At 38.9% G+C, this 72,089-nt stretch overlaps 2 protein-coding genes across 2 annotated transcripts in view; both read left to right on the forward strand.

Moving 5' to 3' along the window:
• Positions 1 to 8,865: 8,865 nt before the first annotated feature.
• On the forward strand, positions 8,866 to 25,114 carry IL26 (interleukin 26). The gene is made up of 5 exons (XM_039245620.1): positions 8,866 to 9,036; positions 9,122 to 9,178; positions 9,353 to 9,487; positions 24,858 to 24,923; positions 25,015 to 25,114. Exons 1-5 carry the CDS (start codon positions 8,866 to 8,868, stop codon positions 25,099 to 25,101), a joined length of 516 nt encoding a protein of 171 aa, XP_039101551.1. The 3' UTR covers positions 25,102 to 25,114.
• A 44,388-nt stretch (positions 25,115 to 69,502) lies between these two features.
• Positions 69,503 to 72,089, forward strand: part of IFNG (interferon gamma) — a 4,599-nt gene continuing 2,012 nt past the window's right edge. The window contains exons 1-3 of the mRNA XM_039245647.1: positions 69,503 to 69,714; positions 70,897 to 70,965; positions 71,061 to 71,243. Coding sequence (XP_039101578.1) covers positions 69,601 to 69,714; positions 70,897 to 70,965; positions 71,061 to 71,243 — 366 coding nt within the window. The 5' untranslated portion in view covers positions 69,503 to 69,600. The remainder of the gene's footprint in view (positions 69,715 to 70,896; positions 70,966 to 71,060; positions 71,244 to 72,089) is intronic.

The following is a 72,089-nucleotide window of genomic DNA, read 5'->3' on the forward strand; positions in this document are numbered from 1 at the left end:
GTAGCTAGCATCACTCATCACAGAGCTGCATGAGAGGTTGCCATCCAGCCCAGACAGGCAGCTGGTCTGATATCTTCTGTAGACTTCTGGTTTGGTTTGAAAAGCAGAGGAGAGACAGGAAACAACACAGAGGCAGGGGAGAGGATACCCACTGTGGGCTCTGTAGATCTTCTAGACAGCATTAGAAGATAAAGAGCTGCTTGTGGCTGCCCAACATAGCTCAGAAGTGGGTCAAAAAAAAACATTTAGAGAGGCCCTCCCAAAGCAGAGCTATTGTGCTAGCCCCCAAATTTCTTCCTCCCTCTTCCTTCGAACCCTGACTGCCCTTTGGTCTTTTCTCACCTCACAGGGCATTCGGTGGTGATCACATTGGGGCCTAGTATCTATTGTACCCATACTGTGTGACAGTCAGTGTTTAGAACAGGCGTAACAGCAGTGAACAAGCAGACAAAAATCCCTGCCCTGGTAAGAGTATAGATGTTAGTGAAGGAAGATAGTAAACAAAATGCATGAATAAAATATGTCATATGTTAGATAATGTTAAGGACTTTGAAAAAAATAAAACAGAAAAATGAGATAGAGGAGCTGGAGTGGGGTTAACTACTCTTAGGGCGTTGTGTTAGTTTTCTGGGGCAGCCGTAACAAAGCATCACAGGCTGACTGCCTTAACAGAAATTTAGGAGCGCCGGGTGGCTCAGTCGGTTGAGCGTCCAACTCTTGATTTTGGCTCAGGTCATGATCTCACAGTTCCTGAGATTGAGGCCCACATCGGGTTCTGTGCTTGACAGTGTGGAGCCTTCTTTGGATTCTCTGCCTCCCTTTCTCTCTGCCCCTACCCCTCTTGTGCTCTCTAAACAACTAAATAAACATTAAAAAAAAAAAAAAAAAAGCAAAGCAAAACAAGGAAACCCCAGAAATTTATTTTCTCACAGTTCTGGAGACTGGAAGCCTAACGTCAAAGTGTCAGAAGGGCTGGTTTTTCTTGGGGCCTCCCTCCTTGACCTGCAGATGGCCACCTTTCCTCTGTGTATGTCTGTGTCTTAATCTCCCTCTTCTTATGAAGACCCCAGTCATATCAGATTAGGGCCTACCCAGAGGACTTCATTTTAACTAATTATCTCTTTGAAGACCCTATCTCCAAATATGGTCACCTTCTAGGGTAGTGGGGGTTAGGATTTCAACATATGAATTTTGGGGGGACAACTTTCAGTCCAAAACAGATATCCTGGGAAAGCCTTGCTGAGGAGGTGATATTGGAACAAAGTTTTACAAGATTTGAAAGAGCTGGCCATACACATATGTGGGGGAAAGCACTGGCCCTGAGACATATGTGTGTCCGGTGAGTTCGAAGAGCAGCAAGGAGGTGCTGTGGCTGGAGCAGGAGAGCAAAGGAACAGCAGGAGGAGCAGAGGCCACAAACGGAAGGGAAACAGGCAAAATCAGGTAGGCCCTTAGGCCATGGACAGGACTTTGCCTTTTCCTCTGAATGTGAGAAGTCCTTAAGGGAGAAATCATGTTGCTGGCGGCCTACAAGTTCAGGTTCAAATGCATTGCTTGGCCCGGTGTTTGTGTTGGTTGCCGTAGGTCCCCAAGGCTGAAGAGACGGACAGATGATCAATCCATTTTGATGGAAAAGGCACATCTATTTCTATGACTGTCACAATCATGATTTCTAAACTCTGTCTCAAGTCTTGCTGTTATGACCGCAAACCTTATTTTTAATGCACCTAGCAAGTGAGGTAGGAAGGCTATTTTTAAGTCATGTGTGCTCTGACAGAACTTTGGGGGATGCTTGGATTTGTGCGTTGTGCATCCTTTCTTTCCATTTTGTTCTGCTGGGCTGAGTGAAGGGGACAGCTGTGGAGATCACTTTTCTGTCATCCTTTGTAATGGGTTATTATAATCTGCTTCTGATTTTTAAATTTTTGAAATCGTGGTTAGGGTGTCATATTTTTGACAGGATTTATGGGTGATATGCTTTTCGTTGCCAGAGAATGAATGGCTAGTATGTATGATATCAATGTGTCAAAGCCTACAGAGCTATGAAGAAGATGGATATTGAAAAAGAGCTATTGGAATGTACAATAATTTTTTAATGGTAAGTTTATTTTTATACTTCCCATCAGAAGATCTTGAAGTCAGACATAAATCATGTTTACTTATAAACCCAGAGGCAAAATGGTCCCAGTGGAAATGCCATTGGGTTTGTTTTCCAAAGACATGGGTCAAACCTAGGTTTGCTACTTCCTGGCTCTGTGCCTTCGAAAGAGTCATTTAACCTCTTTCCATCTCAACTACCTCACCTACAAACTGCAAAAAACAAGACCTCCTTCACCTCTTGTAAAATGTTGGGAAGACCAAGTAAAGGAATACTTTGAGAAGTATAATTTATTATAAAGTTACATATTTTTTATAATGTGTATGTGAGGGCTGTAAAATACCATACATGATTGTTTTACTATTCTTTAAGGTTTTTTTCCTTCTTTTTCTTTTTCCTTAGGTCCCTGTGCCCTGTCTTATTTTCTGTAGTATCTCTTACAACCTCAGGAAGTCCCTGTGTCCTGCTCTCCTGTGTGGTGGGAGGCTGCACAGGCAGTGGGAAGCACTTCAGCTTTGGGGTCTCATGAACATGGATGGAATCCTCTGCCTCTTTGATCTAAGGGTCACATGGGCATATGATTAAATGTCCTTGGATTCTGTAAAATGGAGCAATACCGGATGCTCTAGAACTACCTACATTCTACAATATAATGAGAAGCCATCCCCTCTATTTTCGGGTATGAAAATGTTCTCCCAACCAGCCTGTGGAGTATTAAATGCTCACATATGACAATCGAGGCCTGTCTTAATTCCACCAATTCTCGGGTCAGCAGAAAAACAAGTAGCCAGGTCATCATCTCACCTCTTAAAAAAGCATTCAAACAGATCTAAATATGTTTTAAAAGTTGGATGCGGTAGGATTCTATTCCTAAAAATGTTTTTCAAGAGATACTAAAATCTTCACATATGCAGCATATTTTATTTGATTTTATTTTTATTTAAAAAATTGTTTAATGTTTATTTATTTATTTATTTATTGAGAGAGAGAGAGAGAGAAATAGAGTGTGAGTGGGGGAGGTATAGAGAGAGAGAGGAGACACAGAATCTGAAGCAGGCTCCAGGCTCCAAACTGTCAGCACAGAGCCTGATGTGGGGCTCAAACCCACAAGCTGTGAGATCATGAGTAACATATTAAAAAAAAATCTTCTTCTGGATTAAACAAGAAGGGAAGGGCCAGGGCCTCCGAGAAGGCTCAGCAGAGTTATGGTACAGAGGTAGTTTCTCTCCTGCTGCACCAGCGGCCGGGCTCTCCTTGTTCCTCTCTCTCTCTCTCTCTCTCTCTCTTTCTCCATCTTTCCTTCCTCTCCTTCCTTCCTCCTCCTTTCCTTTCTTTTCATTTCCTTTTTTTTCCTTTTCCTAATGTGAGATTCACATAATGTAAAAGTAACCACTTAAAAATGAACAACTCATCAGCATTTAGTACATTCATAATGTTGTGCAACCTCCATTTCCATCTAGTTCTGAAACATTTTCATCACTTGCAAAGGGAAGCTCGTATTATTACTGGGTATTTGGGTCCTGTTTCCTTTTTAAAGAACCTAAAGTCAGATAATATAGCTCCTTTGCACAAATCTCCCCTATGACCAGGGGTGGAAGCTGAGGTCCCACTAATAGCTTTAAAGGCTATGACTTAGAGGCGCCTGGGTGTCTCAGTGGGTTAAGTGTGGAGCCTGCTTGGGGTTCTCTTTCTCCTTCTCTCTCTGCTCCTCCCCTGCTTTCTCTCTCTCGTTCAAAGTAAATAAATAATCTTAAAAAAGAAATAAAGGCTGTGACCTGTGTCTGCATTTCTTCTTGGATCTCACATTTTTCTACCTTCCCCCCTTTCTCTGGTTTGATCACACACACAGACTTCCTAGCTGTACTGAACATTCACCTTCCCTAAGGTCTTTGCACTGACTGTGCCTTTTCACTGAATAGGTATCCCTGTGACTTGCTCTTCATTTCATTTTACTGTTGCTTAAATATTACATCGAGCCTTCTGTGATCACCCTGTTTACAACCCATCCTCATCCGAGCACCAGCATTCCCCTTGTTCTGTTCCATTTTCTCCAAAGCATCATTTTCCAACTGTATATAACTAGCTTGTAACTTTCATAAGTTATATCTATTATATTTACTTACTGTCTGTCCTCTCCATACTCTAGTACCACTAGGATGTTTTATGAAATCAATAATTTTCTGCTTTGTTTATTGATGCATCCTGAGCCCCAGTAAGCCTGGGCGATAACGAACGTTCCAAAAATATTTGGTGAATGAATGAATGAATGAATGATGCATGGCGAAGACATATAGAGTACAAGTCACCCAGCACAGAGCTGGGAACACTGAGATGCTCAGAGGTTTTTCATGTACTTTTCCTCTTTGTGCTTTTCCATGAATCCGGCTTCCGGATCCCCTTTCTTCCCCATTCAGACTATTTACAGCCCTCTTCATTCCTTCTCTAGCCTGTTCTCATTCATCCTTCTGATGATGTAAACATAAGATAAACATGTTTCCTGGGTGGAATTGTCCAGTAGAGAGGGACCTACCTTTTCTGAAAGGACAAAACCAAGATACCATTGTATTAAGTATATTTATCAATCTATGACTGTATCTTATCATATATTCTGGCTCTATTCTGGGGAAGACATATTGAGTTTCAGGGTTTTGTACAAGTAGAATGACTAGTTTAAAGCAGAGCCACCAACTTCTTATTTATAGCCATGTAGATTTTAGGATTCGTGATCCTCAGGAATTATATCAATCACTGAGGACATTAAACATCATATTTCAACAAATTTAAGATACCATGTGATCAAAGTTGCACCATTGTTTTATCACTAAGAAAGGAAATAAGTGCTGGTGATTAAACTATGATGTAGTGCTTGCTTAACACTTAGCACTTGGTTGTTGCCTTGCAAGAAAATATGTAAATTTGGTCATTCTTCCAAAGGCAAATATCTGCTTCTCTAATAGCAGATTTGCATCCCACTGCTGTTCTGTGCCTTTCTGAGAACACATTAACTTCCATTTCGTTGCCGACTCATAGTGCAATCTTTCTAAAGATATCTGAACAGCAATTCAGCTCAACACATGTAGTAACAACCATGCCCACAGTTTGAAATGGACATGATTGGTGGCTGCACAGAAAAGGACAACTGCCTATGGGCTGACTTGGTGATATAATTATAAGACTATGGATTATAAAACAGGTTGTGATTTCAGAGATATTAAAATGTAGGGGGAAAAAGGCAAACCACAAATGTGTCTTAGAGTCAACTAAATGGTTTAGCAATTTAGGGACCCCAGTGGGTGCTTTTTTTTGGTTTATTTTGTTTTGTTTTTGTTCTACAAAGGAGAGGTCTCAAAGTTAGCTGTGATTCTCTGCATAAAACCCATGTTGCTCATTGGATATGCTTGGCCATCAGAGAGAGTCGTTAGTGTTCTTTTGGGTGTGTGGGGATGGAACTGAATTTTAAGGGAAATGGCTGCCATACTGGCATTTGGGAATTGGGGTAGCCAGCTGTGCTTTGGGGCAGATCAGTTGTTTAAATGTTCTCCTGTACATTAGGTAGAAGTGGCAGCCCTAAAATATCCACTTAATGATCCCAGTCTGCTTTCTGGATGTTTGTGGGGGTAAATTGAATTCCTCATGCCCGCATGCTCTTTGAAATATTGTCAGATCATTGTTCATCCTTTATTTTTCTCACTTTCTTCAACCATTTCTCAAAGCTTTTGAAAGTTTGTGATAAACTTAAACATTATTCAGGGTATTGCACATGCATTTTGTTATGGTCTGAATGTTTGTCCCTTGGATTCATATGTTGAACCCTAGACCCCGAGGTATTAGGTGGGGCCTTTGAGAAGTGGTTAGGTCATGAGAACAGAGTCCTCATGAATGGGGTTAGTGCCTTTATAAAGGAGGCTCAAGAGGATCCCTTGCGCATTCCACCATGTAAGGACACAGTGAGAGGCTGGAGGTCTGCAGCCCAGAAGAGAGCCTTCACCAGAGTGTGACCCTGCTGACTTGTTGATCTGGGACTTCCCAGCCTTCACAACTGTAAGAAATTAATTTCTGTTGCTTATAAGCTGTCTAGTCTGTAGTATTTTGGTTTAGTACTTGGACAGATTAAGATGCATTTATTAGTTGAAAAATAATAATGCAATAGTTATCACTTCCAGGGTGCATCTGTAGCTGCCATTGTGCTAAGCATTCTATTGATAGTATCATATTTTTTGTTCACGACAGCTCTCTGAAGTAGGTACAATTATTGTCCCATTTTAATGATGACAAAAACTAACACTCAGAGAGGATTAGTAACTTCCCCATGGGTATATAATAGTAAGGTAGTTGGATCTGAGTTTCAAAACCAAATCTCCTTGTACTAATAGCCATCTTTATATAGTTCTGTATAAGGAACATATAAAAACAATATAATAAAAATACATCCCAAATGAGAGACACTTGTGTTTCAACTGGTGCCCCAAGGACATTATGTACTTATTCTAATGATTCTTCTGTTATTTGGGACACTTTATGAACCCCCTTTTGGAATTCTTTAGGACCTGTATTTTAGGTATCCTTTGTATTAATCACTAGTCATCCTTTGGGGATCAGATTGGACTGTTTGAAGGACCCTAACAAGGCCGATCTGCCAATTAAGAAGTAGGATGACTATGTCCAACAGGGAGATATAGTTTTCAGTCATAAGGAAATGACCAGTTTTCTTGAGTCAGTTGTAATCAAAGCAGAGGCATACTTGGGATGTGTGTGATCTTCCTTGGGTCATGGTAGTTTGAGGGACATGAGACATTTATGTAAATGCAACTAGCAGGAGTTAAAAATTAGAACACATACTCATTTATCAGTATTAGAGATTTGCATTGCACTTATGTTTTTTTGGCTCACACCAGGGACCCTAAATTAGCTGCTCAGGGAGTATACAGATCCTGGAAGTATTCTTTGTGGTCCTTTTAGTGTACCCACACAGTGTGTTTACAGGCTTTATAAATAGGCAGATTTTAGGCTTGGTGGCCAAGTAAGCAATTTAGTCCCAACTGTCCCCTATACGCTTACTCAGGGTGTTTATGTTAATCCTAAACCTTCTGAAGGCATTTGGGCTTTTGATCTCTGGTGCTCATACTCTTCTCTAAAAGGAATTTTGAATAGTAGGCATCACTCTGCTCAAAAACAAAACAAAACAAAACAAAAAACAACACCTTAGGGTATTTCATGTCCCAGTTCAAACACCTTTAAGCTACTCTTAGTTAAAAATAATTCTTCCTTTTCCTCAATTTTTGTAAAATTTCAGTGAACCCCCTTTGTGCTCCCAACCAGCTGTCTTCCGCTGTAGCTCTTTGTGAACATTCCCACCTCACCTCAGAGGGTGTGCCCTTCACAGCAGAGCTGGTCCTGTGGAAATAAATCTCCGGCACTTCAAAATCTACCTACTTTTTGAAGCAGCAGGAAATATTCCCCAGTGTTTGGACCTTTCACTCACACTTTCTCTTTGTTCCTTTGCCGGCCTGGTTGTCTTGATTTAGACATTTGTCTTGGAGTCTTGTTACTGACTGTCTAGTTGTGAGGAATCTCTTGCTCACAACCAGATTCCAGTTTTGTTTTGCTCAGGTACTACGTTAACTCTGTGCATGCTAGGTTTTGGTGACTTGTCTCTGCTTCTCATTAAATGATTCTGGGCTCCATCCACTTCTTAGCCTGGGGATAATTCCCCAAAATGAACCATCCCTATCACCACCATAAGAAGAACTGGACAGAGCTAAAAATGGGATTCCGTAGAGCATCTGTCTTTATAGCCCCCTAGTACCTAGCACTGGTTTCTGTATAGGCAGATCCTTGACAGAAATTTCCTGATAACAAATGGAAAAACAACACAATTACAGTAGTATTTCGTGATGTGGAAAGGAAAGTATTTATTCAGCTAATATTGGCTGTGCTTCTTTAGATGAGGCATCATCTTGGTAGGGGCTAAGGACTCAAAGATGGAAAGATTAGGTCTCTTTCCTTAAGCAATGTTCATGCTACTCAAAGTCTAGAGCTAGAAGCAGTCAACTTGGACAAAGATGACAGAGAATTTACTAAACTGTGGGCCTTAATCCCAGGTCCCATGCCAAACAAATCTTGAATATGTTAGGGGAGTTATAGTTTCTGAGCTGAAAAAAGTCTTGAGAAAAATTGGAAAGCTTCTCTCTTGGGTCTTAATGGTGGCTAAAGAATGGTGGCTTCTGAGGGCAGAAGGGGAGCCTGGTGAAGGATTTGGCAAGGGATATGTGTAAAACCCATATGAGATCATGAGCAGTTGTCTCAGGGCTGTCCACTCTACCTTTGATTAATTTGGGGGGGGGGGATATTGGCTAAAAAGGAGACTTTATTTTTCATATGGGATAAAAAAAAATCGCATGGCCTTCTGGGGATCAGTATTCTTTACTGGCATGGCATGACTTTTAAAACAGTGAATCTGTTGTGATAGGCAACTGAAGTTCCAACTTTTTTTTTTTTTTGAAAAGGAGGCCATAACCTTACCAGTAAACTTGTGCTTTTTCTTAGTGTCACAGATAGTGTGGTCAAAGTTTTTTTTGGGTATGAAGGAAGCTCTAAAAAACAGAACAGCCAAAGTGATCTTCCTCTCTATGAACTGTAAGTTATCTACCACAGCATCTCATTGAAGAGGTGGCCTTGAGGGCTTAAGTAAGTAGGTTATCCGATCATCAAACCAGCACAAGAAACTCTCTGGTGAGTGAGAGGAGCCCCGAGTGGGGTGGAGGGAGATGCAGGTGAATTGCATTTTGAGGTCTGGGTTGCTGTTTGCCACTCTGTCTCTTGTCATCGCCAAGCACAGGCCATCTTCCTCTGCGAAAGGTTGTTACCCAAAGGGCACACTGTCCCAGGCTGTTGACATGCTTTACATCAAGGCAGCGTGGCTCAAAGCAACAATTCCAGTAAGTATTAGGCTCTTCCTAAAATGATGACCTAATGGACATTTGTAATTCTGGATAACACTTATTTCTCTTTGTTTTATTGTAGGAAGACCACATAAAAAATATACGATTGTTAAAAAGGAAAACAAAAAAGCTATTTATGGTAAGCCAGAGGGTTTTTTAAAAATCTTTTTCATCTTTCTACTTGTTTGATGCTTTCCCTCTTGCATTTTAAATTTCCGGGTGGTCATCACATAATAATCCGGGTTTCAGTGACATTTTATAAAAACTGTATTCAATGGTGTACTTTATGCAATTTCTTATATCTTATTTATAGAAAAACTGCAGATTCCGAGAACAGCTTCTGTCCTTCTTCATGGAAGATGTTTTTGGTCAACTCCAATTACAAGTCTGCAAGGAAATACACTTTGTGGAAGAATTTCATAGCCTTAGGCAGCAATTGAGCCGCTGTGTAAGTATGCACTGCAAACACGGTAAGTTTGACCCTGGAAACCTACCTAGAAAACAGCATGTAGGAAGCTGACTCCACAGCAAAGGGTGAGTAAAAGGGGCTTTCTAACTGCTGGCTTGTGGTCCAAATGGAGAGTTTATCATCAGTGAACCAGCATTGAATAGTCGTGAGTAACTCATAATATTTGTTATTTCTTTTAAAAATATTTATGATTTCTTAAGGAGTGGCACATATGACATACTGGAGATCTAAGATAACATGGAATGATCCTCAATATTTATTTATTTGTTTGTTTGTTTATTGTTCCTTCTGTATATGATTCCCAAGTGATTCCCATTCACTTATTTAATAAATATTTCTTAAGCACCAGCTATGTGTCAAACACTATTCTAGGCTGTTATTTCCTTCTTTTCTTTCTTTCTCTCTCTCTCTCTCTTCTTTCTTCCTTCCTTTCTTCTTTTCCTTGCCATATTGATGAGAGCTTTTAGATTGCTTTTTTCTTATTTATTTACCTAATTTTTTTTTATAGCTCTGCCCTTTTTAAGGCACAGTCTCAGTCATAACTTTATAAAAGGGTGGGATATGTCTTCTTTGGCACTTAAGTTATTTGATGCTGCAGTATGGTCACTGCCACCATAAGCAATGGGGAGTTAATTAAGAAGGTTAAAGTGACCACATTTCTATATAAACATTCACAGTAATAATGGCCAGTGCAGAAAAATGAAACAAAATAAAGCAAAAGCAATTAAGCTGGGATCACTGTAATATTAGTTGACTTGCCTCTGTGGGGGATGGTGAATCTTTTCTACGATCCTGTCTGGGCTCCAAGTATGCTTTCTCAGCCTCTTGTTTTTGTTTTTAAATGTTTATTAATTTTTGAGACAGAGAGAGAGCAGGGCAGGGGCAGAGAGAGAGACACAGAATCCAAAGCAGGCTCCAGGCTCTGAGCTGTCAACACAGAGTATGATATAAGGCTCAAACACAGGAACCGTGAGATCATGACCTGAGCCGAAGTCAGACTCTTAGCTGACTGAGCCACCCAGGTGTCCCTCAGCCTCTTGTGATTGTACCTTGCAGGTGGTGCAAAGGTGGGGCAGGGATGATTATTGCAGTCCTGGGGTTGCTAGATGGAAACGAGTTCTCTACTCCTGGACATTAGGGTCATTGCGACTTCAGTGCTGGACAGTTGGAAGTGGTTTTCATTTAACAGTTAGGATGTATTTTCCTCGGGGTCTGTCAAAGTGTTCAGGATCTCAGATTGCAGACCATAGCACAGAAGCATGTTATGTGAGGGAGGTGGTCAGGTAGGTAAAAAATTTCACTGAATTTACCTTCTCTTTTTCTTTGGTTAGTTTGTGTTTAAGTTATGTCCTTGTTTGGGGCTTGGGTTGCATGCTTTCTTAGAAACTCTCCTATTCCTTTCAAATGACTGCAATGATTAAAATTACAAACTCGTACCTCTTTGTAGAAGAGAGAGAATGCCCTGGGACAGCTCCCTGCCTAAACTAATGGACAGATCCTCACATCTCTTTAGCTTTTTCTATACTTTACCTCTGAGGTCATCTTATTAAGATAGTGAATTGTAGGGGCGCCTGGGTGGCTCAGTCGGTTGGGCGGCCGACTTCGGCTCGGGTCATGATCTCGTGGTTCGTGGGTTCGGGCCCCGCGTCGGGCTCTGTGCTGATGGCTAGCTCGGAGCCTGGAGCCTGCTTCGGATTCTGTGTCTCCCTCTCTCTCTGGCCTTTCCCTGCTCATGCTGTCTCTCTCTCTCTCTCAGAAATAAATAAAACATTCAAAATTTAAAAAAAAGATAGTGAGTTGTATAAATAGTCTCTTAAATTTAAGTTGAATTATTATATAGTTTTATATTTCATTCACACACACCCCCACCCCCAGCCGATTAGGTTATTATTACCCCGGTAAGAGCATTTTCACCACTAAAAGATTTGAAGAGGAGGAGAATATCCCTTGAAGGACTTGATATAGGGGAAATAATGAGACCTAAGGCAGTCACTGCAGGCTAGAGTGAAGCTCAAAGGAACAAACCAACTGCTCCCATTTCAGTGTCTGGAAACCAGGGTCCTCTTCAGCCTTTTGGTTTTCTTTTTTTCTTTTAAATGCATCCTGTTTCTCTTCACTTTTTGTTTGAACTCTGGTTCCACTGTGTAGGTGCTATTCATTGCATTAGTCACCCGACTTAATTTGACGTTATTTCAAATGAGGTTGTTAATGGTGGTGAGGCACTAGAATAAATCCTTGCCTGATACTGCAGTGTATCCAGACACCTGGAGCCCCTAAAGGCATGTCTGTTTTCCCATCAATTCAGTTGCCTTGGCTCAAATAGCTAGAGAACTCATAATGATAGCTATAACCAAGACCAATGCAATGTTCTAGATGAAAAACTTAAGAGAACACACAATCTAGGAAACCTGGTTTGCTTTGATTTATTTTTGGAGAAGTTTTTTTTTTCCCCCCCGAAAGAGACCTATCAATAAAGATGGTTCTGTCAATAGAGATGTTTCTTTCAGGGACTTGGGTCACACAGCCTGTGGGAGCGGTGGGGGGGTGGGGGGGGCGGGGTACTTCTCGCGGGCGTTGCGACTGCTTTCCAAAGTGGCTGGCTCCCCCTTGTGGCCAAATACGAGCACACGTCCACCCAACCTCTCCAAGCGCCACCTAATTGAGGGTCTTCCTTACTTTTCTTCCACCTGAAGCCAGTGTTTGCTAGCACCGGTTAATTTGTCTCGCAGACTGTGGAGTTTATGTTGAGAGGTGTACCAACCACCTCTGTGAAACTGAAAAAGAAAATCAGAGGATCAGCATGAGTTTGGAAAGCCTTCGCAGACATTGAGTCAGGGAAATAGGTGCTTGCATTGCGGTTAATCTTTTGGTCAATCGTAATTTTGTATTTTTGGTAACAGAAGCTGGTGTCTGTTTAATATAAATTTACTGAGCATCTGCTCTAGTCAGCGAATTATTTCTTCCTACGAATATAGAACTTTCCTGAAAATAGTGTTGTGAAGACAAATGAAAACCCAATCAACTGGAACTAAATGGTTAAAAGAAACAAGTCAGTTTACTTTTTGCAGACTGGCTTACAGCAGGTGGCCTACTTCTGTATTTCCCAGGTTCCGTGCTGGGTGAGAGAGGCCAGTGTGATCAGGTCTCTGCTCTCTGGCAGAGAGAGGTAAACAAAGAAGGTCAGTGAATCATGAAATGATGTGACATGTCTGATGCTGAGTTTTCTGTGTGACCCAGTCACTGTGGAAGCACAAAGCAGGGAGTAGTTAATTTTGTCCACTGTGGGGTTTGGAGAGCATGTGTTATCGAAGGAGGTGATAACTGCATTCAGTTTCCCAGAGAGTAAGGAACAGGAATGGCAGGGGGAGAAGCTTGAATAAAGCTTGATGGTATGAAATGACAGATCATATTCAGGAAACTGCAAGTAATTGAGTGTGAATGTAGAATGGCTTGAGGAATGTCGAGAGGAGGTTGGTTGTTTGGATTTTAGCCAGGAAATGCTAATAAAGGCCTGCTTAAGAAAGACATGATAACACTGGCTAAGGCTAAGGATTGTCCTGAAGAAAAATGTAAAGCACCGAGGGCATGGCCTGATCATATACTCTTATGTTCTAGAAAAACCTCTTTAGTGAAGGTAGATGGCTACAGGTGGGTGGTGAGGCTCTAGGGAGAAAAAACAATGAGAAAAGCATTGCAATAATGTGTCTGGAGTAAGGTGGTGGCACACCTGTGTCGTAGGGAAGGGCAAGGAGAGTCTGAGGAAGAGAATAGAGTCTGGGATGAGCCCAAGGTTCTTTCTTGGGGGGCTGAGTGGGAGGGGGTGTCACTCATTAATAAGTATAGTAGGAGGAAGCTTGGAGAAAGGTAAACAAGTTGCTTAGACCTGCTAGAAGTTTCAGGAGTCTCATGCATCAGAGTAATCATAAGAGTAGTATGTAAGCTTTCCATATATATTTTGTGTATTTTTAATATTTATGATGTATTTATTAACAGATTTATTGAGATATAATCAACACACAATTAATTGAACATATTTAAGGTGTATAATTTGGTAGTTTTGACATATGTATACCCTTGTGAAGCCATCACCACAATTAAGATAATGGACATATCCATCAACCCCGAAAGTTTCTTTATGCCCTTTGTGATCCCCTCCTTTTGTCCCCAGGGAATCACCGATTTGTCTTCTATCACTATAGATTTGTTTGCATTTCCTAGAATTTAATATAAATGATGTCTGTGTTACATTCTTTTATGTCTGACTTTTTCCACCCAGCATAATTATTTTGAGATTCACTCATGTGATTGAGTGTATTAGTAATTTATTCCTTTTTTATTGCCAAGTCGTATTCTGTGATAATGCTATAGTACAATTTATTTATCTGTTTGCCTGCTGATGGTTTTTTTTCTACTTTTTGGCTATTGCAAATAAAGCTGTTATGAATATTGATATACAAGTCTTTGGACAGGTATTTTCATTTCTCTTGGGTGAATACCTAGGAGTGGAATAGTTGGATCATAGGTTAGGTGTATGTTTTGTAAGAGCTAACCAGGCTGTTTTCTAAAGCAACTGTACCATTTTACATTTTCACCAGTAGTGTGTGAGAGTTCATTACTCGGTATCCTTGCTATCACTTGATATGGTCAATGTTTACACATTCCAGCCAGTGTAGTCATGGTATCGTACTGTGTTTTCAATTTGCATTTCCCAAGTCATTAAAGACGTTGAGCATCTCTTGATTTGCCAATTTATCATCAATATATCTTTGGTGAAATATCTGTTTGAATATTTTGCCCTTAAAAAATAGGTTGGTTGTTTTCTTACTGGGTTTTGTTTGCATATGTGTGTTTTCAAATATATTCTGCATACAAATCTTTTATCAGATATATAATTTGCAAATATTTTTCTCCTGGTCTATGACATCTTTTCATTATCTTAACAGTGTCTTTTGAAGAGAAGATATTTTACATTTTGATGATGTCTAATTTATCGTTTTCTTCAATGAATCATGCCTTTTGTGCCATACTTAGGAAATCTTTGTTTAACACAAAGTCACAAAGAACTTTTACTATGTTTTCATTTACAATTTTTTCTACTTTTAGGTTTCACATTTAGCTTGATGCCTTTTCATCTATTGAGATGATCGTGTGACTTTTATTTTTTAGACAACTCATACAAATTACATTGATTGATATTCAAAGTTATGCCAACTTTGTATTTCTGGGATGTACTCTATTTGGTAATAATGTGTTATTCCTATTATGTATTGTAAAGTTCAATTTGCTAAAATTTTATTAATATTTTTTGCATCTATATTTATGAGCAACATTTGTAGCCTTTCCTTTAATATCTTTGTCTCATTTTTGGAATTAGTACAATGCTGGTCTCATTGAGTAAGTTGGAAAGTATTCTCTCCTCTTTAATTTTCTGAAAGGGTTTACATAAAATTGATCCTTTGAAGCCATTTTTGAAGCCAGTCATCCAGTGAAGCCATTTCTGACTAGGGTTTTGTGTATGGGAAGATTTTAAACTAAATATTTTCTTTTTTTAATAGCTGCAAAGCTATTCAGGTTCTTGATTTCTCCTTGAGTGAGCTTCGATAATTTGTGTTTTTCAATTATATTATTCATTTCATCAAGTCTACCAAATTTTAGCCACAAAATTGTTTATGTTATTTATTTAATATCCTTTTAATGTCTGCAATAGTATAGGATGATGTCACTTCTCTCCTTGTGAATCTTGGTATTTTTTTGTCTTCACCCTTTTTTTCTTAAATCTTATTGAAATTCATCGATCTTATTGACTCTCAAAGAACCAGTTTTTAGTTTAATTGACTTCCTCTGTTGATTTTCTGTTTTGATTTCACTGATTTTCATTCTGAGTTTATTATTCCTTTCTTCTGTTACATTTGAGTTTATTTATTTATTTTTTTCTGGTTTCTTAAGTTGAAAGATTGGGTCACTAATTTGATATCTTTCAGTGTTTTCTTAAGGTGAAAGCTGAGGTTATTAGTTTGAGTTTTTTATCTTTTCAGTATAGGAATTCAGTGTTATAAATTTCCCTCTTGGCACTACTTTAGCTACATCCCACAATCCTGATATGTTGTGCTTCTTTTCATTTACTTTGAAATACTTTCTAGTTTCCTTTTTGATTTCTTCTTACTTAGATCCATCAATTATTTGGAAGGGTATCGTTTAGCTTCTATATATTTGGGGATTTTTCCAGATGCCTTTTTGATTTTGATTTCTAATTTGATTTTATTTTGGTCAAAGAGCATCCTTTATATGACTCAAATCCTTTTATATTTGTTGAGCCATGTTTTATGGCCCAGAATTTGGTTAATTTTGATAAATGTTCTATGTGTATTTGAAAAGAATTGATATCTTGCTGTTGGGTGGGGCATTCTATAAATATCAATTAGATCTAGTTGTTATTATTTTTCAATTTTTCTATATCTTTACTGATCTTTTTACTTATTTTATCTTTTATTGACATCTCTGACATTAATTGTGGATTTTTCTATTTCTCCTTGAAGTTCGAATCAGTATTCATGGTAGAAATTCATGTATTTTGAAGTTCTGCTATCAGGCGTGTAAACATTTATGATTGCAATGTCATCTTGATGAATTGACCCTTTTATTTTATAAAAGTACCCTATTGTCCTTAATAATATTCTTTTTCTGAAACCTACTTTTTCTGATACAAATAAAACCACTTCAGCTTTCTTTTGATTGGCATTAGATGGTATATCTTTCTCTGTCCTTTCACTCTTAACTTATTTGTGACTTTTATATAAAATAGATTTCTTTTAGACAGCATATATTAAAGTTCTGTGTGTTTTTTATCCACATGGACAATCTTTTTATTGGTAGGTTTAGACCATTTACTGTAAATGCGATGGGGGTTTAATATGGTTGGGGTTAAATCTACCTCCCAGCTGTTTGTCTTCTATTTATCCAGTCTATTCTTTGTTCTATTTTCCTCTTTTTGTGACTTCTTTTCAATTGATTTTTTAAATAGTTCCATATTATCCCTTTTATTGACTTATTAGTTATAATTATTTGTGTTTTGCCATTTTTGAGACTCTTCATTCTTTTGTGTAGAACCAGGTTCTTATCTGGTAATATCTTCTTTCTCTTTGAGGGATTTCCTTTAACGTATATTGTAGTACAGTTCTGTTAGGGATGAATTCTTTCAGATTTTTTCTTTTCTTTTCTTCCTTCTTCTTGCAATTTATTTGTTAAAGATATAGGGTTGTTTGCCTTACAAAGTTTCTTATAGTCTGTAGTTTGAGGATTAAATCTTCATTGTCATTTACGTTCTTTTCTTTATTTTCCATACATTGGTAATTATACATAGATACTTGATCAGATTCCGCTTGATGTTTTCGCTGATACACTTCATATGTAGTGCTGTGTGCTTTTCATCAGAGGCACATAGTGTATGGCATTTATGTTTATGATGTAAGCAGTCACTAATTATTGTCTAGATCTACTTATTCAGAATGCATTACAAAATGATACTTTAAAAATCCTAGTATACCTTTTTCATTTATAAGTGGGGGTAATTCCATAAACAGAACCTACCCCTTACTACTTGGCTGTCCTGAGAAACTTATCATATAAGAAAGGCAGAACAAATACTTAATTCTTTTTCTTTATTTACCAGTTTTCAATATAAGGAACTGATTTTCTAACATTCTTCCAAAGTGATCAGTGAATTGTTATTTTCTCCTAGAGTTATTATTAACTCATGGACTTAAATTATTTTTCATTTCTGAGGGATCTTTTTGGCTTGTACAAGCTTCCTCCCTTCCATTTCTTTGTAAGTCCACTAAGACTGGCATCTTACTAAGCCACCCCTAAAAGACACCATGATGATAATGATCATGATAAACCGTTTGGTCTGGAATTCTGGTACTACTGTATTTGAATATCATCTCCTTATTTTTTGTAACATTCTAGGTATTTTGCAGCACCTAATAAATTTTAAACTTAGTCTGATTTGGGCAATTCAGATGATATAATTCATCAAAGGAAATAAGTTATGGGCAATGTAAACATTTTTATTTTTATAATCTTTGCTAGCCATAGTATTTGGCTAAATGGTATTTGGAAAGTTGACCCATGCATATGTGAAAAAAATGCATTAAAGATTGTTTTTTAAGAAAATTTTTAAGTGTTTATTTGTGTGTGTGAGAGAGAGAGCAAGCATGAGAGGGAGAGGGGCAGAGAGAGACAGAGACACAAAATCCAAAGTGGGCTCCAGGCTCTGAGCTGTCAGCACAGAGTCTGATGCAGGGCTCGAACTCATGTACCATGAGATCATGACCTGAGCCAAAGTCAGACGCTTAACTGACTGAGCCACCCAGGTGCCCTTAAAGATTCTCATGGAGCTCAAATACTCTCAGACTCAAAAAGGAATTTAAGAGTTGCTTAGTTGAATTCATAAAAAATTTGCCTAATTGCTAGTGATCAAAGTTGAAACTGAAACTGAAAAAATTCTATTAGTTTTAAAGATTTCATCATCGACTTTAATTAACATTTAATTAAATACATTTCTTTATACTTATTGTATGTACATCATTTTAAAGTCTGGTAAGTCTTGGCTAAGAGACTATTTGTGTCTTCACTCCTTGTAGTGTGTTCAACAATTTGTATCATTAATTGCAACTAGCTTATCAACTTACAAAGCATCGCCAATTATGTATCCTGAAAATTTCAATTTGTTTTAATTGCAATTGATTGAACTGATAAAACCAGAAGTAGAAAGTGAGACCAACCTGTGATATTTTCTTATTAAGTGCAAAGTCCAAAACCTGTCTTCAACAATACCAATGATCTCATCTTGTGGTTGTTGGAAGAATTAAATGAGATAATATACCAAAGTGTCTACTAGCATGTAGTAGTGCTGTAAAGTTGTTAGTGTCTTTTTTTTTTAATTTTTTACTGTTTTTATTTATTTCTAGGAGAGAGAGAGAGACAGTGTGAGCAGGGGAGGGTCAGAGAGAGAGGGAGTCACAGACTGAAACAGGCTCCAGGCTCTGAGCTGGCAGTCATCACAGAGCCCGACGCGGGGCTCGAACCCACGAACCGCGAGATCATGACCTAAGCGAAAGTCGGACGCTTAACCGACTAAGCCACCCAGGCGCCCCAGTTAGTGTCTTTCTTTATTGCTTTCCTTATACAGAACACAAATTTTCTTCCAATTACATTTTGTCAGCAATTTCCAAAGGAATGGCTCACCTAAACAAATTCCTTTTCAGTGCCTATGTTAGTGTTAACTTGCATAATGTGTATAATTTACAGTAGTTCTTTAAAGATAAAGAGATCATTTTTGAGTAACTGGTTTCAATCTTGATACATATATTTTCTAATGATATTATAGAATCTCTTTGTTGCCAAATTTGCTCCTTGGTTAGTGGTATATAACTTCTCTGTCTAAATTATGGGGCACAGCTGTATCTTTCTATGTGCTACATTACATGGAATTATTCATTTTTTATTGATACATAATTGACATATAACATTAGGTTAGTTTTCAGATGTGCATCCTAGTGATCAATATTTGTATCAAATATTTGTATCAAATTCATGCATGGACTCATTCTGATAAACAGTTCCACTGAGAGTGTTTAAAAGTTTGTATTGAAGGTATTTGGAAACTCTAGTTTTTTCTATGACTGGAACATGCAGAAATGTTGTATATGAAAAAAGAGAGATGGTACGATCCAGTCTAAAGTTGTACGCTGAGGTAAATATAAGGGCTTATGTACAATATTACATTCCTCCAGTGGTTGTGCAAATGCTGCATCTGTTTATGATAGGATATAACATAACAAAACTCTTTGTAGAAAGAATTTGAGGTCGTTTTTTTGAGAATACACTATGAGCAGTTAGTTCTCTGCAGGACTATACCATGTGTAGCTGTCTAGTCCTTGATCCACGTATTTCATTTCTGCAGCATTATCACTGGAGAGAGACTTTCCATTTGTGTTTTAGCCGTTATACATAATCCAAATTTGTATGATTATTCAAAATGTGAGGAGACTGGGAACACAAACTTATGGACTGTGTTTGTTCATGCAGTTGTTTTTAACAAACCAAAATGCTCACTGATGCCCAGGACATGCTTCATTCTGTTACTAAACTATAGGCTCAGTGAACCCCAAAGCTGTAAGCTGGTGCTTGCATTGTATTCATTGATCCCTTCATTCAACAAACATTTATTGAGCATCTAATACTTGCTGAACACTATTCCAGATGTTAGAACAACAAAAATTGACATATAATATCTCTGTCCTTTTAAAACTCCCTGAAAATGCTGCCCCCCAGTTTCAGTGGGTCTCAGCTTGTGCTGGGTGCTGTGCAGGGAGCAGACAGCAGGGGGCGCTGCAGCGGGGCTGGAGCCTGGGGGCCCGACAGCCGATCATTGAATCTGGGCATTTTAGCTGAGACCTGAAGGGTGTCCGGATCATCTCTGCTCTCTTCAGTCTGGAGCTCTGAGCTTCCTCTGCTTACTTGGCCCTTCTCCCTGCCGCTGCCACTCCATCATACCCTTCAAGGGGCAGCTAACTGGTTTTTCTTTTCTGGAAGCCTCATGGGATCCCACAGTCACGCTGCCTCTGCTGTCTTAAAGCAATTTTTTTTTTTTTTTAAATCACAGTATTTATCACACAGCATTGTAACTTTGCATCACTGTCTGAGTAGATTGTGAGCCATCACTTGTGCCCCAAGGCCATTTTTATCTTGCAGGCTACTTTTATTTTATTTTATTTTATTTTATTTTATTTTATTTTATTTTATTTTTAAAAATTATTTATTTTGAGAGAAAGAGAGAGAGTGTGAGGGCATGCAAACAGGGGGAGGGGCAGAGAGGGAGAAGAGAGAGAACATCCCTTTAAAAAAATTTTTTTTGATTAAAAAATGTTTATTCTCAAGTTAGTTAACATACAGTGTAGGCTTGGTTCCAGGAGCAGAACCCAGTGATTCATCTCTTATGCATGATACCTAGTGCTTATCCCGAAAAGTGCCTGCCTTAATGCCCATCACCCATTTAACCAAGCACCCCCACTCCCTTCGACTCTCAATTTGTTCTCTGTCTCAATTTGTCTCTTCTCGTTTGCCTCCCTCTCTGTTTTTATCTTATTTTTCCTTCCTTTCCCCTATGTTCATCTGTTAAGTTTCTCAAATTCTACATATGAGTAAAATCATATGATATCTATCTCTCTCTGACTGACTTATTTCGAGACAGAACATCATAAGCAGGCTCCGTGCTGTCAGCACAGAGCCCAATGCGAGGCTCAAACCCACAGACCATGAGATCATGACCTGAGCTGAAACCAAGAGTCAGACACTCAACCAGCTGAGCCACGCAGCGCCCCTTGCAGGCTACTTTTAAAAATTAAGTTAATCAGTGTGATATGGGTAGAGGCACTATTGTATGCTTAGTGTATAATAACTACGCAATAAAAATGGATTAACTTAATGATGCATGACTAGGCTGTTGCCCTGTGTTAGTCATTCCATGATTATCTCGTATGTTTCTTTGAGACCTAGTTATCCCAACCCTACTAACAAATGGCCTCCAGGCTAGATCATATCTGCTTTGGCCAAGTTTGTCAAATCATGCATCCATTCCTACAGTAATATCACTGACCCTTTGTTGTGCATTGTTTTCAGCAAATACAACTATGCACTGAAATATAAGGTAAAGGAAATCATTCCTTTAGAAATTTCTCTTTCCAAGCAAAGCCATTTGAATTGTGACCATAAAACCTGGCTACTCTCCTGGGTCCGTAGACATGCTGACAGCAGTGAGGAGAACGAGACCTTCGGTGTCAGATCTTTACTAGGAGGCCGTGTATAGTGGATGGACCTCAAGGCCCCAGAAATCATCCCATAAACCAGCACGCTCTCATGGCAATGCTGGCACTATTAGGTGTTTTTAGCTGTTGCTGTTGGTGGTGATGGTGGTGGTTTTATTGTTGTTTTTGCCAAACCTTATTTTTCTCCTTTTTTTTACTCTCCTCGCTCTTCTTAGATGGAGTGAAGGCAGAAGTTCTTCTTGTCACCCCCACCCTGCTGTGGGATGCACTGCAGGCTGCAGTTTTCTGGGTAGAGACACAGTCAGAAGGAATCCCTTAATGATATTTCACTTCCGTAAGGTCCAGAATTTGATTCGTTTCTTTGGCCTTCTTTGGCTTCCCACTTTTGGTGTTAAATCTTTAATTCCTAGCTCAGGCAGATTTGATATTGGGCCATGTAGCTTGCTTCTGTGCTTTGTGGGTGATCCTTGCACCTAAGAACTTTGATATATTTCTCAGAGTTAGGCTCATGTTGATTCTCTTTATGAAGTTCTCTGTCATCCCATTGCCAAGATTTGGACCAACTAATTTTCTATTAGATGATTTCAGGTTAGAAGGAATTAGCATCTAACCAAACTGTTATTTATAAAATAATGGTAGGCCTCTCTAAATTCTTTCCATAGCTACTCTCTTGGCTGGACCTAGACTTGGTTATTTCTTGAATTTCCTCTTGTAGTTTCAGTCTGAAAAACAAATGAAGAAAGAAACACACACACACACACACACACACACGCACGCACCAACCACAAGATTTCTTCTTCTACTTATTTTTTTTAATTTTAATTAATGTTTATTCATTTTTTGAGAGAGAAGGACAGAGCGTGAGTGGGGGAGAGGCAGAGAGAGATGGAGACACAGAATCAAAAGTACGCTCCAGGCTGTGAGCTGTCAGCACAGAGCCCTACGAAGGGCTTGAAGTCATGAACCATGAGATCATGACCCGAGCCGAAGCTGGACACTTAACCAACTGACTCAGCCAGGCACCCCTCTTCTTCTGCTTATTATCACATCGTCCACTTTCAGGATGAAATCTTCTCTGTCTCTTCCAATCAGCTTAGTCCTTTGAAGCCATTTCCAACATTTCCCTTCTGCGATGCAGAGCAGAAATCTTTGAGCTAAATCTCTCTTTGGAACTGGATTTTGAAGGTTTTCAACAAGAGATTGGCTTAATTAGAATATCTTTTCCAAGTTAAGCTTCTTTATTTTTAGTATAATAAAGTGGTTTTAAATACAGACTCTGGAGTCAGAATATTTGGGTTCGGATCTCAGTTCTTCCACTTAACTATGTGAACAGAAGCATAATATTAACTTTTGTGCTTCAATTTCCTAATCTATAAAATGAGGATAACAATAGCACCTACCTTATAGGGTTATTGTGAGGACCAAATGCGGTCATATAATCAAAGCCTTCAGATTAGTGCCTGATATATAATACTAACATAATACCTGTTGACTGCTATTATTTTTACCTAGCAATCTTCTCAGTATTTCTGTCTTCACTTGCAGGGGAACTGAGATAAAGTAGAGAATTCCTGGAGCTGCTGAATTTTTACCTACTAATATTAATCTGGTGTTTGTTTTTAAAATTTTCCTATCCACAATTCTCTAGTTATTCTTTTTGTTCATCATTATGGCCTTAGTGTCTAGCGCTAAAGCCTGACCCATAGTAGCCACTTCATCATTTGCGTAATGAATGAATGGATTCTTTCTGACTGTACTCTCTGACATTGGCTACCACTGTCCGGTCCCTGCCACACATTGTTTTGGCCTCACTAGATCTGGTCTGGGTTGAAGTGTCCTCTTCTTCTAAATGTTTATTTATTTATTTTTTGAGAGAGAGAGAGCCAGAGACTGCAAGAAGGAGAGAGGGAGAGATAAATCCAAAGCAGGCTTTGTGCTTTTGACAAGCCTGATACAGGGCTTGAAGTCCCAAACCGTGAGATCATGACCTGAGATGAAACCAATAGTAAGATGTTCAACTGACTGAGCCACCCAGATGCCCCTGAAATGTCCTCTTCTTAATTCAGGGTTCTTACCACCAGAAAGTCCAATGTCATGCTTGTGAGTTCTGTAAATTGTACCTTAACCTGAACATTCTGAGTTCGCAAGCTCTTCAGTGCCTAATCAGGGAAGCCCCTTGCACAAGAAGGATCTCTTCCTTCCTGCACCGGGTGTACCTGAAAGTAGAGTCCGCATTTGGGCAGTCATAACACCATCGCCACCTGTAAGCCCTGTAACAGCATTCAGGATATAACTGTCCAATCATTTCAGCTATTTTTTCTTGATAAGAAAAAGAGCCTGAATGCTGCCCATCATGCCCACTCTTCTGTTTGTGTTCTGGCCGAAAGGAACCTGCTGATTGACACTGGCCATGTTTTGCTGGTTCAAAACTATTGTCTTTTAGCTGCTTCCATTTCATGAGTTTTAACTGTTACCTTTATTGGTGTGCCCAGCACTGTTTTGTCACTAGGACAGGACCTTCAGTGACACCTTTGGCAAGCAACTTAACAATTTGGGCCTTGGCTTTCTTTTCTGTAAATCGAGAGGAATTGTGAAAACCATATCCTTGGTCTGTTCCAACACTGCGGTTCCACGAGCAAAAACTAAGGAGATTAATTAGACATTTTCACTTTTTTCTTCTCTCACCTTTTTCTTCCTTTCTCTAATGAACCCTATGGAAAGTTGTGGGCAAGCAGAAGACAATAATAATGACCTCTTACTGACTCTTAAGGGATTCCTGTGCTCAGAAAGGGTTTGAAAATTCACCTTCTCAAAGGAGACTGGCCGTTTCTTCTAGCCTGGCTACAAACCATCTTCTCAAAACATCAAATGCTCCTCTTCCTGCTTTAAAAACGAATATATCCTGTTGCTTTCTCCTGGCAATCAGTGCCTGAATACTGTACTGTGCATGTACATAGTGGACAGGATGATTTTCCAAAAAGGGAATTTATTCTTGTATGCTCCCACATCTCCCATGCTTTCTTTATCTCTCTGATTGGATTGTTCTAGTCTTGTTATTTTCTGCCTCTGGGCCTTTGCACATCCTCCCCTGTGCCTGAATTTTTCTCTGCTGTGCATCTTCCTCAAATGCCCTTTTTCCTTTCTTCACTTTCTCTTCACTGGTTTCTTCTCATTTTTCAGATCTTAATTTAAATGTCATTCTTCAAAAGAGCCTCCTCTGACCATTCATTGAAAGTAGGCCATTCCTGAAAATTCCTTACATTAAAGAGTCCTATGCATTGCAAACCCAGATTTACGTGTGCTTTGTAATTTGTAACTTTCTGTTAGTTTTTTGATTTGTTGTCTGCTTCTCCCATGGCATTGTGAGCTATGTGATGACAGAGACCAACTATTGTGTATTTTCCAGTGCACATCTATGCCCAGAACATTATACTTGCTCAATAAATGTTTATTCAATGGGTAGGAAAGTATTATTAGAGCCTCTTCAATAATATAGTCTGTATTTTCTGTTGATTTATTAGATTTCATGTGCTTCATCAGCCAGAGAGTTGAAAACGATTACCAGGATGAAAAGAACATTTTATGGGGTAAGTATTTTAAATCATTGTTTTTGAATATTGTACTTTGTTTTTTAAAATGTGAAAATTTTCTGCTTTTTTATCTCTACTTTATCTGCAGATTGGAAACAAAGGAATCTACAAAGCTATTAGTGAGCTGGATATTCTTCTTTCCTGGATGAAACAATTCCTGGAAAGCATTAAGTAATGCAAGAAGCCAAGTGCATGGATTTGATTATTATTTTGGAATATAATGAGAACCACTGGAAATAACTTTATAAGAATGTATTACTTTCAAAAAGCTTTTGTACACAGTATGGATACCAAGTTAGATGATTCAGAATAGACTAGGGAAATTTAACATAATAAAGTTTTGGAGATCCGTAAATTGTCTCTAATATGTACATTTTCTATATTTCCAAAGAATGCTTTCATCCTGAACATGTTTTATTATCCCCAAGTACATCATATAAATTTAATTTAAAGCTGCATGATCAAAATTAACTCACATAGTATTTGTGGAGGAAAAATGACAGCTTTCTGGAATACAATATAATGTTATTGAGAGTTCCATAGATGTTATATATATGAAATTATCTTCTTAAGGGTTTGATGACTATTAATTATGCCTAGTGTGAGCTTAGCTCCTAACAGATTTTTATATTAATAAATAAACTGTACTTCTTTCTCCGGATGTCCTTTCTATGAGAGCATGCTGAAATTTTATTGAGTACAATGGGTAACAACCAGATCAGATCAAATAGGACAGACATGTAAACTAACTGCGTGGAGTGGGTTACCAGGAAGGCCTTTGACAGATAACTCATGCCTCAAAGACCACAAGTTACCAACCCGAGATGATGCTGGCAATTGATAATGCTCCTTCCAGGTGCTGTACAGTTAGGAAAGTCGATGGAAGTAAAATAAAAGCCTCAGTGCAGCTTAAATTCCACTATAGGAAACTTTTCAGGGTTTAAAAGCCTCATTTGCCCAGCTAGCTCTTCAGTTCAATGAGTAATATGGCTGGACCTTGGTTTTTGCATTACATGGACTTGGAAGGAATGGATTGAGGCCTTGGTCCCGCTGCTCTTAAGATGTGTGGCCAATGTCAGGTCACTTCACTGTTGGGCCTCCATTTCTGGATTGGTCCTGACTGAAATTAACCAGCACAAGGGATCTATAGATTACAGATATCTGCATACTGAGGGGCTGAGATCGTCCCTTAGCCCGGGTACACTGCTCTCTCTGGGTCTCACACACCCTCCTGTCTTCCACTACCTGCCTTTAATACCACCTGCAAGCTCGTTTGGCTGGTTAATTCCTTCTGATCCTTAAGATCTCATTCAAGGGGCACCTGGGTGTCTCAGTCAGTTAGGCGTGTGACTTCGGCTCAGGTCAGGATCCCATAGCTGGTGGGTTTGAGCCCCGCATTAGGCTCTGTGCTGACAGCTCAGAGCCTGGAGCTTACTCCAGATTCTGTCTCCCTCTTTTCTCCTCCTTCCCCGCTCATGCTCTGTCTCTCTCTCCTTCAAAAATAAGTAAATATTAAAAAAAAAAGATCTCATTCAAACATTGGTCTGCTGTTAATGGTTTCATATATGCTTTACTTTTTCACAGAACCTATCATAATGATAATTCCTCTACATATTTCATATCTGTTTTACTCATTAGACTATCTCTCTCTGATTTACTGCAGTTCCTCTGCCCAAACCCAAATACATAGTAAGTGCCCAATAAATGTTTGTTGAATGAATAAATGAATAAAATAGTGAATTGAATTAGATAGTCTCTGAGGTTCTTCTGGCTCTGGCATATCTCCTGCCATAATTTTTACTGGTTGGTATGAACCTTGAGGAACGCAATGCAGCAGTGGCTTTCCCTCTAAGAGTACCTATGCTATTATTTGCCTAACAATGAATTTAAATCAACATATGCATTTACTTGCCCCCAGTAAAAAGTAACTGTTAATATGTATATGGCTCTTAAAATGGGTTGCTAAACTTAAACAGATACATTCTTAACTAAAGCATGTTCATTTGCGTACCATGTAGAATCATCTTGCAAACCCTGGGCGAAACCCTGGGTGGAATGTGTCTTACACATTGGGAAACACTGCATTATAATGAATTTCCACTGCCTCATTCTGGTCCAGCTTAGAAAATAGAATTGATCATTTTAACCTGCCCACAGACACCATGCAAAAAAAAGTCAAGCCACGATGTTCAGGTTTCAAACTGGTTTCAGAGCTCTTGTCATTGTTTCCAGAGATGGAGGTACGAAAGCATATTCACCCAGTCAGTCATTCCACGGTGCTTATGACTGACGCTCTTGACAGAGGATGCTAGGATGGTGGTGTGGCCCGCGTCCTTCCTTCCGCAGCCCACCGGGAGAGCACTGTCCACCCAGGTGACCACGGCTGATGCAGCTTCCCAGGGAGGAAGCTACGGAAATCGCTGTCCTTCCTGTTCGGGAGTCTTCTGGATGGTCAGATGTATACATGGTGATAGGAACAAAAAGTGAAAGCTCAGTCAGGCCGAGCAGAAAGTCTCAAAAGTTGATGTGGAACTATGCTGTGAATTACTACACATGAGGAGAATTCGTAAAAATGGAGTCCTCCACCAGGGCTATGAGTTAATAACTAAAATGAAAACCAATTCTATGCACGTTGATTGAATGTGTACTATGTGCTTGTCATGTGATCATGGCTGACCTAATGATAAGTAAAACTCATAGTTTCTCTAGCAAGTTAGGACCTAGGAAGGGAGATAGGTAGGAAGATAACTATATGGTGAAATGCAAGCAAAATGGAGAAATATACAGAGTGCATGGGGTGGAGGGTAAGACTCCGTGCACTGAGGAGACAGTTTGGGGTGATTTAGCCTTTGAGACTCAGCTCAGGTGTCACCTCTTCCAGAAAGACTTTCTGGCTTGATTCTCTCTTTCAAGCCCCATTCCCAGGCTGTGCCCCTTGCACAGTGTATTTTCAGAACAGCATTTAGCACATTGGATTGTAATTTTTTGTTTGTTTATTTCCTTCTTAAAGGCACAGAGTCTTGTTCAGCATTGTTTCCTCAGAGCTTGACATGGTGCTTGTCATATAACAGATATTCAGGAAATATTTTTGGAAGGAAACAATAGAGAAGAAAAACAGTGACAGTGAGGCTGGAAGAGAGAAAGTGGACTTGGGAGACATTTAGGATGTAAAATGGAAACAACTTGAAGGTTGAGAGGGGATCAGTACTGAGGAAGTAGTCTAGGATGACTACTCTAGTAGTCTAGAATTTTACATTTTTCATTAAATGTGGACTCAGAAAAATTCACTATAATGAACTTCTGTCATCTTTTTTAAGCCTGACACAGAAATGCTTTGAAATTTGGACTTCATAGTAACATAGAATCTCAAAACTGAAAGGACCAATCAAATTATATTGTCCAATTTTGCATCTTATACCAGAATCTTATTTATAACACTGCTCTCATATAGCATGTTCTTGAGCACTTGCACTTAAAAGAGACAAAATACTTCCCAGAAAAGCCCTCTCCATCTCTAAATAATTTTACCTATTAGAAATTTGTTTAGATTGGTCTGAAATCTATCCTCTTGATTAGGATAAATCATCATATATTTTCCTAGTTCCAAAATTTGAGGTTCAGAGTACTTCTGACACATCTTCCATGGGACAGGTGGATTAGTTAGGAGGTATGTTGGGGAAGGAAAGGCTCTTCCCTTTTCTTTTAAAGGTTCAGGCCAGAAGTTACATGCACCCTGTGTGTGCACAGACAAGGCCCAGAACTCGGTTACAGGGTCACACCCGACACAGAGATAGAAATGCAGTCTTTATTTGGGGAGGCAAGCGTTCAGGTAAAAACCAAGGGTCCTATACTGTGAGAGGGGGCAAATGGGCCTCAGGTGACACATCCAGATATTAAACATTTGCAAATGGCAATCATTTCACTCATTTCCATCTCAGCTTCGTCATTTCTTCCCCTATTCTCTCTTCTGGGTGAGATGGCTCCACATTTCCCCACCTGTTTTCCAATGGCATGGGTTTGGGTGCTTTCAATATCAGGGGCTTATTCTCTTCCAAATGCATTCCCAGCTGTTGTCAATGGATCTTTGTTGGACTCTCAGGCCGTATTTTCTCACAGTCATTCCTTTGCTTTCTCTTTTATAATTTATTACTTTAAAATATATACATATGTTGCTGTAGAATCAAAATAATATCAAGACATTAAAGAAGATCACCATCTCTGTCTCTCTACCTCCACCCTCCAGTGAGCCAATGATGATGGTTTGTTAGTTCTTGCCATGATTTTTCTCAGCAGTGACAATAAAAAATATATACACATATCTTTCTCCTTTTTTAGAAACACAAACAGCATCACAACATTTATTCTATCCTTCAACTTTACAACTCAACACATCAGGGACATCTTTCCAAATACACACACATACACACACACACACACACACACACATGTTCATTTTCATAGGTGCAAAATATTCCATGGAATGAGCAAAACATAATTTACTCAACTATTTTAGTTTGCTGTTTCAGTTTTCAGTCCCTACAAAACAGGCTGTAATAAGCATTTATACATATAAATAAATATATATACATATATCCTTACCTGTGTTTTTATTTTTATAGGAATGCTTTCTAGAAAGCGTTCTAGATTTCAGGGTCACAAGATGTGCTAAATACTGCCAAATTATTTCTTATAATTCTTATATTGCTCATTTCCCCCAAATTCCTACTAGCACTGGATATTATCAATATTTTTCCATTTTGCCAGCCTGATGACTGAAAATGGCATCACATTGTTACAGCTTGCATTTCCTTGACAACTTGTCAAATTGATCATCCTTTCGTATGTATACTCCATTTATCATTTCTTTGTCTGAGATACATACCCTAAAATGTCCTATGGGCCTTTTATTTAATAATAAGTTTGAAATTTTAGCCAAACCTAACTACAAATGGTACACTTTGGTAGATTTTAATATTTCACATAGTTTTAATAGAGAGAAGCACACCCTGGATCATACCTTGTGCTTCTCCACCCACACAAAGTCCACTCTGCTCAGCAAGAGATTGCTCAGCAATGGCCTCTCCCTCTGTCCCCCAGCCGAGATTGGTGGCTGCCACAGCCCAGCTCTCTGATGCTCTGGGTGTTCAAGGGAGAGGGAGAACCCCAGCCATAAACTCAGGGCTTTGTATTTGCTGTGGGGAGTAGAGATGGGAACTGGAATCCTCAGGGGGAAGGAGGCCCCACTTGCCTATTCAGTTCCTATCCAAAGCTTCTTCCAACTTCTTTTGTTCCCCACCCTTCAAAACTAGACAACCCATGATTCCAGGGGATTTAGGATAAGTCATGCTTGACCCACTTTCCCAAGAATGAACTCTGATCCCTGTACTCCCTGCAGCCTTTGGGCACTAGGGACGGTACACCTATGTCCTCTGGACCCCCTCTTCTCCCCTCTCATTAAATGTCCTAATGCATCACTGATTTTAAGCTCTTAACTAATCAAGAAAAAATTCTCTATAAAGATAGTTGGCACAGAAAAAAGTATCTAAGAGAAGTGGCCATTCTCTTTAAAATTGCGCATCTCCAATGGAGTACTACTTGGCAATGGGAAAGAATGATATCCTGCCATTTGCAGCAATGTGGGTGGAACTGGAAGGTATTATGCTGAATGAAACAAGTCAGTCAGAGAAAGACAGATATCATATATTTTCACTCATATGTGGAACTTAAGAAACTTAACAGACGACCATAGGGGAAGGGAAGAGGAAAAAAATAGTTACAGAGAAGGAGGGAGGCAAACCATAAGAGATTCTTAAATACAAAGAACTGAGGATTGATGGGGAAAGTGGGGGAGAGGGCACAATAGGTGATGGGCATTGAGGAGAGCACTTGTTGGGATGAGCACTGGGTGCTGTATGTAAGCGATGAATCATGGGAATCTACCCCCAAAACCAAGAGCACGCTGTATACACTGTATGTTAGCCAACTTGACAATAAATTATTTAAAAATAATTTAAATAATAATTTTAAATAAATTTAAATTTTAAATAATTTAAAATAAAATAAATTGCACATCTTCTACCATGGCACTCCACATCCTTTTTTCTACACTCTCTATACCATGTATCACCTCTACCATATTATATAAAGTAATTACATACTATTTTTATTTAGTGTCATTTGTCTCCCTCGACTAGAATTTAAATTTCATGATGGGAGGGGTTGTTGTTGGATTCTTTCACTATTGTGTCTCCAGGACCTAACCAGTGCCTTATCCAGTAGGTGCTCAATAAAGTCCTGTTGAGTAAATAAATGAGGGAGTGAATGTTAAGGGGATAAGGAGTAGGGATAAGGGGAAAGAGCTGAAGGACCCCTGTAGCCAATACTGAAAATCCTAACCAAGTCCGGTTCCTAACCTCGCCTTCTATGACAGGATAGAAACTCTTACAAGAGAGTGGGTGAAATGGCTTCCCAATCGTGTGGTTAGATTTCTTTTAAACAGAACTGTTTTCAAAGCAGCTGATCTGAAATGAGTCTCTGGTGACTTTCTATTTCCCATTTACCCATACCATTTATGATCGAGTCTTGTCCAGTTTAGATGAAGCATAGAGTAACTGAGACAGAAAAGGCGTATTTGGAGCTTAGATATGGAAAGCCATGAGTGCCAGAAGCATTGGCATGGTAAGTTAATCTTTTGGCTCTTTGATACTGTTGAGAAAACATTCTCTTCATAGAAATCTCATCCCTGAATACTTTCTAGCCATGGTGATTTTGCAATTCTGGTGATAATGTCATGCCAAGTATAAACTATAGTGGATGGTTGATTTCAGCTTTTCATGCATATATTATGGATGGGATCCTACTCTAGGGCTCCCTAGTCACGGTGACTGGTACAGAATTCTGGAATAAGCCCATGATCCAAGAAGGTCCAGTCAGTGAATTCTAGGATATTCTCCCTAGGAGGAGACTCTCTCTCTCTCTTTTTCTTTTTTAATTTTTTTTTTAATGTTTGTTCCTTTCTGAGAGAGAGAGAGAGAATGAGAGAGCAAGAAAGGGGCAGAGAGAGATGGAAACACAGAATCCCAACAGGCTCCAGGCTCTGAGCTGTCAGCACAGAGCCTGATGTGGGGCTCAAAGTCACAAACCATGAGATCATGACCGGAGCCGAAGTCAGACGTAGTCTCTCTCTTCTTTATAAGCCTGAAACTTGAAAGGCTATAAGCTGAACTATTGCAGCCCAGTTGCCACCATGAGGACAGAGCCTAGCTGAGAATCAAGCCAGCATTTCAATCATGTACGTTCTGGAAATCTTCTGTGCTTCTCAGGCTCTCAAGTGGAGTTCCTATCTAAAAATGACAAGCTGGAGAACCCCAGGGCTTGGCTTTGGGCTTCTTCTAACCCTCGTTAGAGATTGCTGTTAGATATATCCAGCTCATCCCCATGGTTTTAAATACTGTCTGTGTGCTGATGACTCTGTCGATATCTCCATGCAGACTTACCCCCTGAATTCCATACTCACATGTCCAGCTGTGAGTACGGCCACATCAGGCATTTGCCACGTCAGGCATTTCAAACAGAATGTCAAAAGCAAAAGTTTTGTTTTCTCTTCTACAATCGGTTTATCCTTTAGCCTGTAGCAACTTGGAAATACCAGACAGACTGACATCATGGCAAGCAAGTAGGGCCTAGGTTCAAATATTGGCCAGAATTTGAAAGCCGAGTGGACCTTTTTTTTTTTTTTGTAAGTTTATTTATTTATATTGAGAGAGACAGACACAGCATGTGAGTGGGGAAGGGGCAGAGAGAAAGGGAGAGAGAGAATCCCAAGCAGGCTTTGCACCATCAGTGCAGAGCCTGATGCAGGGCTCAAAACTCATGAAACTGTGAGATCATGACCTGAGCCAAAACCAAGAGTCAGACGCTTAAGTGACTGTGCCATCCAGGTGCCCCAGAAGCTGAGTGAGCTTAATCTTTCCCTCCCTCTCTCCCTTTCTCTGTACAATAAGGGTGATGGAAACGGTACCAGTTTGTGGTGGTGTTGGTGGGGATTAAATGAAGTAATATATGTAATGTAGTTAGAGCCATGACTAGCACATAATAAAAACGTTAAAGTGTGAGTTATTATTATGATGTGATAAATCATCACCTACTCAATCACTAAAGCCAACAATCCAGGGTTATCCTTGACTTCTTCTCTTTCCTCACACCCAAACCAAATTTATCAGCATGTCCCAAATATACCCCAAACCCTCTGCTAGCGTACCTCAGCCTGTGTCACTGGCATCTCTGCAAAAGCCTCCCATCTGACTGGTCTCGTTGTCTGCACTCACATCCCGTTTCCATTTCCAGCTTTGTGACAGCTTCCAGAGAGAACTTTAAAAGTGTAAGCCAAAGCATACTTCTTCCTATGTGATACCTTTCAGTGGTCTCCCTCGCACTGGGAACAAACATCATTGTCTGGCCTAGAAGGTCCTCCATGAATTGCCTGGACTTTCTCTTGGCCAACCTTTCTGTCCCTGAAGCATTCAAGGTCACTGTCTGGGGCCCTTCTTGCTACTTCCTCTCCCCGGAGTGTCCTCCTCCAGGTGTCTGCATGGCTGGCTCCTTCCATTCAGGTCTCAGCTCCAGTGTCCCTTCTTTCCAGATTTGTTCCTGACTGTCTCCAAGAGATCAGAGGCCTTGTCCAAGAAGTTTAGGGCTCTACCTATCTGTTCACTGGTGGCCCTTCTCTTATTTTTACCTTCAGCCTCAGTCTAGTGAGATTCCTCCTCTGGATTTTTCTTGCTGCCACGATGCCTGCAAAATGCTTACACTGTGCCACTTAACACACTATACTGGGACCTGTGACTCGTTGGCCCAGCACTTTCGCTCCACCAAGAGCTCAGCAAGAGCAGGAGTTAGAAACAACAACAACAACAACAACAACAAAACAAACAAAACAAAACAAAAAGATTATGCCTCATTGGTCATTGTACTGCCAACATCTAATAAGAGCCTAGAACATTGTTGGGGCTAAAAAAGTCATAGGAATGAATGAATGAAGCATTATTTATTACAAAGGGTAAAGGTTTTGACGAGTACGTCAGAATGAAAAGAGGCATGATCAGTTCTCTGAGGGCAAAATAACCCTCATAATAAAAAATGTTGTAAGGAGGGGTGCCTGGGTGGCTTAGTCAGTTAAGCGTCCGACTTTTGCTTAGGTCATGATCTCGTGGTTTGTGGGTTCGAGCCCCGCGCTGGGCTCTGTGCTGACTGCCAGCTCAGAGCCTGGAGCCTGTTTCGGTCTGTGACTCCCTCTCTCTCTGACCCTCCCCTGCTCACGCTGTCTCTCTCTCTCTCTCTCCTAGAAATAAATAAAACATTTTAAAAAAATGTTGTAAGGAAAATGTTTCTTGCTGTTAAACCAGTCCATTTGTGTCAGGGGAGTGTGCTGAGAATCACAGGGACATGACATAGGTTTGCTTTGTCTATATTTTTCGAGTAGATGGTGGATCTTTATTTTGGGCAGCTACCCATTTTCTTCAGTCACTTGTAGTTTGCCACTCAGCAGCTTCCAAATGAGGTCACAGAAGAATGTTTTATTAGTTTCAGAACAGGTTTTTTTCTTTTGGAAGTCTGGGTCCAACTTGGGAAAGATCGTCACTTATTTCTAGCAGTTTCTGTTCTTAAAGTATGAAGTAGGTCTGTTTCTTGATGGGACCTATTCTATTTTATGGCTTTGCTACTTTCCCCACAACCATGCTTTCTGCATTCTGACACACTGGGTGATCTTCAAAAATACATTGTCTGTGGCCACCTGGTTCGATGCGTGGTCTAACAGGAAGCTTTCACCAGGTCAATCTGCAGCTGGGTAGTGACACGGATGTATGTCACTATGGAAAATAGTGGCTTACAGAGTACTCAGAGTACAGTATTTTGTTAATCCTGAAACTACCCCACAGCATCGCATGAGCATTTCCCGAATTGTTAGCCTGATATTCAGAGGCTATCATCAGGCCCTCTCCTGTCACCAGTCTTAATGCTAAGTCCAGCATCCAGCAGGTGCGCAACAGGCATTTGTGGAATAGGTGACTGAATGAGTTTACAAATCCATCTCCCTCTAGCTCTTGACATGAGCTATGAGGGAGCATCACTTGACATGTTCCCTTGAGATTGGTCCATTTTTCAAAAAAGCACCCCCACTAGACAAGCTTTTTCTGCTTTCCTTATCTTATATGCGCTGTTTTGTCCATCTGCTATGCCCTCTTCGCTCTTCAGCCAAATTCTTTTCAGCCAAATTCTGTTTCTTCATGATCCTCTCTGGTCTTCAAAGTCTTATGCAGGTACATTAACTTATAGCGACTGTTCTCTACCATTAATTTCCCAATGTCATCAATGATTGGCTATAAATATATATTGAATTTTCATATGTACCTGATTTCATTGATATTTCCAATGCTGTCAATTTATTCTAATATCACTTTTCAAGTGTTCACAGAAATTTGACTATGTTGCTTTTTTTAAAAAATTCTAACAAGGATTGATTTGTTTTACTTGTTATATGTTAGGTTCTGTTTTACAAGTTAAACAGGTGAAAATACCATTCTAGTTGGGGGGATCTGAAAATAAACAAATAAATAAATATAAAGGTAACTTATAGAATGGGAGAAAATATTTGCCAAGAGCATATCTGATAAGGGGTTAATATCAAAAATATATAAAGAATTTACACATCTTAGTAGCAAAGAAAACAATCTGATTTCAAAATTGGCAAAATTGAATAGATATTTTTCCAAAGAAGACCCACAAATGGCCAATAAGTACATGAAAAGGTACTCAATATCATCAATCATCAAGAAAATGCAAATCAAAACTTCAATGAGATATGACCTTACACCTGTGAGGATCACTCTCTCTCTCTATATATATATATTTATTTATTTATTTATTTATTTATTTATATATTTATTTATATATGCTGGTGAGGATGTGGAGAGGTTGGAAGCTTTTTACCTGTGAAGTGAATGAAAAAATGGAGTAACTGGTATGGAAAACAGTATGGGAACTCCTCAGGAAATTATCAATAGGACTACCACATGATGCAGCAATCTCATTTCTGGGTATATATACAAAAGAACGTAAATAAGGATCTCAAAGAGATAGCACTCCTATGTTCATTGCTGCATTGTTCACAATAGCCACGATATGGAAACAATCTAAATGTCCAGCAGCACATGAATGGGTAAAGAAAATGTGGTATATACATACAATACAACATTATTCAGCCATGAGATAGAAGAAAAACCTGCCATATGCAAAAACATGGGTGAATCTGGAGGGCATTATGCTAAGCAAAATAAGCCGGTCACAGAAGGACAAATATTGCATGATTCCACTTACATGAGATATCTAAAATAGTCAAATTCACTGTAGCAGAAGTATCATGGTGGTTGCCAGGAGTTAAATGAAGGAAGAACGTGGGAAGTTGCTGTCCTGTGTGTATCAAGTTTCGGTTATACATGATGAATAAGTTCTAGACATCTGCCACACAACATTACGCTTATAGTTTATAATACTGTATTGTGCACTTCAAATTTATTGAGGGTAAATCTCGTGTTAAATATTCTTGCTACCAAAAAGTGCATATAGAGTATGTCAGATGATGACAAATATTAAGAACAATCCAGGTGGGAAGGGGATCAGGAATGGGGGCAATGGAAGGAGGTTGGCGCTTTAAACAGTATGGTCAGGAAAAGGCTCACTGATGAACTACCGTTTTTGTACAGACTTGAAGGATGCTCACAATGACTGAGAAGCAACAGCAAACACACTACTGGTTTTGTTTTTTGTGGATGTGGAAATGGAGGCTTGGAGAGACTAAATATTTTCAATAAGATCACATATTACTTTGAAGTAGACTAAAACCATAACCTGAAGACACTTCTCTGATCTGCCTTTTGTACCTTAGTTTCTCTCAGGTAAGTATGTCAGTTATCTGATGAATTGTAATAAGCAGCAGAGGCAATTTCTTAACTATAGAAACCATGCTGTCTTGATTGACCAAACTATTTTTCTATGTATGTAGTGAATGTATGTTCTGAATCAAACATTGGGAAGCAAATTCTGAAAAGTCCTAAAATTCTTTGAGGGACAATGGGACCAAAGTACTGATGTTGACACGAAGTCAAGAATATGGGACCACCATTATAGATCCTTTGGACTCAGCAGCATTAAACACAAACAAAGATGTTCTTGCTATCAATAAAAGAGCAAATATGACAAACACCACTATTATTTCACTCTGTTCTATGGAATATTAGCATTTCTTCAATATGTTAATGTATACCTTTTTTTTTTAAACTTATAAAAGTGTTTTCTTACTTAGCAAGTTTGGGGAAGTGATGCAAATTATATTTTCTACCTGGGGAATTATACCTTACATTGGAATATTAAAGGCTTGTAGGGGTTCTACATTGAAACATCTCCTTAACTTTGTTTCACCAGTTTCCAGAAGTTTTTTGATCCAAGAATATGTTAACTTCATCACTCATCAACACTCTATGTCTTTGTTTCATAGAAAATAATTTGAGAAACACTGATCCAGACAAGTGATAATGTTGAGATGAAGCAGAGCTAGAAAAGATTTAGTACTTCTGATCTAACTCTAGATGTCACTCAAGGGAAACAAGATAAGGGTTAAAACTGATTTGCTTTGTTTCTTAAATAAGAGATAGAAGCCAATTTGTTTCTTTAGTTACATTATATTAGGGAAAGAGTGTGCAGGTCACACTTTAAAGTCTCTCTCTCTCTCTCTCTCTCTCTCTCTCCTCAGCATATGATTATGTAGAGATCTCTCTTCTTACAAAAAGAAATCTTGGGAACACCTGTGTGGCTCAGTCGGTTAAGTGTCTGACTTTGGCTCAGGTCATGATCTCACAGTTCGTGGGTTTGAGCCCCACATCGGACTCTATGCTGACAGCTAGCTCAGAGCCTGGAGCCTGCTTCAGATTCTGTGTCTCCCTCTCTCTCTCTGACCCTTCCTTGCTCATGCTCTCTCTCTCTCTCTCTCCCGCTGGCTCGCTCTCAGGAAAAAAAAAAAAGAAATCTTGCCCCAAGTTCACTGTCAACCCCAAGCCATAGTCCTACCACTCGTTTTTCCACTGATAGCTAACTTTCCTGAAAAACCAGTCTGTGATTGTCCTCTGCTTCTTCAATAGCAATTCCCTACTCACACTACTACGAACATCCATCCATCCATCCATCTATCCACCCATCCATCTAACAAATAGTTATTTGTGCCAGACACCGTTCTAGGCACAAGAAACAAAACAAAGTCTCTACCATCATGGGGCTTATATTCTTTTAACGGGAAATAGACAACAAATAAACACAAGTATACAATAAGTTGGATTATAAAATCTATAGGGTAAAAATAAAGCAAAGTAAGGAGGATGGGGAGTGAGGAAGGATGAAGATAAATGCTGGTTAATGTCTTTGCCACAGTGAATGGTCTAATCAACACAGGACCAGTGGAAATAACCAGGCTATGGAGATTTGTTCAGAGAGTCCAGTCATCTTGCAGCTCATAAATTGTGATCAATAATCAAAAGGAGAAATATTATCTCTTCCTGATGTGAGTGTTCAAGATTTCAACACTAGTTATTGCTGTAAGCATCTTGTTACCATGAAGAAATTTAGTCCAAGAATTAAGCCAATATGAGGAGGCCAAACTTTAGAGATTCACAAGGAAACGGGGCTGGCTTCTAAATTAAATAATGCCCCAAACCTGCCCTATGTTTTAGTCAAGTACTATAGTTAATTCCTTCCATTGTTTTGGGCCAATTTGAATAGAATATTTTGTTACTTGCAACCAAAATCCTCCTAACTCTACAGTTTAGATTTCAACCCTCACAGACATGAGAACTATGGGTTTGGATACATTTTTGGAGATTCTAAGTTACTTCTAGAGATTCCTCTGTTGTCCTTACGTCCATATTACGGACCTCTCTTTTGACAATGGTGATGTCCCATCAATGTCCAGGTGCTGGATCAGTTTCTAAGGTCCTCCGGCTGCTTACAACTATTCATGGGTTAGGTTCTGAGTCCCAGTAGCCATGAATCCTGGGCTACACATGCCCCATGAAACAGCTTTTGAAGGCTGAATGGGCTGTAAGGGCTAGCTGTGGGGCCAAGGTAGCATATTTGGGCAAATTGTTCCTGAGAGCACGTATCACATTGGTAGCACCCTATAATCCTCTGGGACAATGAATGATCTGGATTTTCAACCAGGCACTGCTTCAAATAAGCACCATCTTCTGCCCACACTGGATCTTTTTGACTAGCTTCTTCCCTGGCTGGATAGCCAGGGAGAACTTTTCAAAAAACACATACTATCATGACATCCACCTCACTCACCTTGTAAAAGTCTTCAGTGGCCTTTCCTTGCCCCTGTCATAATAAGCAAGTTTTAAAAAGTCATCCCCAGCAGGGCTGGTAATAAGATGAGGCCAGTGGGACACCTGGCTTACAGATCTGAAGGAGAAACACACTTTTGGCATTGTGCAAATGGTACCTGCTTGATCCTGAGTGTGAGTGTCTTCTTACATTTTACCCCTTGTCTCCTTACTCTCTGCACCTTCATTCTGCCCTGGCTTCTAGGGTATTGTGTGTTCGCATTCAACCTCATCTGGCAACACCCTTCCCCTACCTGTCTTTGCTCTTTGAGCTGTAGTCCCTTAGACTCTCAACTCACTCTTGTCAGGAATGTTTGCAAGGGTTAGAGATGAAATACGTAACATGGGTGTCAGCCAATCAGAATGGAAGGTGGCCTGAAAACTGGCTGGCCAGTATTAATGGGTGTAGCATCGGCCCTGGGAGCCTGCACATCTGTTCCGGCTCTGTGGGACACATTTCTTTCTCCTTTATACTTCTTTTTTTTTAATTTAAATTTTAATTAATTAATTAACTAATTAAATTTTGGTAAAAATCCTTCTATGGGCCAGGTACTGTTTTAAACCCTTCACAAGTATCAACGTATTTAACCTACATAATAATATCACTGTATACCTATTTTACAGATGACGAAACTTAAGCACAGAGAACGTAAGTGAAGTGTACAAGGTCACAGAGTGGCTGACCAGTAGCAGTTACTGGTATCTTGGCATTCTAGCTTCAGGTCCACGCTCTTAACCACGCCACTAAACCTTTGCAACCTCTCATTTTGATCAGATTTGTTTGCTTTATATTCTCAAACAGCTGTTTTTGTCCTAAAATTTTATTATCTTAGGAAAATGTGGATCATAATAATATTAACCCTCTAGATAAGGCCTTTGTCCCTTAAGGAGCTATGTCAGTAGAAAGGCTGGAACAGAAACATAGTGAATGAAAAGGGAAATTCATGTAATTTCACAAATAATAATTTTTATTTGTTCTCAGCACTCTTAATTCAAAGTTTCTGACACCTAATCTTGTATTCTGTTAATATCTTAGCTGGATAGAATGTGACTCATGGATTACACCTCTGTGTCCTCAAATACAAGACCTAAGAAATATAAATATTCCAAAAGAAGAACTTCTCTGTCCTTTTGGAACATGGCAACACGCAAAGACACGACTGCAGAACACTTTCCAATTTTATGTGAAGGACCTGAATATGTAAATAAATATGTTCCCATCAAAATGGAGGTAGTTAACTAATCTGAGGTTGATGACTGATTTTGTAAATGCTAAAGATAGGCAACTTCATAAAGAACAGATCAATGGATCTTATTAAGACCCATTTAATAAATTAAAATTTTAAAGTTGTACTCAAAAAACTACTTTTAACAAATTTAAAAGATAACAACGTTGGAAAAAGGTTCTTTTAGAAACCATGGCAATGATTTAATGTCTTTAATACGTAAAGAGTTCTTACTAACAAGTAGGTATAAACAGTGGTATAGATAAATGACATGAGCCTAAAAGGATTTTCTTTTCTAAAAGTAGCTGATTGGAGTATGTATCCATTTTTTATGGTTACAAAATACTGTGTAATAAGCATCCACCAAATCTCACCATCATACATAAACACTCATTTGGCTCCTAAGTCAACAGGCTATCTGGGGGCTGTTGACCAAGGTTTGACTTCTCTAGATGGCATAGCTGATGTGGGTTTGGCACTGCTTTCAGTATTTCTCTCTTCTTCTGAGGATCTAAGACTGTGAGTACAAAAATGCAAGGTCTCTTAAGGTTTAAGCTCTTACGGTTCACTCTCAGAACTGCCAATTGGCATGTCCTCATGTGATTAACCTTTGCAAAGGTTATCCAAAGATAAGTGGCAGGAAAATAGTTCTGCCACTTGAGTAGGAAGAATGGTTAAGTCCCATGACAAAGGGTGTCGATGAAAGGTAGGATGAAGAATTAGGGCAATAACATTATCTACAATAAGAAGTAACTGGAAACTACTTCTAAGAAGAAAACTGTGAACTAGGAGTAGGTAGCAATGACTTGCTCCATTTGTAAGGGAGGGCAGTATGAACAGTGTGCTGGAGGAGAGTACTGGAGAAGGTAGATGGGACGGATGGTTTGCATTCTGAGTACTAGTCAAATTTGACGTGGATGCAAAGTATCAAACCCCTATAGGGTTCTTAAAATAACTTTAATGCAAGATGTATCAGTGACAACTTGTTCTGAGGCTACCAAAATAAATTCTTGATCAGCTGAATCGGGGATAGGATAGGTTTATTTTCCAGACCCTTCCCTCATGTGAAGATAGTAGCAACTCCCAAAGAAAAAATGACACAAGTGTCTCTTGACAGAGTTTCATAACCTGCATTGGTTATACTTTGCATAACGGGGGAATTTTCATTGACTGAGCCCTGGCTCATCACACCATGGGCTGCTGGCATGACTGAAACTTTCCTCAACTGAGCAAATAACAATGACAAGTTCACTGATGAAGAGGACAGAGGGAACCATTTCATTGAGCTTTGAGTTTTGAAGTTCCATGTGAGGATGGTCTTGTGATAATGCTATATAACAACACCCAAATCTCAATGTCTTAAAACAGTGTCTTGTTCATAGGTATCTGGGTCAGCTATAGGCTGCTGGTCTAGTTTCAGATATACTCCACACATTCATTCTGCAACCAATGAGCATGCCTCTCACATGGCAGATGATGGAAAAACAGGAGGCCAAGTCGAATCATGCAAGTATATTTTAAGCTTCTGTTTGCATAGTATCTGTTAAGGTTCTATTGGACAAAGTCAGTTATCTGGTCAATCCTAACATCACTGGGGCAGGAAGATAAATTCCATCTAATCTGATCATCATGACCTAGCAAAGAGGCATAGATGAATAGTTCTAATGTAATGATAGTGAGGAATCAAAGTAATAATCTAACCTATTACTTAAGGGCTTTACTGAGCTGCTAGAGTTTCTATCCACTTACTCTCATATTATCTGATGAGACTAGCCCATGGTGTGTAATGCTGTGATGACTTGGGTGATATTGTTTTAACGCTGTGCCAGTACCATCTGTGAACCTTGCTACAGTTGTCCTCTCGTCTACCATGAATGTGCCAGAGTTGTCCAGCCAGTTGTGATCTTGGGGAAGGCATTCTTAGAGACAGAAAGACAGAGAATTATTGTCTAAACAAGACTGTGACTATGTCATCACCCTCAAGTCAGGAATCCAGGTCCCAGGTAAGAAGATATACTCAACTGGAGAACAGAGGCCAGTTTCTGGGGAACGAATCAATAAGAAGTTGTGGTTCATTTTCCCTTAAACGTCACCCAGTAGTACACGTAAGGATAAAATAACGGGGATTGTCACCATGGTAATGTGTTGATACTTTCTCTTGCATCTTCTTATGCTGATATAGCAATTTACTTTGAGAAGTGCAGGTGTCCATGAATGGTAATCTCTTAATGACCTGCAATTTCACTCACCTCTGAGAGAAGAAGAAGTCTGGGGAGGGAGAACTAATGTGAGCTCAGCTATGCTCTGGCTCCTGCAGCACCTTTTGAAGTGGTGAAGCGATGGGTTAGTATTTAGGTATTCAGACACCATCTCCTGCTCAGATCTAGCCACAGGATGACCTCAGTATTGTTCTGGATTTCACTAGAAAACAATCATCTCTGAGCCAACTAAGAGGAGTACCTCTGAATGGTCTGAGGTTGTCCTGCATCATTTCGATCCAGGGAATCTGGGTCATACTCCATGTCTTAGTGTCTAGATTTATAATTTGAAGGGATAATTGATTAGCTAACTCAAGGTCTCTGGTACTGGGTCTTTCCCCTAGTTTGTTCATTTTTGATGCACCATTTGTTTATTCAGCGTATATTTGTTGAGTGCTCATTGCATACTAGGTATCGTTTTAATACTGGGAAACAGCCACAGAGAAAGATAATATCCCTTCATCAGGTGCTTACACTCTACTGGGGAAGCAGAAAACAAACAAGTAAACAACAAAAACAGCACGAAAGGTGATTTCAGAATGTGATAAGTGCTATAAAAAATTATCAGGGGACTATGATAAACAAAACTGGCTGGGGTGGGTGGGTAGGCAGAGGGTATTTTAGAAAGGGTGCTCAGGGCACATCTCTAACATGGAGCCATTTTTAAGCTGATATTTAAGCTGAGGCTTGGAAGATCAAAGTCGAGACAGCCATGTGAGTTGCAGGCACAGAGACTCTGGGCAGAGGAGGCAGCAAGTGCAAGGACTTGGAGTGGGAAAGACTGTGGAGTGTTCAAGAAGTGGAAGAGAGACCAGAGCCACTGGAGCATACTAAGCAGCAAGAATAGGACAGATGGGGATGGAGGAGCCTGGAGGAGTGAGATCGTGCAGGATGAGCAGGACAGCCAGAGAGACTTAAATTTTACTCTGAGAGTAAAAGGACAACTCCAAATGGCTTCTATCTGTGAATATTTTCACCTCGTTGTCATAAAATCTTGACACTTACAAAAAAGTAGAGAGATGATTATAAAGAATACAAAAACAGACAAATTTTAATATACTTAGCATTCAGCTTAAAAGTCTCAACATCTGACAATCTTGGTTCACCTATATTTCTCACTCTCTGCTCCAGATCATTGTAAAGATAATTCCAGATATTATAGTTTAATCCATAAGTACTTCGTCTGTCTAAGAAATAAGGACTCCTGAAAACAAAACCCGCAGCTGGAATATTACCATCACACAGAAAAAATTGACAACAATTTGTGAATATCATCAAAACCGAAAATCTCACCAATGTCTTTTTTATAGTTGGTTTGTTTGACTCAGAATCCAAACCAAATGGATAGATATATTTCCAATATCTACAACAGTGCCCACACTCTCGTCTCTTAACATTTATGTGTTGAAGAAACCAGATCATTTGTCCTACAGAATTTTCCATCTTTCCACTTTCGGGCTGGTATCCCCACTGTGTCATTTAACCAACTACCTTCCCCAGTATTTCCTGTAAACTGGTAATTAGACGTAGAGGCATAATCAGCTTCGGTTTCAAGCTTTTGGCCAGAATACCTGATGGTGGTGCTGTGAACTGCCTATCGTATCATTCGGAAAGCACGTAATACCTGATTATTTCTCTCTCTTGATGTTAAGTTAGATCAGTGGTTTCAGGTATAGTCAGCGAGATAAAATCATTATGATCAGAGGAGTGGAAAGCCATGATTTATGCTGGCTATTGTGAGGCAAAGGATTGTGGGCAGGGATGGTAATACAAATATTTAAGAAACTATATGGCTTGGGTCTTGACCAACTCCAGTGGCCTGCAGACATGCTCTCGGCTCTCCTTGTAGGAGTGGAAGCTTGGGAAGCAATTAAAAGTCCCTTGGAGTGGTGTATGTGAGAGATGGTGGCAACTGGAGCAAAAAAGAGAAAGTGAAGATGGAGAGAAGAGTAGATTCAGGGAGCTTTGGAAAAATGTAGGAGTGCCCAGTGTGTGGGGTGTCATTTTCTCCTAGCAACCATGTGCTTACAGGACTTCTGATTTGAACCCCATGCCACTTCATTGGTACTGAGTTCTCCTATCACTGCCCTAGAGCAAAGCCTGTTTCCAGAAACAAAGATGTGCATCCTCATAGTCTTTTTGAGGTAGATACCAACTGAAGATAAAAACAGAAGAATCGATATACCACCGATGGGGAGGAAAAAAAACTTGATTGGCTTTTTCTTCAAAGAAAAATAAAAACACTTAAGAAAGCAAAACATTAATATAATGTGTGTTGGCTTGAGGAGATTAGAAGGAGAAAATTTAGTAAGTGTGTAGAAACTCACTTTTATGGTCGCTATTTGTATTATTAAAGCAAAGGGAATATCATAAGTGTAAAATTCACTGATGACATGTCTCAGGTCACTGCTTCCTGCTTAGCTCATCTCCTAATGTAAAAATGGTATGTGTTACCACAGTGACTTTAACCACAAGTGAAGAACTAAGTTTTATTTCCTAGACAAAAGTCAAAGAGCCAATATTATTCACTTTTTTTTTTTTTTCTGTTCATGTGTAACATCTTGGGAATAACCAATGACACTTTCCTACTGAAAAAAAAAATTTTCACGGCAGTGGTAACCACAGGTTCGGATTACTCACATTACTACATCAGTAACATCTTTTGTTCTACACTCCACACAAGGGAAAAATGTGCTGAAAGCAAAACCACAAACTCAGCTGTCGGTGGAAATGATAGTTAATGGCACCTTGCTGCTGCATCAGAGGGCCAATTCTTGGTAGAGAAGGTTCTCTTGAATGAGGTTTCCAAATCAATGGATAAGAGTCAGTTGTGGCAAAAGTTAAGTAATCCCATTGCTTATCACACTTAAACATAGATTGATTTGGGGGGTATGTAGGATAAGTCTGGTTATAAATAAACATATACACATAAGTTATAGAAATAAACACGCATGACAATTTTAAATAACTCAAAAAAACTCTAGGTATGGAATCAACTGTGCATTCCAAAAATTATTTCAAAATTTCCCCCTTTTTCTCTGGTGGGGTATTCCATATTTATGCATGGTCCAAGCTTTTCCCGGGAACACGGTGAGTTTTCCATCAGCACGGTGAAGGACATCTGTATTCCTGGCAGGTGGCTCTCGGGATAGACATGCAGCCAGCGCTGGACCTGGTGTGACCTAGCTCAGAACAGATAACTGAGTCGCACCTGGGGTGAACAAGTTATGGCGGAAACAATTTGGGGCCTCAAAGTATCAATTTGGAAATCTAAAAGCCTGTATTGGAGAGTTAAGGTTCATCAAAGTAGTCAAAATCAAGTCCTAAGAAATAATAGCATTTAGTTAAGAGCCTTCAAGAAAATCTAGATTTATCAAATAGTTTGCCAAATTTCACAAACATCACTGAAACAAAATATGCTTCAGAATAATATAGATATTCTGTAACTATTTTTATACTGGTAAAGTACAAATATTCTAAAATTTTAGGAAAATATGTTTCGTTTTCTTTTCTTCTTCTAAAGAATTGCTAAAACAAGGCTTTAGGCATATAATGCACTTGGATTTTTAATTTACTAATAGTCTTTCAAAGAATATTCTCTGAGAATGTTGTCATGGGATATCCTAAAATTTATTATTTTAAATTTGTCACCTAACAAGATATTTTGCTTCTGGGCGCATAATTGGTAACTCTAATACCACTGTACAAGAAAAATCAGTTACTGCTATCCTGTAATGAGAATTTATTTGTGGTACCACTGAAGCAGCAATAATAGGGTTGTCAACAGAAATTTTAAGTGGATTATGATAAACATTTTTAAACAAGTTTTGCCTATTTCCAATTAGCAAATTTCCCAAATAATAAGTCAACACTCCATCATTTCTTTTTGGATAATTGTTATTGAGGAGAGCTTCCTAAGATATATTACATAGGTCCCTACTTACAGTGGATTTGCTCTTCTTCTCTGAACTCATTTCCTCCTCACTGAAATGAAAACATTCATCTAGACTCTTGTAAGTTTCCTCACAGCTCCAATATCTCCCACTGGCTCCAGGCACACTGACCTTCCTTCCTGCATATCTATCCTTAGGTGGCCTCTCTTCCTCCTATGGCTTCATCTGTAGGTATTAGTAAGATGTTATATCCTCTTCTCCAGGTGGTCCAGAAGGAGCCTAGAGCTCTTGTGTCTCTGGGAGATAGGACCATTGCTCCCTCAACCTCCAAATAACCATTGGCAGAAGCGAAGAGGGGACCCATATCTCTGTGTTCCTAGTAGACTCCTCAATGTTCCCAGCCTCCCCACCACTCTGGGCTGTGAGACTACCAGGGATAATCCATGGTGTTCTTTATCCCTGTTTAAGAGCGATGTCATGGGGCGCCTGGGTGGCTCGATCAGTTAAGCGTCCAGCTTGGTCTCAGGTCATGATCTCATAATTACGTGAGTTCGAGATCTACATCAGGCTCTGTGCTGACAGCTCAGAGCCTGGAGCCTGCTTCAGTTTCTGTGCCTCCCTCTGTTCCCCCCACCCCACATAAATAAACACATTAAAAAAAGTGATGTCACAAGAAGCTGGGACTCCCAGTTCACCTCTCATCCTCAGACTTTCATGTCCATAATGGCTATTACTTTCTTTTCTCTGACCTCATCTTCAACTTTTGAAATCCTTCCATTGTGTCCTCTGAACTCACTGTCATTAGCCAGCAAAATCCCTTGCATTTTTAACATTGTCCCTGAACTTCACCTTCTTGTGATAACTAACCAAACTCTCCCCTGGTGACCTGGCTTCCCTGCAGCCCTCTCTAGATGTGACTGTTTTCTCTCCTTTTCCTCTCATATGCTGAGGCAGGGAGATGGAGGGGGTTTAGGTGCCCTTTTGTGTTTCATCCACATGCTCCCTCTCTTCCTAAAATCATTAGCTTCTTCCTGTTTTAAATATCATATCATCAGACTATGTCACCCACTAGTCCCTGGTGGTCATCATATACTGATCTTTTAGTCACTGCTCCTCATCTAGAAAGATTTTCTCTATCGTTCGTGGTCATTCTCCCCAGCACTCATCCTAACACAAACGTCAGTGTCTATGTCAATGCTACTTCGAACGTGCTGGTCTTTCAATTCTATGAACACCCTTCCCGATGTTCCAGATGTTACCTTTTATCCTACTTTAGCCAATTGTCTCCCATGGGCAGATCCTCTAACTCCATTAAAATAACAACAGCCCCCACTCTCACATTATCTCAATTTCATGAATCCTACTCTATGACTTCCCAGCTTGTCCCCTTTAGTACTCACTCCAGCAGTTACTCAACTTTAATGAGATTGAAAACCCAAAAGTACTAACATCTTTTCATTGTCCTTCACCCTCTTTATGTCTTTACTTCTCTCAAATTTCTTGGTCTGTCATTTGCTCTTCTCTTCCTTCATCATATTCTCCTGGCAAAACCTCTCATTCCAGGGGAAATATTTATATTTTTATAAAACTTCCATTAGATACTAAAGTGATCAAGTTGGCAAGTGCCTTAATAATGATCACCACCACCACCACCACCACCATCAACATCTTTGCTTACTCTGTGCCTGGTAGGCTCTAAATGCTTTAAAAATATCAACATGTTTGTTCTTCATAATAACTCATATAATGAGATAGGTACTATTATCTTCCCTATTTTTAAATTGATGAAATTAAGGTCCTGAAAGGTTAAGCAACTTATCCAAATTCATATAATGAATGATTTAGGTTAAGACCTAAATCACTGTTCACTGGCTCTAATGTCTGGGCTCTTAATTTCTGTCTCACACTGCCTCCCAATTTAGGATTAACTCAGTAAAAAATATAAACCAACCCAAACAAACAAACAAACAAACAAAAAAGTAGGTAGGCTTATGTAAGAATGTCAAGTGCAATCCATGTAGGGAGCCAGCACTCCAAGTTCTAGCAAGCTCCCTGAAGGTCGCTTCTCAGAGTTATCTTTATGTGTAAACATTGTAAAATGCTCTACAAACTCACTGTGCAGATCTCAACAATGATTTTTTCAATTCTTTATTTTCCCCCACATTGTTGGGATAGAAATCTTCTTCCCACACTTTTTGGGGGAGATCCGTGAGCATAACACTCTTGCTCTCTCTCTCTGTGCCGGGGTGGTGGAGTGCCTCATCTGGTTCTCACGTTTGGGAGAACAAAAAGGACAAACATATCCCAAATCCTTTCTCTTCTCTCTTCTTTTCCTCCTGGGAGTGACCTCCTGTGGGGAGCACAGGTTCTGTTCTGCTTGGAGAGGGTGTCCATCCTGTGTAGCTGGGTAAGTCTCTAACTCTGAGGTTCAGTTTTAAGATTTCTACTTGCCTAGAGATTTAAGCCACCTTCACTAATATTGGCTCAATCAGCAAAAAGATAATGTTTTGTTTCCTCTTTTGTCTTATTTTTTTGACTAGCACAGAACAAGGAAGAAAAGAGGGATGCTCTTAATTGGGTATTTTTGAATTCTAAAATTCACTCACCTTTACAAAAAGAAATCCAGCATTTCCTTCTTACAGGTTCTTCAAACTTCCCTTTACGGAAACCCTGCGGGCTTATAAATCCAAAAGTGTCGTTACACAATGAAGTGGTTCTGAATGACTATTTCCTCTGCTGCCATTTGCTGTCATTGATGAAGAGTGACCCTACACTGCATGAAGGGCAAGGGCACTGAAGCTGTTTGAGGCAGGTGATTTCAGTCTCTGTGATGAACTGTCCAAGGTGCCCCAACTTCAGGCCCCCCCCAGTGTTTCTGCTCTTAAAGCTCAGCTCTTTCAGTCTCCAGGCCAGGCCACCTCTCAGGTGCCCCCTGGCCCAGGAGCACTTCCTGAGATCTGGTTTCAGCATCCGTGCCTTCATGCACTCAGCCACCCTCTTCTGCCCGAAGATCCATTTCACAGCTCTGGAAGCTTTCCCCTGTTAAGTTATTCTCTTAATTTGTTTCTTTCTGTGTAATGGCGATGTTTGCCCTATGTTGATTTTCTGTGACTCTTTGATAATCCACAAAGTGGGATAAAAATAGTACCTACTTCATAGAATTGTCAGGGGATTCATGATTTAGTACATGCAACTGGTATATAGAAAGTATTCATTAAATAACATGACAATATCATTACAATTTCTTATTAGAGAAGAAGTGATGTTCCTACTACTTTATAAAGTAATTGGGAGGGGACTATAATTGACTGTAATTAGCTGTCCTCTTGGGGGACTGAGTAGAGATGAGGGCAGCACCATAGAGAGAGAACACAGAAGAGGAGGCTTGGATGGATCAGTTAATTACATTGGAAGCCTTGATGTATGATTCAGAGCAAGTCGAGTCTCTGCCTCTGGCTGGAACCATAGGACAAGTAAAAACTCCAGAGCTGTGAGATTGCCATCACTTGTCCTATGAAAGGAGAAGCTGACAAACATGTTATTTTTGGAGAGAAAGAATGAAGCAAATGTACACAGAAAGGTGGAGAAACTCACTTAGCCCACTGTCAGAGAAAGAGAGAGAGAACGAGTTAAGAAGTCTCTTAAACTAGGGCTGAACTTTTTGCCTTGGATTCTCTGAGCAAAACCTGGGTCCTTAGAATAGATTATCTTTTTTAAAAATTTAATTTAATGTTATTATTAATTTTTAATGTTTTATTTATTTCTGAGAGAGTGAGAGAGCATGAGCAGGGGAGGATCAGAGAGAGAGGGAGACACAGAATCTGAAGCAGGCTCCAGCCTCTGAGCTAGCTGTCAGCACAGAGCCCGATGTGGGGCTTGAACCCATGAACCATGAGATCATGACCTGAGCTGAAGTTGAATGCTTAACCGACTGAGCCACGCTGGCGCTCCCCTTTTTTTAATTTTTAATTTAAATCTTAGTTTAATCTTATTTTGTTGCTTAAGATAGTTCAAGATGGTTTTCTAATCGTTCCAAATAAAGGAGTCTTAAGTAAGATAGCATCCTATCCGTGACATCCACATGGAAGTGGGATGGGCTGTGTTAGACATTCAGGAGAGGGGTCTCTGCTGGAGGTATACTTAGCACAGAGAAGTAACAAAACTGTAAGGCTAGGGGAACTCGGACAACGGCTTCTTTATTCAAAGGTGAATGACCACGTGGATATCAAAAGTATAAATGGATCTTTAAAATATTTTAGTGTTAGCACAAAAAAGATAGTCTGTGTTCAATGAACAAATGAATAAAACCGTAGTGTGAGGTGGAAGTTGGAGTAATATACATAAATTTATGAATAAATAAATAGGTCTTGCTTGACAAATGCTAATGGTACAGTATGTTTACTTGCAAGAATGCCTTTCAGGCCTTGATTTTTGGCATGTTACTTGATAATGAATGAAAAGGTCTAATTTCAAAAATTTTTCTAGTACAACTAGTGATAATTTTGAGCTGAGTTTTTATTTCTTTATTTTTTTGTTCTGAGAATGCTGTGCATTTTTATGTGCTAGGTTACAAAACTTAAAAGTTACCAATTAAACTTTAACAGGTACATGTACAGGACAATGGTACTATCTTGAAAGCAATATTTTATATATTTTTTATTTTAGGAAGAAGATACATTCCTATGTTCAAAAATCAGAAATTCCAAAGCTATAATAACCTATTTGCTTTACATGCTAATGTTGAAATATGACTCTAAGTTAACAAGATATAAGTATTTAAGTTTAAAATAACCACCTTTTTTTGAGGTAATTTGTAAATTAAACATATGCGATGGGCACCTATTATCTGTTTGTCCAACATCTTTCCTTCATCTGTATAGGCGCTGATATTGTATACACGATCTACTGTAGATAACCATATTTTTGTATAATTCCACAGTTGATTGTTTCCAGGATGGGCACCTGACTCAGATTTGACTCAGGCCTCCCACTTGGACTTTTCGGGATGACTGCAGTAGCCTCATAATTGGTCTTTCAGTTTCTACTCTCACCTCACCAGAGCCTAGTTTCCTGATTATGTGAAAACATATGTCAGGGCGCCTGGGTGGCTCAGTCGGTTGAGCATCTGACTTCAGCTCAGGTCATGATCTCACAGTTCATGGGTTTGAGCTTTGTGTGTTGTGAGCACAAAGCTCAGAGCCTGCTTCGGATTCTGTGTCTCCCTTTCTCTCTGCCCCTCCCCCACTCACACTCTTTCTGTCAAAAATGAATAAAGGTTAAACAAAATTAAAAACAAAACAAAACAAAACACATGTCATATCATTTCACTCTCTCACTCAAAACCCAGTAAAGACTATCCCATTACCCCTGGAATAAAATCCAAAATTCTTTCCATGGCTGTATGATCTGGCCCCTGGTTATTTCTCTTCAGGTCCAGCCACATCACCCTTCATGCTATAACTCAACCCTGGCTTAAGAGGTTGTCTGCAACTTCTTTACGGAGGAGATTATGTCAAGTGACATAACCCAGACATAGAAAGACGAATACTGCATGATCTCACCTATATGTGGAATAATAAATACATTTTTAAAAAAGCCAAACTCATAATAACAGAGAGTAGAAAGATTTAACTGAAATTGGAGGGGGAGGTAGGGTTGCGGAAGGAAATGGTTGAAAAAAAAAAAAACTACAAGGAAAATAGAAGAGTGGTTGCCAGGGGCTGGTGGGCAGCAGGTAATGGGTTATTATTGTTTAAAGGATACAGGGTTTTAGTTTTGCAGGATGAAGAGTCCTGGAAATTGATAGTGGTGATAGTTTGACAACAATATCAATGTACTTAGTGCCACTGAACTGTATACTTAAAAGTGGTTAGCATAGTAAATTTTCTGTTATGTGTATTTTATCATAATAAAAACCAAGTAACACAGCACTATTTCCTCCTACTTTAGTTTTTCAAACAATCATCTCTTCCTGACATTATTTTGCACAACTACATGTTTATGTATCATCAGTCTTCTCCACCAGAATGCAAGACCCATCGGACAGGGGTTTTGTCTCTTTTCTTGTTATTACTGTAACCGGTGCCTAGAATGATTAGACATCAATGAGTATTTGGTGAATTAGTTTCAGTGCTTCAAACTGGAATTGAAAAGGAAAGTCTATTTTGGGGGACAAAAATCTGTGAAGTACAAAGCTTCGGAGGAATGACAGTCAAGCTTCCCTCCAAGTGGACCAGGATGCTACTCTGTGTAGTCAAGATTGGAGTCATCTCATTAAAAGAAATGGAGATGACAGCCAGAGAGATTAGTCCTGTAAACCAGTGGAGTCCCTGGTTCCAGCGTGGAGTTGCTCCCTCTGTTACTCATGATAAACATTCCTCTGGGATTGTAATCATGTACCTGCGGTTTCCATAATTTGCTATGCAGACAGCACTGGCAAATGCAACTTGGCCACGTACTATCACTATTAGCCAAAACTAAAGGACACGATGAAAATAGGAAAAAAAAAAAAACTATAAGCGAATAAATTACAGGAGTGTTAACAGAACTTATCATTGTAAATGCTGCCAGTGCCTTACCTATGTCTTCTCAGGAGGCTCCCTTCCTGAGGCTCACTGCATTGAACTGTAACAACTTTGTACTCCTGAGGGCTTCTTTGGAAGTTCTAGGAGGGCAATGTCCTGGGAAAGAGGAAGAGAATTGGAAAATAAATACCCATGCTTTTTCACCCCTTGGCTAGGACATCTTTGAGGTATGTTCTATGTCATTGCCAGAGGTCTTCTGTGGGTTGAGCCCCAGTTGCCCCCAGTGGCTCCTGTTATGAACCCCCCTCCATGACTTCCTCCTGTCCCTGTCACCCTGCTGCTCCCCACCTCGCTTCCAGGCATCAGGGCCCAAATGATCCCTGGCTCAGCTCTGCATCTGATGTAACCCAACCTAAGATGGTTTTCTATACATAAAAATTTCCATTGAATATGAATAAATAAATAAATGTATAAATACAACTATTGGAAATCAGTTTACAAATGAAAAAACCTGAAACTCAAATGAAAATAGTGAACACACATAGTTCTTACTATATCCCAGGCGTACCAAGAGCTTTATCTGTATATAACTTTTTGTTTCTCACAAAAACCCTGTGAGGTAGATGCCATTATTATCAGCTAAATTCAGAGACTTTCAGGAACTTTCCCACCTTTACAACAGCTGGCAAAAAATGGAGCCAGGATTCACATACAGTCTGGCTTCTAGGTCTGTGCTGTTCACCATGATACTATATTAAAGAGGTAATTTTTAAAAATTAATGTTCATGAATACCATGCTATCATGCAAATACTGTATGCCATTAAATTGTTTATATACAGCATATATAAGTAGTATAGAAAACTAATGACATTTGAGATCACTATAATCTCACGGCAGAGGGTCCTCATATAAATAGGAGCAGTTACAATGTGAACACTTTCCATAAATCCCATGTTAGTCAATCAGCTGTTTATGAGGGTGATTTGTCATTAGCATCTAACTATGAGTGAGCATTAGCTGCTAGCAGCCTCTGTGATTGGGGCAATACAGCTCTTAGGGAAAGAGTGGGTAGGCCTGGTAGAAAGCTACAATCAGCATTATAATGAGGTACCATACTGTTACCTGTATGGATCTGGTACTGAACTGCAGCTAAAAGCTCAAGATCCCTTCAGATTTGCAGCCCTGGCCAAGTGGCCTTGCTGGCTTCGTCCTCCAGGCTTGGTGGTCAAGAGTCACTTATGCAAAGCACTGAGCCAGACACTCTGAGATAGACAAGGAGACTAAGATGCACAGTATACCCTCTAGGACCTTGACATCTAATGAGTGAGACAGGCATGTAAGGATAGCTTGGATTTCTTTTTTATGAGAAAAACTTCAGGCGAGGTCATCCAGAACATTCAACTTCATCTGGATTAACACACGTTTGCACGGCGTCTCTTCCTTGGCTTCAGCTGTTGCGGCCCTGGTAGTGGGTGTAACTATCTCGGATGGGGGAGATGCAAAACAAGCTGTTGAAGCCCTGGGAGCTCTGCAGGTGTTAACATTCTTCAAATAAGAGGAAGTCAAAAAGCCTCTTGACTCAGCGGCAGAAAACTCTGTCACTAAAAGCCTTTGCCCTCTTGCAGAAGCTGAAGCGTCTCTGAGTGGGCTAGACAGTGTGCTGAAGAGAGAGGAAGTCGAGGGGATAAGAGCATTTCCTTCTTTCTGAGGCGACCCACAGGAAACGGAGGGGAAGTCAGGTCAAACTGGCTTGACACCTCTGTCCTGGGAAATCCTACCAGGTGACTGAAAAGAAAACTTAACTCGCCAAGTTACTGCTTATTGCCAAGAGATGGAGGGCACCTTGGGGGAAACCCCCCGACCACAGGCCCAGAGAACTGAACAAGGTTGGTGTTGCTGAAAAAAAAAACCAAAACTAGAAAAGATTTCTTCAAATTCAACCTGGAGTGACAAATATTTCCATCTTGAGTCTTTTCACTTTCCTAATGGAAGCCTAGATGGAATGGTTTGTAATATGCCATTTAGATTTTCCCTCTTGTGATCGAATGGTTTTTGTTTTTCGTTTTTCACTTTAGGAAGAAGGTAATCTGAGAGAATGCAGGGTATGCCTATGTGTCTGTGTGTTTAGAAGGTTTCCTCACAAAAGCACAAATGGGACCAGCATGTAAGTCATGATCAATGACTCTAACTAGCAAATGATGTCTCTAATTTTCAAACATATGTCATTAAGTTTGAGGATGTTGAAGTGTAATTAAATACACTGATGTATGCTTAGAGCTGCCTGGAGTAATAGATCTGCTATAATTAGAAAAGAACCAAAATTATCTGAAGAAGAAAAAAGATAAGAACTTTAGTTTTCTTATTTGACATTTCAAAATTAATTGAAAGATTGGGCAAAACCTTTAAATGTCAGTCCCCTCAAATCCCCTTTGCGGAATTAGGGAGATTCTAGTTAAAAATAAACAAGGAAGAAAACAAACAAACAAAAACAAGAAAACAAGAAAAATATAGGAAGTGAAGACACGAAGTTAAAAAGTTCAATGAGTAGCAAATAAACAGAATGGCCTTACAGACTTTTCCAATTGAAAAAGTCTTAAGAAGGTAATCTTCAGAGGAAGGTATATGAAAAAATATACTTCAATGATTAACAGTAAATATGAAGAGAATGGTTTTTAAAAAAATTTTTTAAAATATGTATTTATTATTGAGAGACAGAGCCTGAACAGAGAGGGGCAGAGAGAGGGAGAGACACAGAATCTGAAGCAGGCTTCAGGCTCTGAGCTGTCAGCCCAGTGCCCGATGTGGGGCTCGAACTCATGGACCACGAGATCATGACCTGAGCTGAAGTCGGATGCTAAATCAACTGAATCACCTAGGTGCCCTGAGAATGGGTTTTAAGAGCAAAATAAGTCTGAGCAGGCAGTGACAGTATTTGCTTTAAGGCCTTTAAAATGTATTTAAAATTTTATCTTAAAGATATTTTTAAAAGTTTGTTTATTTTGAAAGAGGGAGAGTGTGCACGCACACGAGCTGGAGGAACAGGGAGAGAGAGAGAGAGAGAGAGAGAGAGAGAGAGAGAGGAGAATCTCAAGCAGTCTCCACTCTGTCAGTGCAGAGCCCAACATGGGGCTTGAAACCATAACTGTGAGACCATGACCTGAACCAAAGCCAAGAGTTGGATGCTTAACTGACTGACCCACTCAGGTGCCTCTAAAGTTTTATTTTAAACTATGAAATACACATATGTCTTTATTTAGGTTAAAGCTGGAGTTAAGACATGGGACTTCAGGGGCTATTTTGACTACAGTAATGTGAATGCCTCCAAAATGTATTAATGGCCAAAACTTAATAGAAGGTTGTTTGTCGTGGAAAGTGCAAAACGGATGTATCAGAGCAGCAGGTCTCTTCCCTCTTAGGAGCATCAGGACCCTTTCATTCTGTGGTTCCACCATCTTCATGGACCATGAGGTCACTATGCACATTTGTATCAAGCTGGGAAGAGAAGGAGCAAGGAAGACTGCACATGGAGGGTAGTAAACATCGTTTGCACTCACACTCCAGGGGCTAGAACTGTTATATGTCTCCACGTAACTGGAAGGAAAGCTGGAAAATGTGAGCTCTGTGCCAGAAAGAAGAAATAGGTTTGGTGCATGTCAAGTCAGTCTCTGTACCTAAAGTCTTCTTAAATGGAAGGTACATAAACTGATTGAGTATTGAATTACTACAATGATGAGCCTCTTTTTTCTGTTCATTCAAGTGTTAAAACATTCAAGGATTGTCCTAGAATGTTAAATAGGAAGACATTTCAAAATTCCACTAATGGTTCTGCCATTCCATGAGGTTCTCTGAAAGTCCCTGTGGAGGTCATGTTTCCTCTTTTGGCAACCAAACATCTTCGCCCTTCCTAATAGAACTCTTGTTTCCTTTTGGAGAATCTCCTCACCTCCAATATGTTAGGCTGGTAAATCTGGGTTTCCTATACTCTCATCATGAAATCCAAAGGAGTACCTGTATATCCTTCTATCAGATTTTCCCTCCTTCTTCATTATAGGATTGATTGCCAAAGGACAGTCAATTGACCCAAAATGAACCAATGAGACTCACTTCCTCAGGGTTTGATACAAAGATAGGACAAAAACATTGGAGTTTACTGATTCATTCCTTCATGGTGTCCTGAAGAAGGGCTGAGTAGACTCTGGGACTGAGACCTGGGCTTGCCAGATATAGTTTATCTGTTTTACACACAGTTCTTCAGCTTTATTGTCCATATATGAGCTCCTCCATATACTTTCAAACAGTGCTATCTTTTAATTAAAAGTAGTCAGATTTGTTTTTTAATATAAACAAAGAACACTAAATGATAAAATATTGAATGCATCAAGTTTTCAGGACCAATGGAGGAATCAGAAGGCATTCTATGATTAAATGCTAGCCTGGTTGTAGGAGAGTGGTGAACAGCAGAGCAGAAGATTCAGCCACACTTAGCTTGGTCACTTACTAGCTCAGGGACCTTGGACAAGTTGCTTAACCTCTCTAAAAGCCTCATTTTTCTCCTCTATAGAAGGAAAATAAATTTATCTTTCTTAGATGGCTGTCATCATTAAATGAGATAAGGCACATAAAGCACTTACCACGGGTAGCTATTACTGTCAGATACCATTACCTTAACTGGTAGGAATATTTGGGAGCACAAACTTCTCTGTTAGCTTTATTTCCCGGAGGTTAAATATAGATTTATTGAGATTTTCTTGCACTTTGCTGTTGTCACACTGATGTTGGAAGCCTTCAATTTATACACTGTTTTGACCTCTAATGGCCTCAGCTAATTTGAGAAATTGTAACTTCGAGGTGAGGCTCTCCCTAAGTAACCACAACAAAGTAATGATAATCATTACGTGTATCACTTGAGTATTTTAAAAATATTTCTTCTTTTATCAAAGTAATACATGTACAAGCATTGCTGTCTTCACATATCATATTTCAAAAACCTTGTGTTCTGCAAAATCTCTAACAATAACAAAGTTTATGGGGTTAAGTAGGTTTGGGGCAGTCTATTTAATACCTCTCAAGCTTTATAATCAGAGCATTAACAAAAATGACAAAAATTCTAATCAAAACATAAAGATTGTTAAATCTCTAGCGAAGTTTCCACCTATCATCACAGTGAATCAATCCTTTGTAGCCTTAAAATCTGGCTGCAGCCTCCTCTTTTTAGATTTGCCTTAAATCCCAATTAAAAAACCCATCTGGAGTACAGCCACTTAAATTAATCCATTGTTTGTAAATAGGAGGAAAAATCTTTTCAGTTTCTTCATCTGTACTTGCTGCTTCCCCTTGACTTGAAAGTTAACAATTCTTGCATCCATGACCAATCAGCACTTGCCCTAACATGAAACACTTCTGTAACCTTTTGACTTTTTCCTTAAAGTTTTCAAATACTGCAAAGGCTTTTTTATAATGTTGAGAAAACTTGTACTTAATTACCTTTTCTCTTAAAATTGGGAAAAATTCAGTATGAATGAAATTATATTTTATCAATATAATTTTCCTATTTACCAATTGGGTACAAGGTAATCATATATAGGAATATAGTGATAGTACACATTTTATATATGATTATATTATAGTATACATATTATATATAGCTATGGATATAGATATATACTGTTCTAGCAGAACAAGCTGGTCAAAAAAAAAAAAAATCACATAGTATTACTCAGTAATAGATTAATCTTGTCCAAAGAGGGAGGTGGCCTTTGCCCTCAGATGCTGGGAGGTAACCTCTAAAAGCCCTGTTTGATGAGTATCATTGTTTACTTTGGGACCTTGAGCGATCGCAGATAGTCTATGTGATTGATGGTGGGGGCCTTGGGCCACAAGATATCAGCTAGACTTCTGGAAGGACTGGGGTCAAAGGTCAGTCATGCAGCTGGTCAACTATGTCTATATAAGCCCCAGTTAAGTGTGGAAAGTAAAGCTTGGGTGCCTTTCCTGGTTGAGAAAACTCCATGCATATTAGCACATATTACCAGGAGAAGTCTATACTGATCATGACTCCACTGGCAAAGGACAAATGGGAGCTCTGAGCATGAAACTTTCCAGACCCTGTCCTACGTGACTCCCCCCTCTGCTGACTTTAATCTATATTAAAATCTTGCTTTTAATAAAGCATAACCTTTTGTATGACAAACCAGAAATAAAATGCCTTTTCTGTGCTCTGTGAGTCCTTTACGCAAACTATTGAACCTGAGGGTGGTATGGGGACCCTGAACTTGCAATTGGTGTCAGAAATGAGGCTGGTCTTGGGGACTTCAAAACTTTGCAACTATTATAAAGCTTATAACAAAGCCTATGATACTATAAGCTCTCTGATCCCTGCTTTTCCATTCCTGAAACACACTTCTCTAAGGCAATCAGTTTGTTTATTTAACTTCACTTCTTAGCCCAATTTCTACTTAGCTCTGTATCACTAAACATTTTCATACATTGTATTCCCCCATTTTTAGATAGGATTTATGTATTTCCTTTTGCAGAAAATTATGATTGACTTATTTTACTGTATATTCATATGTATAGCCTCCCCTTTCTCCTATCTTCCCATTATAGCTGTAACACTTTTTTTTTTGAGTAAAGTTTGCATTATTGATGAGGGAGCACAAGGCAAACTGAGCTTAAAGCACAAGCTAACAACGCCTCCTGCGCTAGGTGGGATACGTTTGACATTCCTCAGGCATTTCCTGGCTGCTCTAAAACTAAGAGAAGGAGAAAACAAATGGTTAACTGATAGTCATAGTCATGCAGGACATGGGTCCCCATCATTTTATATATGTCTTAGTAAATTACAAGAAAAATGCAATCTTAGCAGTAGCCTAATCTCCAGAAACCTGTGGACTCAGTTTCCCAGAGCCCTAACATCACCCAACTTTCCAAAGTGATGTGGGGAACAAAGACAAGAAGAAAATGGCAGGTAAAATGAAAATTTCCTTATAACCTGCAGCCCAAGGACAATGCTTGAGACCCGGAGAGTAAAACATTTCTCCTGGAACTTTCTACCATCTAATGTTAAGGAAAGCAACCTTAGCTTGACAATAGCCAGACCTCCAGGATCTTAATTCTCTTTAGCATATAAAGGTCCTTCAGGAGGCCTCCCTTTAGCCTTTACCTCCAACTCCATAATTTATAATCAGTACAACCCCAGTGCCGCTCTTTTTGCCCACAGGTCCTGTCTCTGTGCTTTAATAAAATCACCTTTTTGCACAAAAGACATCTCAAGAATTCTATGTTGGCTGTCAGCTCAAACCCCCAACACTGCAAAACCCCATCATTATTATAAATTAGGTATTAGGTAAATATTGTTCACAATATTGTTGTACATTTTTGCATCTATTTCTTGTACAATATTTGTTTTTCCCGGAGTTAATTATTGATGTTGTTTGGTTTTCTCAGTTTTTCACTCACACCTCACTAATTCACCATCTCCTAGCCCTAATCTCTGACAGGGATGAAGTTTCTCTGTAGGCAAACACATATTAGTTCCTTTTTTATCTTGGTTCTCCTCAGTCCTTTGGGCCCAACAAGTGCTGGTTGCTCTGAAGGCCCATTACATAACTGTCTTCTTGGGACTAACTTTGCAACTTGTTGGAAAATCTCTGACCTTCTTTCCTGTGTTGGATTCTCTGTTTCTTGGATCCTAGGTCTCCTTCCTTGACTGGTTTTTCATTTTGGTTAAACACTTTCTCAACTTCCTCAAGATCCTTCATGAGAAAGGGTACATGGGAAATAAAGCTATGAGATCTTGCATGAATAAAAATCTTCTTATCCAAAACAGCTGATTGATAGTTTGGCTGAGTGTGAAATTCTAGTCTGGACATTATTTATTCAGATTTAATCAGATGTTTGAAGACATTGCACCATAAACCTTCAGCTTCCAGAACTGCTATTGAGAAGTTAGATGACATTCTATTTCCTTATCCTTCTTATGTGACCTGCCTTTCTTTCTTGAACTTTGGGGATCTTCTTTGTATCCAAGATTCTCTGAAATTTCATAATGTATCCTTGGGTCTGTCTTTTGTTTACTCACTTTGCCGGGAATTCATCAAGCTTTTCATTTTGGAAGCTAATGTGGTTTTTTTAATTGGAAAATTAAATAATTTCCTTGCTAACTTTCTTTCTTTAATCGTTTCTTTTCTTTTTCTGGAGCTCCAACTACTTAGGTGTTGAACTTCCTGAATCAACTTCATTTTCCTAATTATCTTTCTTTCTATTTTTCCAGTTCTCAGTCAGTCGTTTTGTTCTGTCCTGGGGATTTCTTCAACTTTGACTTATAACCCTTTTATTGCTTTTTAAACTTCTGTTGCTACCGTTTTAAGTTCTGAGAGATCATTATTCTCTAAATGTTCTGGTTTCATGATCTCTTTTTTATTTTTTCTCTTCATTTTTTTTTACTCTGCTTTGTCTCTTTTTCCTCTGAATTTATTATTTTTTTTTCTATTTGTTTTTTGGTACTTTGTCTTTACCCTAAAGTGTTTTCTGAAATGCTTTGTGGTCATTTGTGTTTTGTGCTTAATAATAAGTTCCTAATTGTTGGAATGGGTGCATTATCTGCGTAGATAGAGAACCATGACTTACAAGCATCCTACTATGGTGATACTTGAAACTGTCATGTTTCATTAGGGGAAACCCTAACTGTCAGTATGTCTTTTCCTTTGGGCTAATCAGTTTTCTTAAAGACAAATTTTCTAGTCACTTTGTTGCTGACAGTAAGCATTTTGGAAGCCTGATGGTCTCTCACTGTTCAGTATATTGATTTTCTAGTAAATCTTAATCTTATCAGGACACTGCACTTCCTCCTCAGCAGTGCTAGTATCAAGGACCTTTCTGGACAGTAAATGTCCAGGTTTCAGACAAGGTTTGGCATAGGTACTGGCTTGACTGAATGGGCTCGTAGAAAGATCTAATTACATCTTACATGTATTTCCACCAGTTGTCCTGTTTTCAACCCTCCCCTGAACTTCCTCTTTCAAAGGTTGTTGATAGACCAATTCTTGAATCTTCTGCATACCTACATTGTGAACTCATTTTCACCTTGTTGAATTCTTCTACTTTGTTCTTGTCACAGTGGAGAAATTAAAGTTGAAGTCAGTTTTAATATGCTCAACCTCTTTCCATCTTTTAAAGCTCTATGACATTTCTCATCTGCTGATGTCTTGTTCTCTCTGTCTTTGAGGCTTGATAGACTTTTTATTCCTTTATTAATATTATTATTATTAATTATAGAGAATCTGAAGGAAAGTGGAAGTAATATATATATTTGATCTCCCATGTTTCATCTCTTTAAAACATGTGATCTCCACCATTGCTGCAGCAAGGGAAGAGAGAACTAGAAGTCTTCCTAGGGGATTTACTCATTCTTTGGCCCAGAAATAACACATTGTTTAGACTTAAAATAGACTGGCCAGAAAAAGTCACAAGATCCCACCTAACTGCAAGAGGCTGTGAAGTGTTCCATGTGCCAGGAAGAAGACTAGATCTGGGTACTGGAAGATAAAAGTAATGTTGACCAACATTTATTGAGCTCTTACTGTATGTAAGGTATTGCACCTTTACACATATTTCCTAATTCATATTCATGAAGTGCTTTGAGATAGCTACAAATTATATCAGCTTTTTATATATGAGGAAACAGAAACATAAAAATTAAGTAACTCACTTCAACTTAACAGATAGTGAGGAGGAAACTCATGACTGAACCCAACAGCCTGACTCCAGAGCGTTTGTACTTAACCACTGAGTTATTTTTCTTCATAGTTAATTAATCCACAAAAGTTTATTGAGGGGGTGCCTGGGTGGCTCAGTCGGTTGAGCATCTGACTTCGGTTCAGGTCATGATATCACGGTTCATGGGTTTGAGCCCTGTGTCGGGCTCTGTGCTGACAATTCAGAGCCTGGAGCCTGTTTCAGATTCTGTGTCTCCCCCTCTCTCTGCCCCTCCCCGACTCATGCTGGGTTTCTCTCTGTCTCAATAATAATAAACATTAAAAAGATTTTTTTAAATGAAAAAAATTTTATTGAGGAATAATTTTGTGCCAGACACTGTAATATACAGAAAAAATATAAATGAATCTGTGCTAAAATGATAACAGTATGTACTTACAGGTAGTAAAATCTTAGATGATTTTTTTCTTTTTCTTGTGCTCTTCTGGATTTTCTGTTTGTTTTTTGTTTTTTTATTTAAAGGATACCATTTAATTTTATAACCATGGAAAACTTTCCATTTAAAAATTTATAGATGGGAATTTGGCTCAGGTACTTCACACATTGATTTAAGGATTAAGGACACAGTAATAATGACTTATCAAAACATGTTTTAAAATACTTATTACTGGGTGCCTGAGTGGCTCAGTCGGTGAAGTATCTGACTCTTGATTTTGGCTTCGGTCATGATTTCATGATTCATGGGATTAGGCCTTATATTGGTTCTGTGATGAGAGCACAAAGCCTGCTTGGGATTCTGTCTCTCCCTTTTTCTCTCTGCCCTTCCCCCATTTACGCTTTCTCTCTCTCTCTCAAAATAAAGAAATAAACATTAAAAAATTAAAATATTATTTATTGAATGGTAGTAGATTCAGAATTCTTCCTCCACATAACCTGGGGAAAATCTAAATGTGCTATATGGAACTTTTATTATGAGAGATAGAAAGGTATGCCTCTTTTGGAAAAAAGCATGTTTTCAAAACATAATGCCATATTAAGGACTGCCCAGAGGACAACTCACTTTTTTAGGTCATTGGGAAAAGAAGCACATGGCCTTTAGGATTAAGTACAAACTGTAAGAGGTCATTCCTTATCTGATCTTACAAACTCTGTATATCTTTCAAGGCTCAGTTCAAACTCAAAGCTGAAATTCACCTTAAATTGAGAACTTGAGCCACTGATGAAATTCCTCAACTTTCCCACCATTCAGACCATTATTTCTCTTTCAGTTTGTAAGTTTGTTGGAGTTTGTACCTCATGCACCTTAGTTCTTAGTGATGTCTTGTATTCTTGATAAATCATAGTCATAGGAAAAGAGAATGTTACAAATGGAAGAAAATACAGTTCATTGGATCCAACTCTTCTTTTAAATTGTTTTTTATGTTTATTAATTTATTTTGAGAGAGACATAGACAGCATGAGTGGGGGAGAGGCAGAGAAAGAGGGAGACAGAGAGCCCCAAGCAGCCTCTGCTGTCAGTGCACAGCCCAATGTGGGGCTCAAATTCACAAAACTGTGAGATTATGACCTGAGCCAAAATCAAGAGTTGGACTGTTTACCACTTGTGCCCCCCAGGTGTCCCCAACTCTTCTTTTAAAGATGATGTAGCTGACACGTAAGGCATAAATAAAGGCTTTGCTTAAAATTCACATCATACTAGTAGTGGATTAGGACCAGAATTTGAGACTCCTTTCTGTTAGACCAAAGATCTTTCCCCTATATAACTTCATGCGTTGTAATGTTTTTCTGTAATACTGATGTTCTCAGAGGAAGAGATAATGTCTTTTATGTCTTTGTAATGAAACGAAATCATCTATTAAATCTAGGTAAGGGACATAGCAACAAGTAAATCTTAGCCGCAAGAAGAAACATAGATAATGAAACATTAATGAATTGGCAGTACCTATGTAGACTTCAGTGTTGAAATGGATTCAGAGGCTTCATCTAAACTTTGACATAGGAAAGAATGCGATGACTGACTAGTGATATCTGCTATTGGTGTAGGTGGAAGGAATGTAATGCGTGTGTCAGGCATGTTTTTCCTTCCACACAATAATTGGTCCTCTTCTACTGTATGAACCCCCCAGGAAGGACGCACATAGAGAAAAGAAGGAGAATATGGATATCTATTCAGCACCCAGAATAATGGAATCAACCCGTTACCAACGTGATGACATATGCTCCTACTAGATTGTCTCACTCTTAACATCTTTGTAACCCCTAAAGCTATAGGCATATAGTAGGTGCTCAATAAGTACTTACTAATGAATTGAAATTAGGATATAAATAAATATTTTTACAACAGAGGTGTCCCATCCTTCTTTGATTTCTCTGGGTCAATCATAGTTCTTGGCACTTAATAGGTACGTTGAAATTCCTTGTGTAATAGAAATATGACCTTCAAAGCATGGCCTTAATCTCTAGGCTATCAAGGCACAATCCCATGTGATTTAAAATTGAGAATTTTGTGAGCCGACGACTATATTACGTAAGTATAGTGTCTTCTATATTCTTTGAACTACCTCTCAAATTTGCCAAGATGGCATGAAAGAAAAAGGGGGATTCAGAAAACTCTAACATATGGGATTTTATGAGTCAAATTATGGGGAAAATCTGAGTCCGCACGGACTTCCATTCTGTATGTCATTCTTCTTCTGTAGGCTCGGCTTGCATGATGTCAGGAGTTCCAGGAGTCGAAATAGTGTGGGGGCATAGATCCAATATTGACTCATACTTGGTGGAAGAAATCTACAGCAAAATCTGGATGAGATAATTTGGTTGTGAGCACGAGGGATATGACTGCTGATCACGGAGGAAAGAGCGTAACCAAGGTGTAAATTTTGTCTTACGATTACCTACTCAGTTAAGAATGAGGATAGCATGAGACAAGATCGAAAATCTTGCTGACGCCTAATGAATAATCATAGCCAGTTTTCAGAAAGAAAGTCTAGCTGAAAAGAAAAAAGAAAGTTTTCAGCCCCTTTGTTTTAGTAATATGGTCACACTTGGGCTCCTGGTGGGTTTGTAAAACTTTTAAAGGATATCTTGGTGGTGAAATATTCTGCAGTCTCAGAGTTGGCTGAACCAACGAAGTGTGAAACCTCTAGTTTGCATGTGTAACACAAGGTGTTTTACAGGCAGAAAAGAGAGAGAAATGTCTTCTTTGGTAAAGCTACAGGACAGGAAAAGATCATGAAAGGAAATACAATTGTAGTGACAACGTTCTGAACGAAAGATTCATACAGTGAAAGATGAAAATCTAATAGAATGTGGTATAAGACCAGGTATATAATTTGCAGGAACCAGTGCAAAATGAAATGAGGTCCCTTGTTAAAAAATTATTAGGGATTTTAAAAAGGTAACAAAAGAGTGTTTAAACTAAATGCAGTTTCTTTCAAGTGCAGGGTGTTGATAGATTGTATGATGCCCATGAAGTTGGGCCTGCAGGCAAGTCTGGGAATTTTAAAACTTTTCTTTGCAGTCTTACTATTTTTTTAAGAATTTAAAAAATGACTATTATGTCACAAGTTCTACAGAAAAAAAATTCTCGGAACCAAAGCTTGATAGGATGTAATTATTTGAAGTTGCATATGTAACACAGTTATAGATATATATAATAATCTTAATAGATATTGATTGATTGAGGGACAGGCAGATTAAAGATCTTAGTTCTAGACTTAGCTCTACATTATCCAGGTGAATGAATTTAAGCACACCATTCTGTTTCTCTGGGTCTTGGTTTACAAAACTACAAAAGGGAGGGACTAGACCATAGATAATCTCCCTAATTCCATAATTCTGTGCTGTTCTTTATCTTGTTATCAAGAGTTATTAGAGCTTGTATTTTAGTCATGTAGTTACTAATCCCAAACATATGCCATATTATAAACATATTCCTAATATATATCTGCGGTTTTGAATAAGCATTCTCAATTTACAAACTCCCAGACAATCAATATAAATTCCCAATTATGGTCCCCACTATTTTTTTTTAAAGTAGGTTTCATGCCTAGTGAGGAGCCCAATGTGGGGCTTGAATTCACAACCCTGAGATCAAGACCTGAGCTGAAATCAAGAAATGAATGCTTAACTGACTGAGCCACATAGGCACCACTATTCTTAATTCTTCACCCCAACACCATATTTCAGTGGATACATCAAGGGATGGGCAGGTCCAATTTTTACTCCTTTTCATAAGGTTGGAAGTATTCCTTCCAGTAATAAAGAGTTTGACCATTGGTTTCCTAGATAGTGGTGAGTGCTTACAGTGTGTTGCAAGGCTTTGATAAGCCTTTCTTGTTAGTCTGTCACTTTCAGAGCACATTGTCTGGGCCATATTTTTCCTTGAGGATAGCTACAATAGAGCTTGTAACTTCCATACCTTTTACTTGTTTAACATGAAGCTTTAGTCCCACAGATAGGTTTTGATCTTGTTTATTCTTTGAGAAGATAGCCCCTCAATGGGTTTCCTGGTTTTTGCACATAAAATAAAACATGAAATTGTCCCAGTAAGCAGCAACTGGCTAAAGAGGCATGGCACCATGTTTCCAATATTAACCATAAATTCTATTTAATTTAAACCCAGCTGCCTACAGGCAGGTCTGATAACATTGTAATTAGAACTTGAGGGAAAGTAACTCAGAGCAGATCTCCAATTAAGCGTTCAGATTCACATTTATTCAGAGCTGTCTATGGGTAAATCTCTATGTGAACATGCTTTTAGGGAACAAAGAGGGTTACAAAAGCAATACAATTTCTGGTTTTAAGGAACACAGTCTAACAAGGGAGATGACACATAAATAACTCTGAGAATGAAGGGTCAGTGCTCGTAAAGAAGTATGAACCAAGGGGGCCTGGCTGGCTCAGTCAGTAGAGCCAGCAACTCTTGATCTTGGGGTCATGAGTTTGATTCTGACATTGGGCATAGAGCTTACTTAAAAAAAAAAAATGTATGAACCAAGTTCTAGGCCTGAGCAGAGGATATCAGATTAATTTTAATAAGGATAATTTTGGGAGAACTTGTGGAGAAAATAATGGTTTTTATGTTGGGCTTGCATGGATGGGTATCATTCTGAGGGGCAGATGACAGGGAAGGGAACTCAAAGGCAAAGGAATAGGATAAACAAAGGTTCAGGGTGTGTTCTTTTTAGGAATGTCTAGTCATAACCATCTAACAACAGATAACTATTCTTGAGTGCTTACTGCATGCCAGGCAAAATTCTTAGACTTCACATGTGATTTAACTTTCAACTGAAACCTGGAAGGAGGTACTAATACCAGTCCTGTTTTAAAGATAAGGAAACGGGGTCATAGGAGAGTTAAGAAGCTTCCTCCAAATCACATAGCCTGATAGTCGTGGAGCCAGAGTTCAGGTCTGCATCCATGAATATAATAGTCCAATGTATAGAGCATGCAGGTTGAAACGCAAGGGGGGCTGAAGAGTTGAGGGCCTTCTGTACAATCCTGAAGTGTTTTACCTCAAAAGCAAATTATTGAGGGAAGAGAAAGAATCCTATTCTTTTGTATTTGGAATGCAAAGAAATAAAAAAGAAAAAAGATTCTCCATTATTAATTTGTATTTGGTTATTAATTGATCATCTAGAGCTATACTGTTCAACGTGGTAGTCTCTAGCCACATGTGGCTATTGAGCATTTGAAATATGACTTGTCCAAATTGAGACATGCTGTAGGTGTAAAACACATGCTGGATTTCTAGGATTTAGTATGACAAAAAGTATAAAATGTCTTATTAATAATTTTGTGTATTGGCACCTATTAAAATTATATTTTGGGTAGATTGGTTTAAGTACAATATATTTTAAACATTATTTTTACCCTTTTCTTTTTACTTTTCTTAATAAAGCTACTAGAAAGTTTAAATTTCTCTGTTTACCTTACATTATATTTCTACTGGGCAGTATTGGTCCAGGGCAATGCAAAGTTGTGGTAGATATTTTACTAACCAACTCTGATGAAGGACTTCCTCACCACCTTGGTCTTTGAACCACATTCTTTCCTTGCTTTCTGGTCATTTGCAAGAAAAATTTTAAAAGGCATCCCCTTTGTAAAGGTTTGAGTGCCCCTACAATTTCCTTTTTTCACTTGCTCCCGACCACAAACAAATGATCGATGTGCTTTGTGGATGAAAACTCAACATTTTACAAGGGGAAAGGATGGAGGTGCAAAAAAATTTCCAATCCCCGAATGGTGTGAAGTAAAAGTGCTTTCAGAGGACCCCACAAGAATGGTACAGGTGGGCATAATGGGTCTGTCTTATCGTCAAAAGACCCAAGGAGTTGAAAGGAAACTCTAACTACAACACCAAAATGCCACAAAACCATAGTTATTAATACAAACTAGCATCTCTGCCTATCTGTCACCATCTCATCTGAAAAAAAACTTGTGAAAATACGTAATCTTGAGGACTTCAGTTAGGTATAAATACCGGCAGCAAAAGGAGATGCAGTACATTTTTCTGATTGTCTGCTGGTCGGCTATTAGAAAAGAAAGATCGGCTAAGTCCTTCGGACCTGATCAACTTAATCTGGGAGCTACTGATTTCAACTACTTCGACCTAACTCTCTGAAAAGATGAATTACACAAGTTTTATCTTCGCCTTTCAGCTTTGCATAATTTTGTGTTCGTCTGGCTATTACTGTCAGTCCATAATTTTTAGGGAAATAGAAAACCTAAGGGACTATTTTGTAAGTATGACCTTTTAATAACACTCGTTTGGGTTGAGATGAATACATGTTGACTTGGAGTTGTATCTATGATATGCTGCCATAGTCATCTTGAGAAGACTTGGTGTAATTTTGCCTATTTACTACCTGTGGTTTTTAACTACATGATCTAAATGTTGTTTTTACCCTCTGCTCAACTTGCTATAGAGATTTAGGGGGCATTCATGAGTCTTCCAAAAGATGAGAATAACATGGGTATAAAACACAATGATTTTGATAATTTTGTGGTGAGAATCCATTCAATTGTGATTTTGGGTAGTGTGTGTATTGAAACAATGACTAGCCATCCAGATCATCAGAGTACTCTGGAACATCAGGAATGATGGTAGCAATGGAAGGTCAAGGTTAACATGAAGAATGGTAGTCTGAAATAATTAATGAAAAAATGTGAGGTGCTTAAGTTTGGGCTTAAAAAAAGATTACAAGTGTTTTTCTCCAAAAAAAAAAAAAAATGGTTTCAAAGTTCTAGAATATCTAGGAATTATTCTTGAATTCAGTTACTTGCTGAGATTTTGTAGGGGTTATAATCTGGCTTCTATTAAAAGGTTTTTCATTTTGTTTTATGAGCTTTTTAAAATTTTATTTATGGTTAATTAAAATAGTTTTTACATTTCAAATATTTTATTATTTGTCCAAAATGTAGCTATAATAATTGTAGCTGTTATACTTATATTCAAGCATTCATAGGCTATTTTATTCTCACATCGTCAAATCAAATGTCTCTCTCACATGCACACATTGGGAACTATCTTTTAAAGCTGACGTAATGCCATACAGGTCACAGGTAGATGTTATGGAAACCAGTACCATAAGGGGGCAGTATTTTATAGTGAGATGATTTTGCTGAATTTTTTTTTTTTTTTTTTTTACTAAGCTTGAAAATACTTTTTTTCTTACTGTAGTTATTTGGGATAATTGAAGTATCGTAGGCCTTCTTGAATTTATTTGTAATATTGCAATTTAAGAGTTATACTAGAAAATAAGAAAGCTAAAATGGCATGATAGTCTTTGGTTATATCCAACATAACAGCTTTAATAGTGTTGAAAAGAAAATCAGCGAATATTGTCAGCAATACTTGAAGTGCAGTTTTATGGAAATTAATGGACTAATTGTAAACCACGTTTCTTTCTTTTTTTTTTTAGAACGCAAGTAATCCAGATGTAGCAGATGGTGGGTCGCTTTTCATAGATATTTTGAAGAACTGGAGAGAGGTAAGCTGGATTTTTTCAATTGGCTGATTTTCTTGTTGCTTCTTTTCTGATGCATAAATTCTCATTGACCTCTCTTTGTGATCTTTTCTTCCAAGGAGAGTGATAAAACAGTAATTCAAAGCCAAATTGTCTCTTTCTACTTGAAAATGTTTGAAAACTTGAAAGATAACCAGCTCATTCAAAGGAGCATGGATACCATCAAGGAAGACATGCTTGATAAGCTGTTAAATAGCAGCTCTGATAAACGGAATGACTTCCTCAAGCTGACTCAAATTCCTGTGAGTTGATCTTAATTCTTTCTTTGGTTTCATTACAGAGGATCTTACAAAATATCTAATTTCCAGAAAGTAGATCAGCTACTGGGTACAGTTGTTAAAACTATGAAATGAACCCACGGCCAAAACTCCTCCTTAGTAATTCCATTTGTGCTTTTGGGTGACTTTGCCAAGTCAGCATGGAAATCATTAAATTTTGTGATTTGGGGAAATGCTGGCATTATCTCTGTTGTGCAAAGACAAGTGAATGGACAAATCCAGCGAGAAGGAAGTAGTGGAGTCAAGGGGAGCACTGAGAAGCACTTCTCTCATTGCCCCTTTTTTGTGTGAGGGAAATTCTCTTGCTTTGGATGGGAGGCTGCAGCTCTTAATGGAAAGTGCAGTGGGGAGCAGGGAGTGGGATGGAGAAAATTTGTGCCCTCCTTCCAGCTTGGCCACCAAGGAACCACATGGTTTCAGATGAACCACAGGCCTGACTAATGCTCAGTTTCCTCATCCTAAAAGAGCCTTTTGGGTTCACTATAATTTCTGTGGTCTCCTTTGCTCTAAAACTGTATAATCATGTGGATATAAAAAGAGAATGAGATAGCTAAAAGGTATGGCCATTGAAAAAGTACTAGGTGCATTCCCCTGCCAAGCTCTGGTCAATCCCTCGTTATTGTGCAGTCCAAGTAGCAGTGAGAAAGTGTTTGCTTTTAGGGAAGAAAATAGAATTCATACCTTAATGAAAAAATTGTTCTGTCAACTTTTGGATGCTAAACCATCTCAGCTGGAAAAATCCATAGGTTCCCAAGCCTTATCTGATGAAGTTGTCTTGAATCATTTTTTTAAAATTTTAAAAAATGTTTT

The sequence above is a fragment of the Hyaena hyaena genome, unplaced genomic scaffold, assembly GCF_003009895.1.
Source record: "Hyaena hyaena isolate Hyena2069 unplaced genomic scaffold, ASM300989v1 scaffold_262, whole genome shotgun sequence".
Lineage (NCBI taxonomy): Eukaryota > Metazoa > Chordata > Mammalia > Carnivora > Hyaenidae > Hyaena > Hyaena hyaena.

Excerpts from the sequence above, each read along its gene's own strand:
- IL26 (XM_039245620.1), top strand. The coding sequence starts at position 8,866 with ATGCAGGTGAATTGCATTTTGAGGTCTGGGTTGCTGTTTGCCACTCTG. Across the intron at positions 9,037-9,121 it reads GGCTCAAAGCAACAATTCCA|GAAGACCACATAAAAAATAT; the intron begins GTAAGTATTAGG and ends GTTTTATTGTAG. Across the intron at positions 9,179-9,352 it reads AAACAAAAAAGCTATTTATG|AAAAACTGCAGATTCCGAGA; the intron begins GTAAGCCAGAGG and ends TCTTATTTATAG.